The sequence below is a fragment of the Nicotiana sylvestris genome, chromosome 9 (genome assembly GCF_000393655.2).
Source record: "Nicotiana sylvestris chromosome 9, ASM39365v2, whole genome shotgun sequence".
NCBI classification, from domain to species: Eukaryota; Viridiplantae; Streptophyta; class Magnoliopsida; order Solanales; family Solanaceae; genus Nicotiana; species Nicotiana sylvestris.
In genome coordinates, this window is record NC_091065.1 from 12,001,379 (window position 1) to 12,073,467 (window position 72,089).

A 72,089-nucleotide genomic window follows, 5' to 3' on the forward strand; every position below is an offset into this window, starting at 1 on the left:
AGAACAACAACAAGTAGAACAGAGACAAAACAAGCCACGAAAAGAAATACAGTTCAACACGTAGATAACAACCGGGGAACCTTCCAAGATACCGTCCTATAGTCCCAATTACCATTGTCCGATGGATCTCCCAAGATACCGTCCCGTAGTCGATCATATATATATGTCCAAAGGATCTCCCGGGATCCCGTCCCGTAGTCTAACTATCAATGCGCGGGGATCTACCGGAATCCCGTTCTGTAGTCCCAAAAGTAAATACCCAGTACTGGGGGAATCTACCGGGTGCATTTTCGTAGTTCCATATAACTGTGCAGGGGGATCTACCGAGAATCTGTAACGGAATACGGATATCTTCCGGTTACTTTGAGTATCACTGAACGTTTTCTCACACTCATTTTTTTGCATAACAACGATATCAATGTTTCGTACTCAATTGAAAGTGGCAATTTAACATTACACTTAGCAGGTAAACTGTAGCCCACAGAGTTATTCTCCATCACAACCTCACCCCCCCAATATAATGATACTCTTATTCTACGTTCTTCAGACATAATGAAAAAATGCTGGAGAATTTAACAACAATAGAAACCAACAAGAGTTAAAAAAAATTTTGAATGAAGTTGGTGCGATTATATGATGTTTATATAGAAAATGGCTAGCCGGGTTGTTTTTTTTTATTTCTATATAGCGCCACAAAAAGTGGCTTTATACACATTTAAATTATTGAACCCAGACATTATTGGTGGGGTCAGGGTATAAGGCATATAGCGCCACTATTAATGGCGCTATGTAAGTTTGTCAGTATAACGCCACTAATAGTGGCGCTATACAGTAACGGTACAGTTAACGTTACTGTATAGCGCCACTATTAGTGGCGTTATATATACTTTGGTAACTTTTTTTTACACTTATTTTGGTATTTTTAGTAAAAATTAACAATAGTATGGTTCCGCACTCAACAAACTTGCACTAGTTCCACTGTCCACGGACAACTGTTCTCCATGCCCACATCTGTCAAGGCTTCGGTTCTTGGGTCTTGCAACTTCTAAGACAGGTTTGAACACACACTTTGACCTTCACCTTATGCTGCCAAATGAAAGACATCAACATAAGTAGTCAAAAAAGAAGCATCCGAGGATATAGTCCCTCCGTTACAATTTGGACGACCTAGTTTGACTCGACACAAAATTTAAGGAAAAAAAAGATTTTTAAAATTTATTGTCTTAAAAGTTTAGTAGGTAAAAGCTTTGTAGGATCATGACATTTTTATGATTGTAAAAGCTTCTCATTAAGATTAAAATGAGTAAAATAAAATTTTTAAAATTGAATTATTTTTAAATTTGAAAATGTGTCATTTATTTTGGAACAGGTAATAAAAAAAAGTCTCTTCTAATTTGAAAGTGAGGAAGTACCTTAAAGAATAATAACATTTAATGGATAATAAAGATCAATGTTTTAATTTTAACGGAGGCAAACGATTTTTGTGTGATTTTCTTTATTTGATTAAGTTTAATGGAATGAGTTGTCCGATATTATTTATGTTAAAAAGAAGAAATAACATTTATGATTAGTAGTTGGTATACGTGCAAACTTGCTCCAATATTTAAAAAACCCATTGTGCTAATTCCTTTCACTATTTTCTTGGAATTTGTTTCCAATTCACTGTAGATTCTCAGCTCGATTAAAGCCAACAAAAATTTATAAATCTAACTGAATCCTTGACTATTAATATATTACTAGTATTAGTACTCGCGCGATGCGCGGACACAAATAACAAATTATAATTTAATTTATTGGAGCTACTTTAAAATTTAAAACTTCCAGATAACATGTTTCTTTTTATTTATATTTTTATTTTATATCTGTAACAATGCAACTCCTTGATTTAGTACTTGTATTTTATTTTGTGGTCAATATTAAATAATACTAAACATATCACGTTTGTGATATGTCTTGTTTGAGCATATTATTTAACAAAATTCTTACTATCTTTTATGTTTCACCACAAATTCGAATAAGTTTTATCCTTCTACATTTTCACCCAAAACAACTCTCTCTTTAATCTTTGCTTATAGTTATTACATTATCTATTGCTTAATAATGTTATATTCATGTGATCTTTTATTAGCTTACCAATTGATTTGATATCTTGCTTATTACCCTTATGATAAACATATATAAATATAAAAAAAAAATTATTCCTAAAATTTAATTTATTTTTGTACTTTTATCCTCTTACTTGGAACTCTTTTTTCATTTAAATCTTTCAATAATATATTTGAGTATTATTTAATATACTTATACTTAATTAATTCCAAGTATAAATATTCTCACACTATCTCTATTTTCCTCTTTATACATCCTCTTCCTACTATGAATTTTTAATTAGTTTTTTTACATTAATATTTTACCAATAAATAAAATATATAATATCACATTTTATTTTAAGCTATAACTTTGAATTAGTTTAAAATATTAATAGATAAGTTTTTATTATTATATTTTAAATCTATTGGATTTTCTTATAATTATTTTTTGTATCACGTGTAATTAAATTTTTTTTCTCTTTTAAAGTTAGGATACAAAATTAGACTTTAATTTTCGGGCATAAAATTACCCATATGAGATATTTATTTTGTATTTCCTTAGTTTTAATTTGTTATCTAATTTTTAGTTTTTATCTAGTAAAACTTTAATTTTGTAGTCCTATCCATAGTTTGAGCGTTTTTACCATAATTTTAATCTAAATCTCAAGTTCAAATCGTCTTTCCCTTCTATTTCTAATATTAAATATTTTTAAATTTTTGATTATTGCTATTAAGTTACCTAATATATAGTATTTTATTTTCTTGTGGGGCTTTCATTAGCATGCCTCTTTATTTAATATCATAATCTATTTATATTCTTTAATATTATTATATAAATTGATGTATGATTTTTTAATCTTGAAATAAATATTTATTTTATTTAAAATTAATACTCAAAATTATTAAATTATTTAAATTTATTAATAATATTTTTAAGCATTATATATTTACTTTATTTTATTTTTTAAACTAATTCTTAGTATAAATAACATCGCATTATCTCTAATTTATTAATATTTTAATTTTTTAAATTTTTTTTAATCTATTAAACTTCAGTTATGTGGCCTTATTCATATCATGACCTTTTTTTTATCATACTTAAAAAAACTTTTTTATATCAAATTTAAATAAGTTTTATCATTCTTTGTTCTTTATGATAGAAATTTTGATTTTTTCTCTGTTTGTTTCTTATTTTGCTATTGTATATTCAATACTTAATATTATTAACATTGTCATGTGCTTTTTATTAGTTTACTTGAACTTAATATCCACTTTTATCACATTCATTTTAATATAATACAAATAACAAAAAATTATTTCAATAGTAACTTTAACTCTATTGCTCATATTCTTAAATATGATTTTTCTTATCATATTAAAAAAAGGTCCCATCTCAAATTCAAATATTTATTTTATCCATTGGATCACATTTTCAAATATCATCTTATACTTTCAAACTTAACCTAACAATACTCAATTCAAATATTAATCGTAAAAACTCTAATTGTTGCAACAATATTTTCACTATTATTTTAAGAAATATTCATTTGTTCGAATTGTCAACATTAATATAACCTCATTATATATATATAAAACTATTTAATTATTTTTCCTACCATAATTGAATTATACACAAAATTTAATTAAAGATACCTATAGTAATGTATATTGTTCTCAAATAAGGTCAGATACAAAGCTTGTACTAAATAAAAAATTATTATTTTAACTTAAAATTAATGTGTAAGATACAAAATAAAAACTTAATTGATTTTTTTCTCAAAAAAGGATACCTACCATAACTGAATTATACACAAAAGTTTAATTAAAGATACATATAGTAATGTATATTGCACCCAAATAATGTTAGATACAAAGCTTGTACTAAATAAAGAATTATTATTTCAACTTAAAATTGATATGTAAGATACAAAACGAAAATTTAATTGATTCTTTCTCAGAAAAAGATACCTACCATAACTGAATTATACATAAAATTTTAATTAAAGATACCTACAGTAATGTATATTGTACTAAAATAAGGTCAGTTACAAAGCTTGATCAATTAATTAAAATTCGTCCTTACCATAATTATACAAAAAAATGTTAACTAAATTATACTAATAATAGATATTTGTATCATAATTAAAAAATAATTATTATTGAACTACTACTTCCATTAATTATGTTTCCATTTATAATTCAAGTTTTTAATGTTGTCTTAAAATTGCCAAGTGGCTTTTTTTTAGCTTTCCACTTGGCTTAACCTCATGCTTCACTACTCTCCTTTTAATATAACTAGTACCAGTACCGCGCGATGCGCGGACAAATCATTTCAAATTGCGATGTAGGTTGTTTGAATCATGTACAAATAACCTTAAAATATAAATCTCTCAGATAAAAATTATATAACATGAGAATTTAATTATGAAACATGATATGAAATTATTGTTCAAATCTCGTAGTGAACAACAAATCTTTTTAATATATATTTGTAGCAACCTAACCCCTTGATTTTGGTACTTGTATTTCGTTCTACTATCGATATTAAAGAATACTAAAGATGCCATATTATGATATATCTTGTTCGAGCACATTAGATCATATTATCTTAACAAAATTCTTATTATCACTTTATTTTTATCTGGAAGTCAAATATATCTTATTCATCACATCACTTTTACATAAATTCTTTTTTCGTTCTTTTCTTATAGTTATTGTATTATTTAATATTTAATCATAATATTTTAATTATTTAAATTTATCAGTAATATCTTTAAATATAATTTAATTATTTTATTTTATATATTTTTAAATTAATTTAAAGTATAAGTATCCTCACACTACCTCTATTTTTTTTATGTATATTCTCTTCCCTACTATAAATGTTAATTAGTTTTATATTAATGTTTTACTTAGAGCCAAAATAATGTCATATTTTATTTTAAATTGTAACTTTTAATTAGTCTAAAATATTAATACATAAGTTATTTGATTATCATGTTCCAAATATATTGATTTCTCTTATAATTAATTTTGTATTAGATGCAGTTAAATATTCTTTCTTTTTTAGCTATAAGATACAATTTAATTTTTAATTTTCATTAGTAAGATTACCAATATTATAAATTTATTTGTATTTTTAAAATTGTATTTAATCATAGAAAAAAATTTCTTAATTGTTTGAACACATTATTTTTAAATATTGTAGTAATATTTTTACTATCATTTTAGTTCTTTAAGTAATATTTTAAAAAACAAAAAAATAATCTCATCTCAAATTCAAATAATTCTTATCATTCTATTTTCTAAAATGGACTGCATTTTAAAAAAAATTATGCTATGCATTCAAACTCAAACTAACTACACTCGATTCAGATATTAATCATAGAAAAATATTTTCTTAATTGTTTGAACATATTATATCTAAATGTTGTAATAATATTTTCACTGTCATTTTATTTCTTTACATAAAGTTTCTTTCTTTTTTAGTTTTAAGATACAAATTTAATTTTTGTAAAATTACCTATATTAGAAATTTATTTTGTAATTTAAAATATTGATTTTTTGTTATTATTTTATTTTTCATAAGAAAGACTTCAATTTCGTGGTATATCCATAATTTGAGCATTCACATCATAGTTTTAAGAACTTTCTAATCTCAAATTCAAATAGTCTTTTCTTTTAATTTCTAATAGTAAATTCTAATAATTTAACATAATTTTGCTATTTTTTTAATCTAATATATAGTCTTACTACATTTTATGTGGCTTTTCATTTGTAAATTTATTTAATATCATTATCAACTACTTTTCTTTAATAATATAAGATAAATATATAATTTATTTAATTATGATTTTGTTTTTATTACACAAAATTTTTAAATTATTTAAAATTAATAATATTTTTAAGTATTGTATATTTATTTTATTTTATTTATTTTCTAAACTTATGATTATAAATGTCCTTACATTATCTCTAATTTAATTTTTTGTTCAATTTTTTTAATTTTTGATTTTAACTACTTATTAGACTTGAGTTATGTGGACTTATATTAAGACTTTTCTTAATATAATATAAAAAACTTTCTCATCTCAAATTTAAATAAGTTTTACCCTTTTTCCTATGATAAATAATCTGAATTTTTAGTTTTTCTCTATTTATTCTTTATTTTTGATTTTATATTATTCAATACCTAATATTATTACATTGTCATGTGAATTTTTATTAGCCTGTTTGAATTTAGTATTTATTTTTACCACACTCATTCTAATATAATATAGATAAAAATTTTAAAACTTTCTCATCTCAAATTCAAATAATTTTTATCATTCTATTTTCTTAATTGGACTATATTTTCAAAATAATTATGTTATGCTTTCAAATTTAAACTAATTGAACTTAATTCAAATATAATCATAGAAAAATATTTTCTTAATTGTTCAAACACATTATATTTAAATGTTTTAGTAATATTTACATATAAAATATTCGTTTGCACGATTTATCAGTATTAATATGAATTTATTATTCTTGTTATTAAAATATCTTTTGTTAATTATTTAATTTTTCTCTTACCTTATAAATAATTTGTATACTTTATGTAAGATCTTATTTCGCTGCTTGAAATTATTTAATTGTTAAACTCAATAAATCCTTAATATCTTAAGTAAATTTTAGTTTTATTTTATATTTTAACTTACTCCAAAGTATAAATAGTTATAGGTTATCTCAATTTACGTCTTTATATATTTTTATTTTTTTCTATTATAGTTTTTAATTAATTTTCACCTCCATATTTATAGCTAATATAGAAAAAAATCTATGAGTAGATCACTATATAAATATAAATATAGAATTATAGATATAGATATAGATATAGATACAAATATACATATAAATTTAATTATAGATATATAGATTAGATTTGTCTAAGATCTATTTAGATTATGTATAAGATTTATTAAACTACTTCCATTAATTATGTTTCTATATATAATTTCTAGTTATTAATGTTGTCCTAAAATTGCCAAGTGGCTTCATTTTAGCTTGCCACTTGGCTTAACCACAATGCATACTACTCTCCTTTTAATATAATATAGATGCATACTACTCTCCTTTTAATATAATATAGATTATATTAATTCTTAAATCTTGAACATAGATTATGCAATAAATATGGTTACCAAATTAGTAACATTACAATCAAATTCAGAAAAATGAGTTGAACTTTGCTTAGATTTTGCTCATGTTCGATTATATTGTAGCATGATTTAATTGAGCTTGATTCGATTTGGTATTATTGCAAGCTCGAATAGACTTGATTAGATGCCAACACCTATAGCCATGTGACCATGTCCAACTTTTATTAAAAAGTACTCTACTTTGTTTATATATTCTATAATTAATTAATTCTTCTTCTTTATATTATGTTATTGATATGTATATATAAAAGATGGGTAACTTAACAATAATAACAATAATAATTTCAAAGTAATCTCACATGTGAGGTTTGTAGAGGATAGCGTATATGCAAATCTTACTTTCTCAAATGGATAATTTCTTTTGAACTCAAATACTTATCTGTATAGATTGTATCTTATCTTTGTAGACACCTATTCTCCCAAGCTCATTGTACTCTTGTATTATAAATGGTTGATCTTAGTTATGCAAATACATAACAGTTCCATCAGAACTCTTGTGCTTTTATGGTATCAGGGCAATTGACACAACGAGACATTCCAACAAGTTAGTAATCTGCTCTAAATTTTACAATGACGGGAAACAATTCCTCAACATCAACAGCCAATTCCACTCCATCACTTGTCTATGGTCATAACTCCATAGTTCAACCATCTCAATTAATATCTTTCAACCCTGCTTCCCAAATATCTTTGAAACTAGCAGGAAGCACCAACTATTCAACATGGCAAGCCCAAGTCAAAACTCTACTATTCGGCTACGATCTACTGGGATTTATTGACGGCTCCTCTAGTTGTCCCGCTGAATACTACACAGAAAATGATAAGCAATTGATCAACCCCAACTTCAAGCTCTGGCTCCGCCAAGATAACTTAGTTCGCAATGCTATCATGGCATCTGTTGAACATTCCATTGCCCCAATGATAGCCCAAGCATCTACTGTTAAGCATGCCTGGGAAATACTCCAAACAACATTTGCAAACAGATCACAGTCAAGAATCTTTGGCCTTCGCGATATCCTTTCCAATCTTCGAAAAGAATCTCGTATAGTAGCTGAGTACATGAAAGAGATCAAATCAGTTGCCGATGATCTTGCATCCAGTGGGTCTCCATTGACCAATGAAGAACTCGTCATAAAAATACTTAGCGGTCTTGGGTCGGAATTCAAAGAAATCTCAGCAGCCATCCGTGCGACTTAACAAAAATAATTGTATTACTATCATTTTTGTGGTGGTCAAAACTTGGCTGGACCAAATTCAGCTAACCTAACGTCAGGTTCAGTCAAAAGGAGGTCAAACCTAAGAAGATGATGTATGAACCTTCACCAACACGACGACATACTAGACTATCAACGAGTCTTATGACTCGGCTGAAAATAACTCAAATTCACAATATCCACTTTTCATGTTCATTTGATTATCGGGATAACAACAACAAGAAACTCAATACAATCTCGTCCCGTGGAGTTTGGGAATGGTAATATCTATCAGAAAGAGATTATTTCTGATATACCTCAGCTCAAAAATCGTGAAAAAGACATAATAAACAAACAATAACAATGGCAAAAAAATAACATAACAGAAACAAATAGCACAACCTGTAATATTAAAGGAACTAGAAATACGAATCTACAAGAGAAGTGCGAAAACTATCGACAATAATGCCACATCGTCTAACAACAAGGAACTCGGAGTAAGAGAAACAAGACTAGTACCACTATTACTAGTACAACTAGAAGAGACACTCTCTAGCACCCCCTTTGGGAGGGTGCTATTTACGAAACAAAACTAACTAAGTACTTATAGTATTCAGAAGATATTAATCTAAAAAGATATTTATAATTATTTACTAGCGGAAATAGGCTCATACGATAAAGGTTTCAAGGTGCAATATTTTTGTTTTTAAAAATACAGTACGTAAAATTTCTTAAATAAAATACAATGTTAAAATATCAAGATAAGGTGATACAATCTTTCTTGAATAATCAACACGTTAAACCAACTTCCTAACAAAATTATACTTTTTGTTCAGCATCACTACATATTCATATTGTACATGTATTTCAAACTAGCAAGTATAAAAGGAAAACTAATGTTCTCCTTTGTACATTTTTACGAGACAAAGTATAAATTCAGCATATTAGAAAACTCGAGTTATTAACATACCCTAAAACAACAAAACAAGTTACCAAATTCAAGTTACAAGATTTTGGTCTTAAGATCCAACAAGCCTCCAAAATAACATACATAAGTGTGACATATCGATCATGTACATGTCCCAAAACTATACAAAACCTAGGTGCATATACAAATGTGATCTCCCAGAAAAATTTATTCCAAAAGACCTTCTTCAAATCTCGTCTCGCATAATACCGACGATAGAAAACAACTATCATTAAAAATAAAGCTTAGTGGTGTACAAATATTAGGTACTTAAGGATATCTCACAAGGATGATAGTATATCTCACATTGGATAAGGATGAATAAAAGGTTTGTCTTCTTTGGATAAATACAAAAGGGTGACAGCCCAAAACCTTGTGAAATAGTTTATGCTAGCCAGTTTTCGGACTGGTAATTGAAAAATAGTCAGCGTTTGCAAAGTTATTGAAAAATAGCTACTATTTTGCTGCAACACGAAAAGTTCCAACATAATATACTGGAAATTGGTACACATGTGTTTGAACTTCCAGCATATTATGCTGGAACTCCAACACACAGAAAGTTCCATCATAATATACTAGAGATTGGAGCACTTGTGTATAAACTTCCAACATATTACACTAGACCAGTATATTATACTGAAACTCCAGTATATTATGCTGGAATATTTTCTGGATTTTGAACAGTATTTTCATTCAAATTAATCTTTACATGAAAAGCAGCTAAATTTCGATTATTTTTTAAAATGTGGCTATTTTTCAATTACCACTTGTAAATCTGGTGTTGATACCCAATTTTTCCTGTATATGTTTTATGCAAAATACTTTCAAAATAGCATATGTATGCATATATAAGTATGTCCAAACGTTTTAGTATTTTTCTTAATTTTTGAAAGATTTTTAAATTAATTTATTGCTCTATTTTAGCAGTACAAAAACTAATAATTATTCCCAAATTATCATTTTTTGTGATTAAGTTATTGTATTCTCATATTTATACCAAAATATAACTAATTTAATTTTTGCACATTTTTATAAATTTATTTGGTATTTTTAAAGCTAAATTGCACTTAATTGCAATATTAGCCTATTTTAAGATTTAATTGTGTTTATAGTTATAAAATTAATTCCAGTATTTTTAATTTAATATTTATATATTATTAATTAACTTAGTAGCTTTAATTTGTTTTCAGAAATCATTTTGCTATTTTTATAAAATAAAAAGGGAAAAAGTGGCTATTTAAATACTAGCCCTATTTATTTCAATTTTAGCCCAAATCAACCCCCCAATTAAACCCAATTTCAATTTCAAATCTGACCGGCCCAATTTCTAAATTACCCGCCCCTGACCCAATTAAAATCCTACCCGATCCTGACCCTCTTTCATCCTGCCGTTGATTTCTGAGATCAACGACCCTTATTCGTTCTTACCTTTTTTAATCCAAACGATCACCCTAAGCTCCTCACTTCTCACATATCAGCCTCCTCTGAAACCCTCCCCTCTCTCAAACTCTCTCAAATATTCTCAAACCCTAGCCGCTTCTTACTATCTCCGCTTTGAAACCCACCGGAATCCATGGCTTCTCAGGCTGTGAGAGTCTTATACCCACCCCTTCTTGCTCCCACGCGCCTGATACCTGAAGATTCGAGGCCTGACCTCGAAGTTTTGCACCCATACCTCTACCGGCTCGAGGTTCCACGGTTATCTCCGGCCTTACTCTGGCCTACCATGGTGGTTTGAGCCTGATTCTAACCTCTCCGACTCAAATCGGTGACCTTTCAAAGCCTTTCTCATCTCTAGGATTCTTCTGAAACCCCAACCCTTCGAGGTTTTCTCCAATTTCTTTAGATCCGTTGTGTATCTATGCTCTCACCGAGTTTTCAAACGATTTTCTAACTTTTCTTTCAAAAATTACTTTCAAAACCGCTTTTTTCCGATCTAGGGTTTTCTGAGAAAATATTTAAGTATTTTCTGACTTTCTTTTTCCTTTATGTGTATTTGCTTCTACTGTGATCTTGTAATTTTTTATTTTACCATGTTCTTGTATGTTATCTTACTGTGTTTTCCTATATGCTTTTCTGCTGTACTTTCCGGTGTTCTTGTGTTCTTCTACTGTATTTTCCTACTAAGTTCTTAAGTTTCTTTATTTGCCTTCTGCTGAGCCCTGTTTAAGTTTCTTCTAGAAAACCTCTTAAGCATGCTTCTTCTACTGTTCTTATCAATATTTTCCATTATGTTCTTTGAATCCTTCTACTGTGTTTGCATATTACTTTGCTATCATGTTTTCTCATGAGTTTTGTTGTTGAAAGAAGCATGAAAAAGTTTCAGTTCTTTTCTGAAACTTCTAAACATGTTTCGATTCAATTGCTTTCCCTCTCATCTTTGTTTTGTGATTTGCCCTAGCTAGGGTTTTTATTTCAAAAGACCCCTAATTCTTTCAGACTAACTTTGAGTCTCTGAACTGAGTTTGGACTTCCTTGTTTGCATATGATTCTGACTCTTTTGCTGAACTCTTCTACACTGAATTTTCTACTGATTTTACAATGGCATGACAATTTTCTTTCATGCTTAACATGCTCACATGCTCCTTATATATGATGAACTTTCCTGTAAAGTGACTTTCAAATTTTGTGATTAGTTCGTACTTCCCTCTGATTTTGGTCTGATTGATTTTCTTCCATTGTTTGTTTTCCCATCTTTCTGACCTGGTTCATTCATAACAAAGTCTCAGACCCTTTGATTTACTGGTTGTTAATTGATCTTCTTACCTTATTTGCACAAATCGTGTATTATCAAAATCCTGTCCTTAAATAACTTTTATGTATTCACCCCTAATTGCCTACTTTGTAAAAAGTGTTTGATTAATTCCTTACTTAAATGGTTTTACCCGTTTGAACTTAAATACCTTAATTAAGGGAAGCCTTGTGTAATTGATTGACAATCAGTTCTTTAACTATTTTCTTACCTTATTTCTAGTTGATTTCTACACTATAAAAGTCATGACCCTCTTTCACACACAGAACACACATCAGAATCCTCCTGAACTCATACTCTCTCACAATAACATTCTCTTCTTGTCTGCATTGTGGCCTGTCTACAAGACCTACTGCTTTTATTTCTTTGTTTTCTTTGAAACTGGTATGTCCTAATTTAAGTTTCAGCATCACCACAATGTGTTTATTTACAACTTTCTGTATCCATGTCTACTTTACTACTTTTGCAAAGTTGAATATTTAAACTAACATGTTGACTTTTTTCTGTTTGTTTCTGCTATGAATCCCTGCTCCTTACCCCCTTTATGTGCTTTGAGTTACAGTTTAAAACATGGTAATATGCAAGTTATTATCTATGGATTGAACTTGATCCTTTAAAAGATCCTAACCTCCCAACAATGTGTTCTAAACAGGCTTAGGGGCATGCCAACATCTCCCATTGTTGGTTATTCCCCCTTAGCCTGCCTTTTCACCTCTTGCAACTCCCTATTCCCTATATCCCTATGTGTATTATTTTCCCTTCCCCTTTCCCCTTTTCAGAATTCTGCACTTGCACTTTATCTTAGTCTCTAAGTTCTGCCCCTTCCTGCGAGCCTTGCCTTGGGACCTTGAGTTCCCTCTGAACTTGGACACTTGAGGGCTGGCCCTTCCATACTGCACTATGTCTTAATCCTATAATGCATTTTGGTGTGAGCACTGTCCGGAGTCCATATGAGGCTCTTAGGGAACTCTGACACATCCAAATGAGAGAAAGGCTTTGGATCATGATCTCTTGGAGCTGGTTCATCTCATATTTCAGACATGGAGTCTGAATTAGGCTCCCCTTGGTTGTACTGTTAATTTCTGATGTACTTTTTCTTTTCTTATTTCATTCTGGACTGTAATAACTTGTAATAAAACTCTTGGGGATGGCTAGTGAAAAAGGGAGGGATAACTGTATGCAAAAGGTAGATATCCTGCCTAAGGGATGTTTTTGAATTTATGCATTCATATAGATATCCTGCCTATAGTTTGTTTCTGAAATTCTGCATTCATATAGATATCCTGCCTATGGGATGTTTCTGAATTTCTGCATTCATATAGATATCCTGCCTATAGTTTGTTTCTGAAATTCTGCATTCATATAGATATCCTGCCTATAGTTTGTTTCTAAAATTCTGCATTCATATAAATATCCTTCCTATAGGAGTTTTTTTCTGAATTTCTGCACTTTCACATGTAGAAACCACGTCTATAGGAATTCTGCATACACAACATGCCTATAGGTCCATCTGAATCCGACATATGCATCCTTTATTAGGAAAATATATTTATAGGGCTTAAAAATAATCAACTGCATCTAGATGTCATGCCTATAGAGTTTTCTACATTTCATTATGTCTATGAAAGTTTTTTTTTAAAACAACAATGCATAGAAAGCATGCCTATAGGAACTAATAACCAAGTCTGAAACGTTTCGCTCGCTTATAAGTCTAAAACCAGTGTCTAACGTCTGCAAAACTTATAGCTCTTGTTAAAAATCGCTTTTCCTTAACAACTGACAACTCTTTTTCTAAAATCAGTATGTATTCAATTTACCTCATCTCTTCTGAAATCAGTAGATATCATGCCTATAGGAGCTTTGTCCAACACTTAGGCAAGCCTTAGGGTAAAAGTTTATAACTGCACCAGTCTTTATTAATTTCAACCAGCGAGCATGCCTAATTCGGACTTCTTATCTGAAAATATGTGATAAATCAGCCTGCTCTAACTTTTAAGTTTTAATCCGACCCTAAGCAGTATGTGCCATGCTAAACTATGTGCTTTTCTTTGGTTTTAAGGAGGTCTGCTTGAGCCTTATTTGTTTATGTGCTTTCTCTCCAAACCTGCTACATGTGTTTTTGTTTGTCGCCTTAGAATTTTGCCTTTGAAACTACAAAGCCTAATACCCCTTCCCTTTAGGATTAGTAGTCCCAAATGTCTCCGGGACTAATAGGATCGGGACGGATAATAGCATGCAATAAGTAAACAAGACCATTTTGCGCTTTAATACCTTAACGGGGTGGGAGAGGGTAGATATGGATATGATGACCACGCGATAACATCTCGTGTAGCCCCTCATTGAGGAGTGATTACCGGATATTGTGTGGGATGATCCATATTATTTATAAACCTAGGACCTCCTTTCCTTTATTTGTTTATTTCATTGTTTACTTTCAAATTTCCAACTATTTTCTCAAAATTCAGCTTTTCTTTTGTTTTCTTTTAATTTCATCTATTTGTAACCCTTATGTGCAAATCCCCTCTTATTTGGAGTCTTACTCGCCTTCATATTATTTGTACTTAAAGTCACAACCATAGCCTGACCGAGAACTACACTAGTTGATCCTAAGGGGTGCCTAACACCTTCCTCTCGGGATAATTTCTAGCCCTTACCCAATCTCTGGTTTCCTAAATCAAATTCTTATTAGTGTCCTAATGCACTAAAATCATTAGGTGGCGACTCTTCAATTCAAACCCAATTTCAGAAAGGGAACGAGTTGTCCTCCCAAATATCATGAACCCGATTTCGCGAGAAAAAGGGGGCGCGACATCTGGCTATTTTGAATTTCTCCCCAAAACCTTAAATATCTAATGTATTTCATAATAATTCATCAAAATGATATTAAATGTTACACTTAGCAACATCATGGAACTTCTTTGTCAATATTAACACAACCTAAAGTTAGCAATTTTCCTATATCGTCAAATTATGTTTAGGTAGTGCGAAGTAAAATTTATCCTCGTTATAAAGATGGCCATTTGAGAATGCAAACATTAGTCTAAAAACTTTGGGGTGTTACACTCTCGACTACCTGTCAACCCACAATCCTAGTCCTTGACCTCCAGACCTCCATATCGAGGATCATGTCCTCGGTAAGCTGAAGTAGTGCCATATCCAGCCTAATCACCTCTCCCAAGTGCTTCTTAGGTCTCCCTCTACCTCTCCTCTGCCCCACTATGCTCAACCTATTTCATGTCCTCACCGGGGCATCAGTGTCTCTCCTCTTCACATGCCCGAACCATCTCAGTTTCGATTCTCGGAACTTGTCTTTCGTAGAGGCCACACACACCTTGTCCCTAATAACTCCATTCCTAATTCAGTCTTTCCTGGTATGCCCACATATCCATCTCAACATCCTTATCTCTACTACTTTCATCTTCTGGACATGAGATTTCTTGACTGGCCGACATTGGGCTCCATACAGTATAGTCGGCCATACTACCACTTTGTAGAACTTGCCCTTAAGTCTTGGTGGCACATTCCTATCACACAAAACACCAGACACAAGCCTCCATTTCATCCACGTAATATCCCCGTCAATCTCTCTGTTCCCCTGAATAACAGACCCAAGATATTTGAAACTATCTCTCTTGGGGATGGCTTGTGTATCAAGCTTACCTCCACTTCTATTTCCTACGTCCCCATACTGAACTTGCACTCCAAGTATTCAGTTTTTGTCCTACTCAACTTGAAGACTCTAGGGCCTGCCTCCACAGCTACAGTCGATCGTTGACCCCACAACGCGTCTCATCGATTAGCACTATGTCATCTGCAAATAACATACACCATGACACCTCCCCCTGAATGTGGCGCGTCAACATGTCCATCGCCAGGGCAAATAAAAATAGGCTTAAAGCTGAACCTTGATGTAATCCCATCATCACAGGAAAATAGTCTGATTCTCCTCCCATAGTCCTCACCCGAGTCTTCGCTCCATCATACATATCCTTAATCACCCTAATGTATGCTACCGGAACACTACTAACCTCCAGACATTTTCTAAATCGATGAATACTATATGCAGGTCCCTTTTACTCTCCCGATACTGCTCCACCAACTACCTTACAAAATGAATGGCTTACGTGGTCGAACGCTCCGGCATAAAACCAAACTGATTCTCCGTAATAGACACACTCCTCCTTTCCACCACCTCTCCCACACTTTTATAGTGTGACCCAGTAGCTTAAACCCTTGTAGTTGTTACAATTTTGGATCATTTGATTATGGGGATATGAATATTAATTTAGAGATAAATTTAAAATTATATTTACCGCATATTTAATTTGAGTATCAACTAATATTGGTATAAATTTTATACCAAAAATGTTTAATTATCCAATATTGAGCATGAAATAATAATTACAAAATGATAATGTTGACATTATTAATCTCGAGATATCCCAAATTGGAACCAAACGACCTTTCAAGATATTAGCAACCACCTCGGATAATCAAGAGTTCTTACTCATCTAGACTCGTAAGAAAAAGGACTCTAATCCCCATCTTAAACTCTGAAACAACCACTGCATATTAAAATCCTACTGAATTACTCTCTTCTTCCCTTCTCTTTGCTGTAAATACGTTATTTAGACAATTTTAGTTTTTAAATTGAATTGCTTAAATGATCTTAAGTTTTCCAACTATTGGTAATTTTATAAAACATTTTTTTTAGGAGTTTGATGTTTTGACATTGAAAGTATGATGTATGGGGAATAAATAAATTTTAATTTAATTTAATTTGATTTTTAAAAAAAGCAGAGCGTTCAAAGAATCTCGCGTTCATGTAGGATCCGAAAAGGACCGCACCCAATAAGGTGTGATGTAGGCAATCTACCCCGATGCATCAACAACTGATTGTACGATTCAAATCCGTAATACTGATTGTACTGATTCAAATCCGTAATTTATAGATCACCTGACCATTAATTTCACTCTTAATTTTCCCCAAAATAATTAAAACAAAGAGAGCGTGTGAGTAATCCTTTTTACTTCCAATGTCTATTATATCCCACTCAAATGTCCCACACACTTGCATAATATAAGGTATGTAATGATTGCACGACTACAAGACCAACCCATCATTGCCTTTTATAACATGGTTTAAAATCTTTGCCACCTTCTTCCTTATAATTTCCAAAAATAAACCAACAAATAAAACCATTTCTAAATGCTAATTATCCTAATAATAAGCCTACTTTTAATCTTTATATTCTCTCTCATCAAACACACTCACTCTTTACTTTAAAAAACCCTAACCACTTTCTCTCTCTCCCTCTTAAAAAGAAGTTCCAACATAGTGGAAGCCCAAAGTGAAGCAGTATTGATATATAGTAGTGAATGTTGTCATTTGCACACAAATAATCACAAAACATGGATACATATGAAGCAACAAAGACAGTTTTGTCAAGAATCCAAAGTTTGGATCCAGAAAATGCTTCAAAAATCATGGGTTATATACTAATACAAGACCAAGGAGATAAGGAGATGATAAGGCTAGCATTTGGTCCAGAAACTTTGTTAATCTCTCTCATTAACCAAGTAAAAAATCGTTTAGGACTTTCATCGAACAGTTCATCTGCACCATCAACACCTTCATCTCCTTCGCCGTTTATTCCCGTTCCAAACCCCATTAAATTCAACCCGTTTCCCCATTCATCACCAAGAATCATTATACCAAACAATGGGTTTCAATCTTTGCCTTCATCTCCTTGGTCTGGAGGGTCCCCAGTGTTTTCAAGAAGTCCAAGACCAGTGTCATATGCTACTGTAGTGAATGGTCCAAACTCAAATACTGCTTCTGGCTCTTCAGATTCTTCTTTATCACTACCTTTTTTCGAGCCAACTGATGAATATTGCAATATTCAATTTCAAGATCAGTTGTCATTTCTAAATGAGTCGTTTCTTGAGGAAAACAGTAATCAAAATGATGTTTTTCTTGGTAGGTCCCATGATGATAATAATGGGGGTTTTGGTGATTGGAAGCCTTGCATGTATTATGCAAAAGGATTTTGCAAGAATGGAAATAGTTGTAAGTTTCTGCATGGTGGATTTGGGGAGGAAAATACTCCTAGCAATGTTGATTATTTTGATGAGATTTTGCGTGTGAAAGCTTTACAGCAACGGCAGAGATTTATGGCTTCTGGTCATCATCATCATCCATTTGGTTACAACAGGTGCATGAAAGATATTTTGATTGGCATTGGGTCTATTTTTTGCTTGTGTTGTTTTTTTTTCCTCGAGTAAAATTGTTAGATTTTGGCGTTTTCTTGAATCTTGGTTTTTGGGTCTTGCATCATTTTGATAATGTCTTTCTTTTTCTCATATGTATAGTACTCTTATAACATCCAATAATTTTTTATAACGCTGGTGTCTAGAGCAGCGTGCGCACTTCTGTATAAGGTAACTCTGTCCACCAAATTTGGACATATGGAAAGAAATTATCTAGTTTGCTTCTGTTGGAATTTAAACTCGAGAGACCAATGTTCCCAGTTTGTTTAAAGATTCTGAATGTATCTAATGGATGGTTAAACTATTCAATACTTAGATTGAGATAATGAAAAATTATTTCACCTTTTCATTTGGAATTTTAGAGGGTTAAACAGAAGGGCGTTTTATTTCTGTGCTAGTTGATGGGCATTAGGGCTGGTTTTTGCTTGGGTTGTTGTTTCTTGAGAAAAGTTGTTGACTTTGGTGTTTTCTTGAATTTGGGTTTTTGGTTCTTGCATTTTCCAATTTCTTGCAATTTTCATGCATATTTCCTTCCAAGTAATTTTCCTTACATTGACCCATTTCCCAGTTTCAGGAGGTTCAGTACTTTGACTGAGATAATGAAAAATAAATATCACCTTGGAACTTTATATGGTTCTTGAAATAAGAAGTGAAAGATTATTTTGGGGCTAGTTGGTGGCATTTAACTGAGTTTTGGCTTGTTTTGGTTTTTACTTGAAGGAAAGTTATTGACTTTAGTGTGTTCTTGAAATCTGGGTTTTGGGTCTTGCATTGTTTTAAATTTTTATTTGTTAAGCGATTTTTAGCATAGTATACCGACTCATTTTTTGTTTGGTCAAATATAGTATATCTGTCTAAATATAGGCATGAGGTTTTGAGTTATGTTATTGGTATGGTCTGAATTGCAGATCGGCGGCAGCAGCATTAATGACAAGTGATGAGTTCTACAAATATGGTCGGTCCCTACCTGACAGAAATGAATTTTCAGCAATGGCGCTAGGTGGAATTTCAAATTCTAGTTCGAGACAGATTTACTTGACATTTCCTGCCGATAGCACATTTAAGGAGGAGGATGTGTCTAATTACTTTAGGTTTGTTATTCTTGCTCTTATTCGATCAATGAAATCTTCAAATTAGAATGAAATATTAATGTCAGATGGTCCTTGATTTGTTTTGTAGTATGTATGGCCCGGTGCAAGACGTTAGAATTCCATATCAGCAGAAGCGAATGTTTGGATTTGTTACATTCGTCTATCCAGAAACCGTGAAGATTATCTTGGCCAAAGGGAACCCTCATTTTGTGTGTGATTCTCGCGTGCTTGTTAAACCATACAAAGAAAAGGGAAAATTCCCAGACAAGTATGGAAACACAATCATTGTCTTCTGTTATGATGATTTGTGATTCATACTTTTGTGCATGACTAATGTTTCCATTCTCAATCGAATTGAAGGAAGCAATTTCAGCAACAGCAGCAGCCTATTGATAGAGGAGAGCTCGAGTCGGGGGAGCTCTATGGTATTCCCTTTGGTAAGAAAATGAGCTAGATTACTTTTTCTTCTTCAGTTGTAAGACGGTTAAAAGTGTCTTTTTGTGCAGGAGCAAGGATGTTTCATAATTCGCACGAGATAATGTTGAGAAGAAAAATAGAGCATGATGCTGAGTTGCAGCAAGCAATTGAGCTTCAAGGCATAAGGTTAATGAATTTGCAACTGATGAAGAACCATCACAATAATCACTTCCAACCCAGCCTCTCTCCGGGTGTTTTTTGTTCTTTTAATGGCATCAACCAAGAAGTCTTAGCAGGTTAACACTTAGAACACTTTGTTTTTCTTCTTCATTTTTTTATATCAAGTGTTGGCTGATTCTTTTTACCTGCAGAAAACAAAGGTTTCCAGGAACCCACCGAGCCCCCATCTGATGCAGCCGATGAGAAGGTACCTCAGGAGCTGCTACATACAAATAATGGAAATGGAGGTTCCAATAAGGAGCAGACCTCGAATACCGATGATTCGTATCCTCGAGAAAGGTATTAAACATCAATTTCGTTGCTGAAATTTCAAGGTTCATCAACATGAAGTTCTCAGTTGTGGTGCTATATTTAAGCCTTTTCATATAATTTCTACATTCAAAGCTGATGGTGTTGCTTCTTTGCAATGTAGTGTGTATTGGTGCAATTCTGTGGTTATTCTCTTGGATATTCTTTCTAATGTTTCTGAGATTTCCTTGTCATTGAAACAGCTTGGAGCACATCCTTCCTGATAACCTATTTGCTTCTCCCACGAAATTGGTTACGGAACAACATTTCGGGTTTTCCATTGATTCAGCTGAAGCTGACATTAGTTCCGCGATGACAACGCCAGCAACAACAACAACAATAACTACTAACAGCGTCCCTATGCCTCCTGCCACTTCTGCTCTTCAACATTACGTCTCTTAAATGATGTTGCTTCTTGACACCAAGGTAGTACTTAACAGTGTGTGTTTTCTCTCTATGGTTTCAAGAGAGGATACTTAATTTGAGGTTGTTGTTACCAGGTTTACTTCTGAGAAGCCACTGAAACTTAGGTTTTAGAGTTCAACATGACTATGGAGGAGGGATCAACTTGACTTGGTAAGAGAACCTGCTCTGTTTGTAAATCAGATTCCCTTGTGATATATCACCTAAAAGGGCAGCCCGGTGCACTAGCCCCTGTTATGCGCGGGGTCGGGGAATGACCGAACCTCAAGGATCTATTATATACCACCTTACGCTGCATTTCTGCACGAGGTTATTTCCATGGCTTGAACGCATGACCTCCGGGTCACATGACAGCAACTCTACTAGTTACGTCAAGACTTACCTTGTCATATATCATCTATATATATGTAATATACTTTTCATTTTGTGTTTTGTTTATGCAGACAGGTTGGTAGGCATCATGAGATACAAGTAGTTGAAGTCCTCTAGCTGTATAGCCAAACACAACAGAAGAAAAGATCTGTAAAGGAAGATCTCCACAAGATTACTGCCATCATCAAATATCATTCTACTTACAACAAATACATATAATGCATAGGTAAAGGACAGATGAACTGATTCATGGGAGTGGGGTCTCTCTGTTTATTTTGTGTACCCTCTTTTGTAGCTGTGTGCTGTGGACCACACAGAAACAGTACCAAAACAAAGGCTAGTAGAGTCGTAGTAGTAACCCTTAGATATTATACTAGTAGTTTTTTTCCTCTTCCCTCTTAATTATAGCTTGCTATCATGTAAAATTTAGTGTAGGATAATGAATATCTTTAGATTGCCATGTTTTTGCCAAATGAATGTATAGATTCCTGAACCTGTTGCAGCTACTTGATTGAATGAGAAATCCAAAAGGAAAATGAAAGGTAAGACCAGTAAAGATCAACCCCTCTTCCATCGTTCTTTGTTCTTGGGGGGGGGGGGGGGAGTTACATTAGATAAAGGGGCACTCAAAGGTGTGCCTTATAGAATTAGTCTATAAGTCCAGGTGCGTACAAATTGATAATTATTTTGATTATCATTACGATTATGAAAAAGGAAAAAGAAAGAGGGAGAAAGGGCAAAGGGTGGGGGTAAAATTGAGTTGTGTTCTTTTATGCATTAAAAGGCAACTTTAGGGGACTATTTTGTCTCATTTTATGGTTTCCTTTATGTGGACATGAATGTTGAAGGGCCACACTATCACATGGCTACTGACACCATTTGAATGGTATTTTAGGGTACTCACCGCTCCTTTCACTTTCAGTTCCCCGTAGCATTATTCATACTCAGATGTGTTTGGCCTTTTGTTTTATGGGTATTGGTGTCCCTTCTGTTTTGTCATTCTTTCCATTAATCTACTGTGCTCCAAACTTGCTCCGTCCCCAACAACTATTCAGTAAATGTGTCCTTTTTAAATAACGGATGGTGTTTGGAGTCAGTTTGTGCACTCTCTCCCCCCTTCCCTAGTTCCATCAGTTACCTACTATCTCTTTCAACTCGCCTTTTTTGTTTATACTTGTAATTAGCTGGCGTTTGAACATACATTTTGTTTAAATTTGAAAAAAGAATTTTTTAAGTTTTATCGAAAAAATAGTTGGTAGTAGTTGAAGTTGTGTTTGGATATGCATTTGAAGTTTTGTAAGTGGAAAAAAAATTCATCCAAAAATTAGCAAAAATTTTTCTTCATTTTTTTTTTCAAAAACCAATCAAATTCGACAAATAAGCAATATTTTTAATTTTTTTTTGAAAAAAATAGCCAAAATTTATATCCAAATGGCAACTTAGACTCCATTTTCTCATGATTTCAACCCCATTTTATTTGGGCAAAATACATAAGTTGCCACCTGACCTATGGCCCAAATCCCCCTTACACACTTTCTGTGGACGATAATAATATTACACGCGCAACCTTTCTAAAGTGTATCTAGTACATACCATCTTTTTGTTGACCAGCTTCTCAAAATATGTGTAATATCACACACAAATAATATCGTGACACGTGTCAAAACAGAAAGAAAATACACTAAAATACCTAATTTACACCATAATTAAAATTTCTTCTTTAAAAAAAGAAAAAATAAATAAAAAAGATTCCCCTTTCCCGCTTTTAGTAATTCCTTCCCCCCCCCCCGCCCCAACCCACTTAATCATCTTCTCCACAATCTTTCCACCATTAATGGAGCTTGACTCTTAGAGATGAATAAGAGCTAAAGATGCCCATCTTCTTCTACAAAAAAGTTTTTATTTTTATTAAAATCACCATTGTCATAACAGTACCACTATCGCCATTAATTTTTAGAGCAAAATCCACAAACACTATAAACCCCCTTTTCAAACCCATTCAATTAAAAAAAATTGAAGTCAAAGAAAGAATCAACAGATCTGAAAATAAAATTATGAAAAAATATAGAGAAACTAGTCATTGATTTCATTAGCAGATCTGAAAGGGTTAAATCTTGGAGGAGATGACTAATAATTTAGAACTTGGATCTAGCTCTACAATTATTGTTGTGTTTTAGAGTTTAATCTATGAAGAAGACAAAGTGGGTGGCTAGGGGAAGAGGAAAACGTGTGGGGTGGTAGGGTGTGGAAAATGGACCAAATTATCTTGAGATGAAATAGTTAAAAATAGAAAAAGAGGAATTGACTCAAAAAAAGTTTAAAAGTAAAAAAAGCTGGACATATGGCATTTAAGTAATGATTAAGACCCAAAAGTTTTATATTCACCCGCCTCTTTTACGTGTAAAATACGCGCGTGCCATCTGTCAAATGTGGTATTTACTAGATACACTTTAGAAAGATTGCGTGTGTAATATTATTATCGTCCACAAAAAGTGTGTAAGTGGAATTTGGGCCTTAGATCATGTGACAACTTATGTATTTTGCCTTTTATTGATTACCGGACCAAATCATTTGGTGTTTTATAAATGTGTCTTTGTTTTGCTATTCAGTTTTCCACTGGGAAAATTATTTTGAAGTGTAAAAGTATAAAATGATTATAGTTATATCATTGGATTTGGTGGAGATTCTCAGGTGGATACTCCTGTTTCTTTGTTGGACTGGTCAAATAGAAACAAAAGTGGGAATTCGTATGGATCAAACGGTCCCTATTCTTAGATATACATGTACGATTTAGGTCTACTTTGTTTATTAAGAGTTCATTTAATACTAATTTTTTTGAAGTTTTATTGGACATAGATATAATCATCTTTTGAAAATGAAGTTAGTACAATGCATTTTTTTGATAATAAAGCTAAATATTCGGAAAATGTAGGCATAATTTTTTCTCATTTGAAAAAGATGGCAAACATCTTTAAAAATTTCAATTAAAGATTAATTTGTTGGCAAGAGAAATATTACTAAAGATGGAGACAAATTGAGGGGGGTTTTGTTTAGGTAAAAAACTCTGAATTTACCAAAATAAAGATACAAAAATTATGTTTGCAAGGAGATGCTTTATACAGATAATTAAATTGTTTAAATGATTAAAAATCGAACCTACAAAATTTGAATTAAGGTAACTTCGGTGAGACGGGAATAGTTTTGCTATGTTAAAATTAGTTTATTTAGTTTTGCAAAAATAAGAAAATGGAAACAAATGGAAGAAATGGTTCACATTTTTGTAGAGTTTTTTCTTCTTCAACATTTTATTTTAGCATATTTGTGGAACTTTTAACTAAAACAAAGGTAATTATTTGAGTTCCTTTGGTTCACTTCTTTTTCAACTTCAGCATGACCCTTTTTCGTTGGTTTAGTGAACAAGCTAGCTCTTCATCTTTCCGGAACAAGTCTAGCTCCAACAGAAGCAAAGACATTAAAGAAGGCTTTGTTTGCTCTGAAGGCAGTGGTGTAACTGTGTTGAGTATTGGGGTTTTGATGATTAACAAAGTTTGTCCAGAAAATGTATGCTAAGATCCAGGTCCTCAAGGTAGATGATGAAGTACTCTAAGAACCAGGTCCTCAAGGTCGTTCTTGAATGTTCTTACAAGGCAGTAACTTTTTCCCAAAGTTACTTGAGTCCAAGTTTGTTGGAAGAATGCTTTTAATTTGATAAGGGCAGTTGTCCAAGAAGATATGCTTGCATAAGTGATAGACACGAGTCACAAGATTTGTGGAGTCCTTCGAACTGTAAGAGTCGTATCAAATGAGAAGTTGACTATGCATAGGACTCCTAAAAGATCTCGGAGCCCAGCTAACTTAAATACTTTCCTGATGGACTAAGGACACTCATTGCCCTGCACATCAACTGTGGAACTACATTTTCAACACTCAACTCGATTACTAGTCTTAGTGTTCTTCTTGAGTCAATTAGTGAATGTGTTTTAGGAAATCGAGTTGTAATCAAAGTGTCATACATAATCTATGAGTTGAAGTAATTGTTTGAGTTTGTAAGTTAGAGCAACTTGCAAGTCAAATAGTTAAAGTAGAACTTGTGGGTATTGATTTACAGGTCTCGTAATCAACACATTTGGCTAATTTGTTTTAGGAAGTTGAAGTTAAAATCCTACGTGGTAGGTCGTGGTTTTTGCACCTTTGAGCAAGGTGATTTTCTACGTAAAAATTACAGTGTTCGTTTTACTGTTTAGTTCGTTTACGCTTAAGGAGTAAGGTAAAGAACCAAGTTCTTTAGTAATTTCGAAAGACACTTGGTATCAGAGCGGGTACTCTCACAATTGGTATCAGAGCGGGTACTCTCACACGTGGTTAATACCTAGAGATATCTTGGAAGAAAAATGAGTGCCCCACTCGGGATTAACGAAGGACATTCAACTACTAGACCACCTCTGTTCAACGGAAAATACTACAGTTGGTGGAAGGCAAGAATGGAGGATTTCCTGATGGCTGAAGACTATGAACAATGGACAATAGTGAATCGAGGTCCACTAACTCCCACCAAACAAAATGAGCAAAATGAAACTGTTTCTAAAGACCCCTCTAAATTCGTGGCAGCAAATTTTCAGAATGATGGAAAGAATGCAAAGGCAAGAAGATCCTCATCCGTGCACTTGGTCATGATGAGTACAATAGGATATCTGCATGCTCTAATGCAAAGGAGATCTGGGATGCACTTCAAACTGCTCATAAATGAATAAATCAAATGAAGAGATCAAGGATTGAACTGCTTATGAGGAACTATGAGCTCTTTTCCATAAAAGAGTCTGAACCCATCCAGAAGATGATGACAAGGTTTACCATAATAACAAATGAACTAAAATCACTTAGAAATGTATTCACTTTTGAAGAGTTTCTCAGCAAGGTACAAAAGATCCTCCCAGCTTCATGGGAATCAAAAGTCACAGCCATTCAGGAAGCAAAAGAGTTGGATAAGATTTTACTGAGCTAGTTAGAAACTTAAATACTCATGAGATGAGAAGCTGGAACTGCGCAAGGAGGAATCGAAGAGGGATAAGGCCTTGGTTTTTAAAGCATCCGAAGAAGATGAATCTGACAATGATGAACTCGACCTAGCAATGTTTTCTAAGTACAAGAGGTTCATGAAGAACTCCAAAAATGCATCTAAGAGAGAAAACGGTGGCAAACCTAAGCAGATTGACAAAGCTTTATACGATGAGTGCTACAAGTAGAGAAAGACTGCCCAATGTGGGAAATTGAATGGAAGAAAGAAAGAGCTGAAAAAGAAAAAAAAGGGTAAAATAAGAGAATGGCTTAAACAAAGGCAAAATCCTAGGCAAAGGATTCACTAAAGCCATGAAACAAGCTTTTCTAGCAGCATATGAGAACAGTGAAACTGATAAAGAGGAAGAGAAGGAGGACAAGGCTATAAGTCTTTATGCTATGATAGATGCACACTGGGCAGTGCAGACTGATCACTCGGGACAACTAGGAATGCACATTGGAAAATCTCATATATTTGATGGACACCACTATGATGAATGGAAAATGCGTATGAAATCGTTTCTTCAGGCCGCTGACTGTGACCTATGGATAATTGTCAATCATGGACCAATTATCCCTACCAAAATGGATAGTGATGGAAACAAAAATATCAAGAGATATGAGGATTATGATGCTGGGGATCATCAAATAATTCAGAAAAATACTAAGGCAAAAGGATCTGCTCTGTAAAAGTAACGGAAAATGCGTTTGAAAACGTTCCTTCAGGCCGCTGACTGTGACCTATGGATAATTTTTAATCATGGACCAATTATCCCTACCAAAGTGGATAGTGATGGAAACAAAAATATCAAGAGAGATGATGATTATGATGCTGATTCAGAAAAATACTAAGGCAAAAGGATCTGCTCTATAGAAGTTTACCAAGGAGTGTTCTTTACAAAGTGTCCTCTTGTATCTCTGCTCATGATATATGGAAAATATTGGAGGCTGATTTTGAAAATTAAAATATTGAAGTTGCTCTAATGGAAATTTAAGAAAGTCAAACAGAAGATGAAATAATAGGGATGTTGGCCATGAGCGACTTAGAGGCTGAAGATGAAACAAACCAGGCAAGCATTTCTAAATTGAAAGAAAATATCCACGCCATGTCTAAAAAATAGCTAATGGACATAATAGTGACCATGATGAGTGAAATGAATAGGTTGAATGCTGGAAATGATCAGTTAATAAGCAATTTTTTCGTGTGTTAAGTTTAACCTCAAAAAACTTGAATATGACAAAGCTGATCTTGAAAGACAAGTCAAAGATCTTAAGACCCAGGTTCTTGAGCTCACTTCTAAAAATAAGCACCTGATGCACATGGCAAGAGAATAATGAGTGATCTGCAAGATAAGCTTGAAAAGGAATTAAAAGAGCTTAAAGATAGTCTTTGTGATGCTTGTGAGCACGTGATTTTTGTTTCGCGCGACAATCGCTCCAAAAGAAATAAAAAATAACAATTGGTCCTGCTGTACAATTTTTGGATTTTTACATGGCACTTTGTTAATTATTTATGATTTTTTTGCCCATTTTTATTTTTATTAAAATAAAATACAAAAAAATGTATGTGTCATGCATAATTTGAACCGTAATCCGGTTGTTAAATAGAAAATCATAAATAGGCATCTTTGTCCGTGATTTTGTTTTTTTTGCTTGATTTTACCTGTTTTAAAATATTTTAAGGTGTGTGCAAACAATTGTATTAAGTGTTTATTTAATTTTAATTTGATTTACTTAGGTTTTTGTTTTTAAAATAAAGAAGAAAATAAAATAATAATAAAAAAAAGAAATCTTTTCGGACTTGGGCCAATTTGTTTAAAATTGGCCCAAACAAACTCAGCCCAAAACCCCTGTGCAACCCAGTCCAGTCCAAGCTGACACCAAGGACGTCCAAACGACGTCGTAATGGTTGAGTCTGATCTGAGCCGTTGATCTCTGAATGATCAACGACCAAGATCACCTCCCCATAACCCACTGATGGCCCCGACCCGTTTCCACACGGACCGACCCAAACCCTCTAAAGATGAAATGACACCGTTTCCCTCGGGCTGAAGGATCCTGGCCCTTCATCGTGCCTCATCCAACGGTTGAGATCCATTCACTCACTCCATATATAAGCTTCCCCTCATACCCCACCCCCCTATCCAAATACCCCTGCCTTTTATCATCCTCACAAAGAACCCCGGAACCCTAGAGCCGCCCCCATCTCCCTTCACCAGAAACCCGGCGGCATAAACGCCGGTGACCTCCGCCTGAACACCATAGAACCCCCTCACCGCCCTGAACATTGATCTGTTGGCCGTTTAGTTCGAATCCCTTCCCACCTTCTCGAATCTTCATTTGAAGACTCGAGTCGGAACCCGATTTACACCAATCGACCTCAACTTCACACCAGACAGTCCCCAGACCCCCCTCGTGACCAAACCATGCTTGGTTTGGTCCGAATCTAACCAGGGAAACACGAATCCCAGATCTAATTTTTGAACCCTAGTTTTCTCCGTGCATGTTCCGTGTCTGTTCAAGCCGAAGAGATTAAGGTCTAATGGACCTTAATCGAAGTGTTTCTCATCTGAGAAACACTTCGATTAAAGTCCGTTCAGCCTTAAGAAAGGTCTGTCCGAGTCCAAGTTAAGGCCTTTGATTTTTCGAGATTTAAGGTGAGTTTTGCTTTTTCTTATTTCTGTTAGCCCATGTGATTGATTAAAGGTCTGTTCATGTTTTGTTTTAATTTGTGTCTTTGAATTTTTATCAACTTTTGTTTGTCCACTTTACCTGAACCTCTGTGTTTGTTTGAATCCCTCTCCTATTCTGATAATGCGTATGTATGTATGTGCTGTGCGAATAATTGAGCTTCAAACTTTGACTGACCAACTGATTCCTCGAGTACCACTTTGTTTAGTTAGTATAATTCAAATCATGTGTCGATACTGTTAAATGTCTGATTTTTGGTCACGATTGTATGTGTTATAACTAGTATAGTCGAGTCGACATATGTCGTCAATTAGTTTCAGTTGTCCGAACAATAACAAATCGACTTACTTCTGCTAAGCAATTGTTTGAATCAATTAGGAACTGAGTTTGCTTATTTATAATTGGTAATTTGAATCAGAAATGCAAAGATCAATGTCCTGTTTAGTCGCAGTTTTGAAACTGGAGGGCATGTGCACTTATGCACAACATGTGCATTTTGTGCACAGCCTGTGCCCTGCCTAAGTGCTTTTGAATTAAATAGTTTGACAGCATGTGCTGTCAGACTACATCCTGCTGCCCATATTCTGCTTTAAGTTTCAGAAATAATAAACATTACCAAAAAGTTAAGCCTGCAAGGGAATGTCATGGGGGTTAATACTTAAATAGCTGAGTGGAAACTGAAAAGAAGATGGCACATGGGAGGGGTGTTCTTTTGGTCTAACAGGCTGTTAAAGGGCAGACTTTAGGCTTATAAAAGAGGAGGACTTCCCTCAGTTTTAGGGCAGAGAGAGGAGAGGGAGACATCTGATAATACATAGAGACAGAGGGAATTGTGAAGAAAAAGATAGAAGACATCAGATAGATCTGGGAAGAGAGACACACACAGATAGACATTGATAATAAAGGGAGGGGAATACACTGATATAAGGGGGATTGATAAGAAAACAGGAAAAAGGAGTTGTCTGAAAACACACGGACAGAAATAGATAAAGAGAGGCCTAACACAGAAAAAAAGGGGAACTGCATTTTTTCATCTTTGTCTTGATTCTCAACTAGTCTGGATTTGCCTGTTCCATATTGATTTATCCTGAGTCTTGTTTGAGATTACTAGTTGTGTGTAGTATCAGTTCAGTTCTGGATCCATTCTGGTTAAATTCTGATTCCATATTGCTGGGAATTTGCTACATTCTGCCATCTTTCATTGGCTCTAAGTTGCATTTTTGCACTGGGAATTTGTCCTGCTGTTGTTCATCTGTTACTGCTGTTCCGCTTGCACTGTTGCTCAACTGACTCCCCTACTTTCTTCATTGTAAGCATTTCCTCAGGTACACATTTCGAATCTGTCTGATGTTGCAATGAAAGTTGAATCGAAAGATCTGAAGGAGTTATAATCATCTGTTGCATTGCTTACGAATTTTTTATATAAATGTTGTTAAGATATGTAAGTTTCTAGTCTGTTAGCCTAATAGAGATACATTAGTAAGGTTGTACTTAATTAAAGTCTATGCCAATCTGAAACTGCGACATTTTATTAGTTTAGTAGTATACAAGATGTAAATACAATTCATGAAATGTGCAGTTATTTAATACGATTGTTAACTTAAACTCGCTCTTTCAGCATGCTTTGAATATGTAAGGGCAAATGGCTGTTTTAAATCTAGCTAAAGATAATACAGTTTCAGATTCTTGAGTTTCAGTTTCATTAGGCAGTTTATAGGATGAGTTTCAAATATCATTAGTCGCATTTTCTAATAAGTGGTTTTAATTAATCTTGTCTAAATAAGTTAAAGTTAGGGAGCTCTTGTAGCAGTCGTAGCATTTCATCAATCTTGTCTATAATTCTTCTATCAAGTCAAAAGCATGTTTCATGAGATACAACGTTTCTTCACTCTGTAAATAATTAATCAGACGATTAACTAAAATCTGGATTTGGCCAAAGCATATAATTGAATTAGCATGCATCTTTTCTTCTATTTTAGAGACAAACACATTAGAAATGTAGTCGCTTTAGGATGTTCCTTCTAAAATAATGAGACGAGCCTCGCCAAATAAAAATGTAAATTGCGGGGCCCTCAATAATTAACCATAATAAATATTTAGAATTCAGGACAGGCCGTTTTAGTGAATTTCATGGCCTTCCTCAAAATAATAACGCGTCTAGACTTTTTGGGCACGGTTTAAGTAAATTATATTCTTAAACACGGGTGCACATTGATGTGACCCAAATCCAAATCTCAACGGAGTCAAAATGTGTCGACGACCACGGGTGCATTGATTGTGACGTGGTTCGAGATGCATTTTCACGACGTTGCAATTCTATAAAAATAAATGATAATAATAAAAGCGGTTTTAAACTTAATAAAAGCACGTAAGTCATAACATATATTTAAATCAGATATTTAGCCATTATAACAATTTAAGCGACCGTGCTAGAACCACGGGATTCGAGGGTGCCTAACACCTTCCCTCGGGTCAACAGAATTCCTTACTTAGAATTTCTGGTTCGCAGACTTCACTTGGAAAAGTCGAAAATTTCCTCGATTTGGGATTCAAGATAAACCGGTGACTTGGGACACCAAAAGCCAAACCTTTCCCAAGTGGTGACTCTGAATTAAATAAATAATCCCATTTCGAATATTGTCACTTAAATTGGAAAAACTCCCCTCGCGCATTCTAACCCTTCGGGGCCGGGCGCGCAAGAAGGAGGTGTGACAGCTCTGGCGACTCTGCTGGGGAGATAACCCAGAACCACTGGTTCAGGGTTCAAGAATTCGAGCTTAGAATAATTGTTATATTTGGATTTATTATCTGATCTTTATTACATGTTTTTGCATAACGTGCTAAATGTTGTCTTTTACCGCTTTGATATTATCTGAACTGTATATAAACTGTGCCGAAACCCTTCTCTTCTTACCTCCAGGGAGAAGCTCGCTGGTCGAGACTCCCTATTCTGTTAGTGTCAATACCTGAAATAAGAAAGAGGTCGGACAAGTTACAAAGCCGGACGATCTCGCGGGTCCCCAGTACGTAGCCCCCTCCTCGACTCGAGTTGTCCGCTCGGGTACACAGTCTAGAACAAATACCCAGGTTACGAACTTAGAATAACTTGACTTCATGCCGGATCCCTAGTAGGAACGCTTATTTGCATCATGTTGCATTTGACTTAGGGGACTCAACACAGGGGTTGGGTCCGTCTAGGACTAGCAACCTTAAATGAAAAGACCATCCTGTTGCATCCTATTTGTTTCCGCGCATTTATTTGTCTCGGACATGCATGCTGCCTAACTTTGGAGTATTTGAAAAATATAAACAAAAAAAAATATAAAAAAATAACAGTGTATAGGACTAATTTTCTACTTTGAAAAATAGCAATGCCCAATTACTGTCAAAACTCTGCCGAAATTTTTGCGATAATAAAAAGGGAAAATGTTTTGTCTTTAATAATTTGCTTTACTAAGAAAAAGAAAAAACAAAAAGATAGAAAAATAGTCTTTTATTTTTGGAAAGTTGTTTGTTGAAAAGGAAAGAATTTTGTTCTAAAATAATTCGGTTAATTTGACCGAACTACGCGGGTCTGATTCTCACTGGATGTGAGATACGTAGGCAAACCTCATCGGTTCCGGCCCCAATTTTCAAAAATCCAAAATAAATAAATTTCCCTTTAGTTCTTTCTTTATAAATTTTTCCTTAGAAAATATATAAAAAAAAAAGAAACAAAAAGTAATATAGAAGTTTTCTTAAACTCAAATAAAAATAGTCTCCTTCTTTCTGAAGTCTTTCATGTGGAATAATGTAATAAGAATTAAAAATCAGCAATAAAAATCCAAAAAAAATACTCTTTGCTTTTTAGTCTCTCTTTTGTAAAATGTTTTTTTTTTAAAAAAAAATATATATTTGAAAAATTGAATTTCAAAATATTAGGATTTTTCTTTAGAAGTGCTTTTGTAAATAAATAAAACTCAGAATTTCACGTCATTTTCTTAAAAGTCCCTCTTTCAAAATTTAAGGGGGCAACATCATTCTTTCTTCCGTAGAAAAGGTAAAACAAACGAAAAAAAATCAACCAAACATATTTTCTTTTTTAATAAATTTCCAGAATTCAAGTCAAAAGCAAATAAATTTTAGAAGTCTTTCTTTAAAAAAATAAAACAAAAATCAAAATAAACAAAATTTTCTTTCTTCTTTTAAAGTATTTCTTTCAAAAATTCCAAAAAATAAAAAATAAAAAAATTGAATAAGTAAATAAACAAAGAATAGTCAAATCTTTTGAGCCCTATGCTAAATGAGCACTTGCTTCTTTATTTTTATACTTGTTAGTTTCGAACTACGTAATGATCTGATTCACGTAGGCATCGTGATACGTAGGCAATCCTCATCGGATCCGGTCGCATTTCTTTTACTGCAAAATAAAAAAAAAACATAAAAGAAAAACAAAATAAAGCAAAATAAAAAATATATAATAATAAAAAAAAAGGGAAAAAACTAATAAAGAGGAAAAATGCCGGAATGACGCATGCTCTCGTAGCAAACATGTAGTAATCCACTTAACTGTATAGGTGCATCATGGCCAACGTGAGATTAACTACCTGTTATTCGCTGTAAATTAACCGTGCGTTTGTCGTTGAGTATCCAGGGTTTTTTGGAAAGACGTTTGGTTTGGTGAAAGTCTGGCCTCGCACTCATACTTCACGAGGTCAAGGAGAAGTGTTCAACTACCTGTTGTTAGGACCAGAAGCAGTACTCACACTTACTTCACCAGGTCAAAAGGAAGTGTGGAAATGTCTTCAGAAATTCCATTGCAAACAATCCCTGTTTCCGAGGAGAGCTCGATCTCAGCCGTCCTCACACCTGAATCCGCAACTGCGGAGGAAAATAGAATCCTACGGCTCCGCATGTTGGAAATGCTGGACGATTGGAATAATGGGAAAGAGCCGCCAAGTGTCATCCCCGGATTCCCTGAATTATTCTCCAGGTCAAGTGGGACTTCTAATGTCCCCATAAATTATCCTGCTACCCCATTCGGGTACCCAGCCACCTCAGCCTTCTCTGCTGGATCGCCTTCTGAGCCTCATCCCCAAATGTCATCCACTGATGCAAGCATTGAACATCTTTACTGCATCGCCTTGCCCGATTACGGCACAACCTGCCACGTACAAGCCAAGCTTTGACTCATCCTCTTTTACATTCCAAGCACCATCGTTCTCAATGGAACCAACTAGGTTCGCTACCAGCACTAATCCTCTACCGCCTCAGTGCGAGCTTGCACCCGGGCAGGATCAGAACCCCAGAATTGCAGAACAAAATGAGATTGCCAAGAGAATGAGAAGCCTTGAACAAAGTTTGAAAAATATGCAAGGATTGAGCGGACAGAAGAGCGTCTCTTACGCCGACCTATGCATGTTCCCTCACGTGCACCTGCCAGCAGGTTTCAAGACCCCAAAGTTCGAGAAATATGATGGGCACGGTGACCCCATTGCACATCTTAAAAAATACTGCAATCAATTGCGGGGAGCCGGCGGAAAAGAAGAACTGCTAATGGCATATTTTGGAGAAAGTTTGGTGGGAGTCGCTTCGGAATGGTATATGGACCAGGACATATCTCGCTGGCATATATGGGATGATCTTGCCAGAGACTTCGTAGGGCAGTTTCAATATAATATTGACATCGCACCAGACAGAAATGCTTTGTCAAACTTAAAGAAGAAACCCTCGGAAAGTTTCAGAGAATACGCCATCAAATGGCGTGAGCAAGCGTCAAGGGTAAAACCTTCCATGGACGAGATAGAGATGGTCACTACTTTTCTCCAGGCTCAAGAGTCCGACTATTTCCAAAACATGATGTCGGCCATGGGAAAGCCTTTCGCAGAAGCGATTAAGATTGGAGAGATGGTGGAGAACGGTTTGAAAACGGGAAGAATTTTGAGTCAGGCAGCCATAAGGGCAACCTCCCAAGCCGTCCAAAGTGGGTCTGGGGGAATGGCAAGAGGGAAGAAAAAAGAGGAAACATCCATGGCGGTATCAGAGGTGGGAGAATATCATAATCCCGGGCTTTGTTCTTCGGAAAGAACCTCACAACATCACCAAAATGCGACCTACGCTCCTCAGCCCTACATGGTCATGAGCACCCAGCCTTATATCCAGCGGTCACAACCAGTCAATCGGGGGCAGGCCCCACATCCTAGGAATCAACCTCCTCACCGAAACCACTACAATCCTCGACCTCCTCAGAATAATTTCCGTCCCCGGGAACCACCCAGGAAACCCAACTACATACCAATCGGTGAACCCTATTCCGCCCTATTCCCTAAGCTTGTCCAAATGAATTTGTTGCAGCCCATACCACCAAACGGGCAGAACCCGGGATCACCATCATATCAGCGGGGTGTCAGATGTGCATACCATTCAGGGGTAGAAGGGCACGACACCAACGACTGTTGGACATTGAAACAAGCTGTAGAGAATCTGTTAGACCAAGGGAAGATTGTGTTGAGAGACGAGGATATCCCAAATGTGACCAATAATCCGCTGCCCGCCCACAACAACGGGCCGATAGTTGGGATGATTTATGAAGACGAGGAAGTTGATCCGGCACTTAAAGCCATAATTGCTATTGCTGATACAGAAAAAGGACCCAGGGTAACTCCGGAGCAAGAAAAAGGAATAAGTGATGTATTCAAGCAGGCCTCCATGGTATGGGGGACGATCAAACAACCTCGGCCGAACGAGCCAGTGTTTGTCGGACGCATACCACAGGAGCCAAAATACAACAAAGAGGGAGATGATAAGGTGTCCCCGCTCGACGAGAGTGAGGAAATATGTGAGGCGACAAGGGAAAAGCTATGCGAAATACACATGGTCCAGCCAGGAGAGGGCACTAGCACCGTTGAAGTATCGTACATGGGACCAAGCACCAAGCTTCAAAACTAGAAGGCTACGCCATTCTTGATCAAACGGAAGTCCTAATGAACCTGTCTTGCCACTTTCTCTGCATCACGAGTAACCCCAGAGGGTGACTCAGATGTTTTTCTTCAGTTTCATGTTTTTAATTTCCTGAATGTGAACCTTTTTTCTTATCTTCCCCAAAATGCCAAGAAATGAAATCATGCTTGATTACTCACTTTCTTCTTCTATATTTTCTTTTGTGTTCTCTTCAATTCTGATAAATGCAGCTTTAAATAACATGACATGTTTGCGGACTTCATGCCCGGATCACGAGAACTCCGATCAGACTTCAAATAATGAGTCAAAATTTGAGATATAAAGAATTTGAAAAGTAGGAACAACTAAAGAAAATTGGTTCATGGTTTGGAAAATGTCCGTCACTGAAGCAGAGTTTGAGAGCAGTAAATGGGTTTAGACCCGTACAGAATGATAACCTTAATAACTGCGGTTTGTCACGAGCAATTGTACCCAGAAAGAATGGTCCATACGTCATTGAAAAACGTTACCAAATGGAGCATTTGTATCTGGGCGACGTCGAAAGAAACGACGTCAGCCTTGCTTGGAAAGCAGGTGCAGTGATATGTCTAAATCACTCTGGCGATATCTTTGCACAGTTTGAGATGACGAAGGCTTTCATTCTCGCTAACCAAACACTATTAACCCTTTGCAAACCTATTTGAGCAGGTTACTATTCTTTGATTACCCTCTTTGGAACCTGAAAATATTATTGAAAAAAAATGAATGAAAAAAAAAGAAGAAGAAAGAATTGGAAGAATGAGGAAATATATATATATAAAAAAAAAGAACATATATAAAAGAAAAAACAAAAAAAAAAGAACATTATGAACTACGTCTGACTTGATTCCGAAAGGATACGTAGCAACCTCTCCTTGGGGTTCAGTCACATCAAAATAAAATCCAGGAATTCCCCCCGAAAGTAAAACTGGGGCAGAAGTTATAACGATTCAACAATAATCCCACCCAAGAGGTTCCAAAGTTGTAGTTCAATCCAAATTCTTTTCACCCCAAACCTTTTTCAAGTCCTTCTGATCAATCAACGAAGCATTCCAAAATAGGAAGATGGAATTATTTGGGTCCGATACAACAAATGAGGAGAATAAAGATAAGAGAGTCTTATCGGTGTAAACCTTTGGGCACCGTGAGGCGATGCGAGAAGAGAAATTGAAAATGAGAGAGCTTGTTTAGTAAAAACTCGCAAAGAGTACTAGCAGGCGACAGTAAGAAGAGAAATGAGAGAGGTCGACTAGCGAAAACCCGCAAAGGGCGTTGTCGGCCAAAAAGATGATTCCACCTCAGAAAGTCCTGGCAAGGTTCCCGGGTTTTGAAAAAAAATATAGATCTGTTTTGATTCATGAGGAAATGCAAGTTCTCGGAGGTCGGGCATCCAGTCCAAAAGGCATGTCATGTCAGTTTGAAACTGGCATGCACTCCAGATAAGTCCTTCTTTTCTCCCCGAAAGGGGCGTTTCTCTTTAAACTCATATGTTCTCCTTTACATAGTTTTCTTTGAGTTCTTTTTGATCTAACTCTTAACTCCGTAATAATCGCAAAGAAAGGTGGCAGGACCGGTTTTACAGGGCTCCGTTTGGCAAGAGTCAAATAAAATGTACGACCTCAGTGGCGCGTCAGTCCCATCCCGACTGGCCATGGTAGTTGATTTGCTTCCAAAACCGACAAATCCCCACAGGGTATCCCTTGTTACAAATCCCCCATGGAGTCTCCCCTTGTACAATTCCCCAAAGAAGTCCACCCCAGCACATCCCCAGCAAGTTTGCTACAAAAAAAAAATCCTCACAGAGTTCGCATTGGACAAATCCACACGGAGTTTCTCTTGTACAAATCCCCACAGAGTCTCCCTGATAAAATCCCCACCAAAATCCCCAAGCAGAACGGGACGGAAAAACCAAAGCCTTATAAGGCAAATCATCACAAAATCTGGAAACGCAAGTCTGAGTAGTCCAAAGGGTTTCGCATGTAAATCTAATCAATGGCAGAGTTTTTCAACAAGAATTAGGCTAAGACAAAGCAATTGGAACGGTCAAGGCCCCCAAAACCAACCGCCATTTTCAAACTGACAATGTTTTCTTTGTCCAGGAAATTGAGACAGGTGCGACCCGAAGCAGCCATGCATGAAGCTGGTGTAGCCCAAAAGAAATGGAGCACACAAGCATTGAAACAGCCTTGCAGCGGGAAAACGACCAATGGTAAGTTTCCCCATAATTCTTTCGTGCATTTCTGATAAAAAAAAAGAAAAAAAAGAGAGAAAGGGAGAACCAAAGGAAGGAAAGAAGACAACGAATAAAAAATGAACATCTCAAAAGAAAAACAAATCATGGTAGCATAGGACCTCGTTCCTCAACTATTCCGGTATAAACCCCGGATCTCCCTGGCATAACCCAAGGAACTTTTTCTACCCAAATTCCCGGCATAACCCGAGGACTCTTTTCCTTTTCGGCATAACCCGATGAATTTTCCCGGCATAACCCGATGAATCCCCCCGGCATAACCCGATAAATCTCCTCGGCATAACCCGATGAATCTTTCGGCATAACCCGATAAATCTTTCGGCATAACCCGATGAATCTCTCGGCATAACCCGATAAATCTCCCCGGCATGATCCGATGAATCTTTTCGGCATAATCCGATGAATCCTCTCGGCATGATCCGATGAATCCTCCCGGCATAACCCGATGAATCTCCTCCGGCATAACTCGATGAATCTTTCGGCATAACCCGATAAACCTTCCCGGTATAACCCGATGAAGCCTCCCGGCATAACCCGATGAATTTCCCGGCATAATCCGATGAATCTTTTCGGCATAACCCGAAGAATCCTCCCGGCATAACCCGATGAATTTCCTGGCATAAACCCGATGAATTTTTTCGGCATAACCCGATGAATCTTCCTAGCATAACCCGATAAACCTTTTCGGCATAACCTGATGAATTTTTCGGCATAACCCGATAAACCTTCCCGGTATAACCCGATGAATCCTCCCGGCATAACCCGATGAATCCCCTCGGCATAGCCCGATGAATCTTTTCGGCATAATCCGATAAATCTTCCTGGCATAACCCGATGAATCTTTTCGGCATAACCCGATGAATTTTTTGGTATAACCCGATGAAGCCTCCCGGCATAACCCGATGAATCTTCCCGGCATAACCCGATGAATCCTCCCGGCATAACCCGATGAATCTTCCCGGCATAACCCGATGAATCCTCCCGGCATAACTCGATGAATCTTTTCGGCATAACCCGAGAACTTTTTCCTTCAATCAGCATTAGGGTTTTAAACCCTAAACTGAACTTTTTCCATTCATCCAGCATTAGGGTTTTAAACCCTAAACTGAACTGTTTCCTGTAATCAGCATTAGGGTTTTAAACCCTAAACTGAACTTTTTCCATTCAGCCAGCATTAGGGTTTTAAACCCTAAACTGAGCTTTTTCCTTTAGTCAGCATTAGGGTTTTAAACCCTAAACTGACCTTTTTCCATTCAGCCAGCATTAGGGTTTTAAACCCTAAACTGAGTTTTTTCTTTAGTCAGCATTAGGGTTTTAAAACCCTAAACTGAATTTTTTTCCTTTCAGCCAGCATTAGGGTTTTAAACCATAAACTGAGCTTTTTCCATGCATGTCAGCATTAGGGTTTTAAACCCTAAACTGAACTCTTTCCTTTAGTCAGCGTTAGGGTTTTAAACCCTAAACTGAATTTTTTCCTTTAATCAGCATTAGGGTTTTAAACCGAGTTTTTTCTTTAGTCAGCATTAGAGTTTTAAAACCCTAAACTGAATTTTTTTCCTTTCAGCAAGCATTAGGGTTTTAAACCCTAAACTGAGCTTTTTCCATGCATGTCAGCATTAGGGTTTTAAACCCTAAACTGAACTCTTTCCTTTAGTCAGCGTTAGGGTTTTAAACCCTAAACTGAATTTTTTCCTTTAATCAGCATTAGGGTTTTAAACCCTAAACTGAACTTTCCCCCAGTTGGTCAGTATTAAAGTTTCAACTCTAAACTGAACCTTTCCCCAGCTAGTCGATATTAGGGCTCCAGCCCTGAACTGAGCATGCATATCCTCTTTCATCAATTTTATGAACTTCCTGGCAAATAATTCACGAAATTTTCCTAGTGAAACTGGGGCAAAAAATTTCGTTCATTTGTTTTTCCCGCAGGTCTAACCTCGAACCACACAGATCGAAATGACCCACAAGATGAGTCTCAACTCAGAATCTAAAGAAGAAAAAGACAAAAAGAAGATGTCCCGAGATATCGGAGAAAATGGAAGGCAGATCGACTCCAACATTTGATTAAGGTCCTGAACTCTGCCAGTCACATCTCACTGAGTATCCCAGAGTGAGCAAGCACCTACAACTTGCAAGCATCAAGATTCAGATCGGAGTCTACAAGCAGAATCAGCTAAGACCCAAGATCAGGTCGCAAAAGAATCATAGATAGGAATCTTGTAACTAGCAGTTGACATGCATATAAGTGTTTAGTTCAGTTTCAATTTTCCTTTGGTTGTAATAAGGCGGTCAATGACGCAGCAGTGACAACAGCAACAGCAGTAACATCAAGCATTGCAATCCCATGGTAGTCCCAGCTGCCAAAATTTTCCCGAACTACATTGACCTGATTCCTGTTTAGCCCAGGATATGTAGGAAATCTTTGAAGCAAGATTCGGTCAGATCTTTCAAAAACATGCTTCGTACGGAGTAGCCCATAGGCAAAAATCGCTCATACACGCTCACTTTATCTTTGCACGAAAACCCTTCGTGTTTCCGAACAAAGAGGGGCAGCTGTGAGCACGTGATTTTTGTTTCGCGCGACAATCGCTCCAAAAGAAATAAAAAATAACAATTGGTCCTGCTGTACAATTTTTGGATTTTTACATGGCACTTTGTTAATTATTTATGATTTTTTTGCCCATTTTTATTTTTATTAAAACAAAATACAAAAAAATGTATGTGTCATGTATAATTTGAACCGTAATCCGGTTGTTAAATAGAAAATCATAAATAGGCATCTTTGTCCGTGATTTTGTTTTTTTTGCTTGATTTTACCTGTTTTAAAATATTTTAAGGTGTGTGCAAACAATTGTATTAAGTGTTTATTTAATTTTAATTTGATTTACTTAGGTTTTTGTTTTTAAAATAAAGAAGAAAATAAAATAATAATAAAAAAAAGAAATCTTTTCGGACTTGGGCCAATTTTAAACAAATTGGCCCAAACAAACTCAGCCCAAAACCCCTATGCAACCCAGTCCAGTCCAAGCTGACACCAAGGACGTCCAAACGACGTCGTAATGGTTGAGTCTGATCTGAGCCGTTGATCTCTGAATGATCAACGGCCAAGATCACCTCCTCATAACCCACTGATGGCCCCGAACCGTTTCCACCCGGACCGACCCAAACCCTCTAAAGATGAAACGACACCGTTTCCCTTGGGCTGAAGGATCCTGGCCCTTCATCGTGCCTCATCCAACGGTTGAGATCCATTCACTCACTCCATATATAAGCTTCCCCTCATACCCCACCCCTATCCAAATACCCTTGCCTTTCATCATCCTCACAAAGAACCCCGGAACCCTAGAGCCGCCCCCATCTCCCTTCACCAGAAACCCGGCGGCATGAACGCCGGTGACCTCCGCCTGAACACCATAGAACCCCCTCACCGCCCTGAACATTGATCTGTTGGCCGTTTAGTTCGAATCCCTTCCCACCTTCTCGAATCTTCATTTGAAGACTCGAGTCGGAACCCAATTTACACCAATCGACCTCAACTTCACACCAGACAGTCCCCAGACCCCCTCGTGACCAAACCATGCTTGGTTTGGTCCGAATCTAACCAGGGAAACACGAATCCCAGATCTAATTTTTGAACCCTAGTTTTCTCCGTGCATGTTCCATGTCTGTTCAAGCCGAAGAGATTAAGGTCTAATGGACCTTAATCGAAGTGTTTCTCATTTGAGAAACACTTCGATTAAAGTCCGTTCAGCCTTAAGAAAGGTCTGTCCGAGTCCAAGTTAAGGCCTTTGATTTTTCGAGATTTAAGGTGAGTTTTGCTTTTTCTTATTTCTGTTAGCCCATGTGATTGATTAAAGGTCTGTTCATGTTTTGTTTTAATTTGTGTCTTTGAATTTTTATCAACTTTTGTTTGTCCACTTTACCTGAACCTCTGTGTTTGTTTGAATCCCTCTCCTATTCTGATAATGCGTATGTATGTATGTGCTGTGCGAATAATTGAGCTTCAAACTTTGACTGACCAACTGATTCCTCGAGTACCACTTTGTTTAGTCAGTATAATTCAAATCATGTGTCGATACTGTTAAATGTCTGATTTTTGGTCACGATTGTATGTGTTATAACTAGTATAGTCGAGTCGACATATGTCGTCAATTAGTTTCAGTTGTCCGAACAATAACAAATTGACTTACTTCTGCTAAGCAATTGTTTGAATCAATTAGGAACTGAGTTTGCTTATTTATAATTGGTAATTTGAATCAGAAATGCAAAGATCAATGTCCTGTTTAGTCACAGTTTTGAAACTGGAGGGCATGTGCACTTATGCACAACATGTGCATTTTGTGCACAGCCTGTGCCCTGCCTAAGTGCTTTTGAATTAAATAGTTTGACAGCATGTGCTGTCAGACTACATCCTGCTGCCCATATTCTGCTTTAAGTTTCAGAAATAATAAACATTACCAAAAAGTTAAGCCTGCAAGGGAATGTCATGGGGGTTAATACTTAAATAGCTGAGTGGAAACTGAAAAGAAGATGGCACATGGGAGGGGTGTTCTTTTGGTCTAACAGGCTATTAAAGGGCAGACTTTAGGCTTATAAAAGAGGAGGACTTCCCTCAGTTTTAGGGCAGAGAGAGGAGAGGGAGACATCTGATAATACATAGAGACAGAGGGAATTGTGAAGAAAAAGATAGAAGACATCAGATAGATCTGGGAAGAGAGACACACACAGATAGACATTGATAATAAAGGGAGGGGAATACACTGATATAAGGGGGATTGATAAGAAAACAGGAAAAGGGAGTTGTCTGAAAACACACGGACAGAAATAGATAAAGAGAGGCCTAACATAGAAAAAAAAGGGGAACTGCATTTTTTCATCTTTGTCTTGATTCTCAACTAGTCTGGATTTGCCTGTTCCATATTGATTTATCCTGAGTCTTGTTTGAGATTACTAGTTGTGTGTAGTATCAGTTCAGTTCTGGATCCATTCTGGTTAAATTCTGATTCCATATTGCTGGGAATTTGCTACATTCTGCCATCTTTCATTGGCTCTAAGTTGCATTTTTGCACTGGGAATTTGTCCTGCTGTTGTTCATCTGTTACTGCTGTTCCGCTTGCACTGTTGCTCAACTGACTCCCCTACTTTCTTCATTGTAAGCATTTCCTCAGGTACACATTTCGAATCTGTCTGATGTTGCAATGAAAGTTGAATCGAAAGATCTGAAGGAGTTATAATCATCTGTTGCATTGCTTACGAATTTTTTTATATAAATGTTGTTAAGATATGTAAGTTTCTAGTCTGTTAGCCTAATAGAGATACATTAGTAAGGTTGTACTTAATTAAAGTCTATGCCAATCTGAAACTGCGACATTTTATTCATTTAGTAGTATACAAGATGTAAATACAATTCATGAAATGTGCAGTTATTTAATACGATTGTTAACTTAAACTCGCTCTTTCAGCATGCTTTGAATATGTAAGGGCAAATAGCTGCTTTAAATCTAGCTAAAGATAATACAGTTTCAGATTCTTGAGTTTCAGTTTCATTAGGCAGTTTATAGGATGAGTTTCAAATATCATTAGTCGCATTTTCTATTAAGTGGTTTTAATTAATCTTGTCTAAATAAGTTAAAGTTAGGGAGCTCTTGTAGCAGTCGTAGCATTTCATCAATCTTGTATATAATTCTTCTATCAAGTCAAAAGCATGTTTCATGAGATACAACGTTTCTTCACTCTGTAAATAATTAATCAGACGATTAACTAAAATCTGGATTTGGCCAAAGCATATAATTGAATTAGCATGCATCTTTTCTTCTATTTTAGAGACAAACACATTAGAAATGTAGTCGCTTTAGGATGTTCCTTCTAAAATAATTAGACGAGCCTCACCAAATAAAAATGTAAATTGCGGGGCCCTCAATAATTAACCATAATAAATATTTAGAATTCAGGACAGGCCGTTTTAGTGAATTTCATGGCCTTCCTCAAAATAATAACGCGTCTAGACTTTTTGGGCACGGTTTAAGTAAATTATATTCTTAAATTCGGGTGCACATTGATGTGACCCAAATCCAAATCTCAACGGAGTCAAAATGTGTCGACGACCACGGGTGCATTGATTGTGACGTGGTTCGAGATGCATTTTCACGACGTTGCAATTCTATAAAAATAAATGATAATAATAAAAGCGGTTTTAAACTTAATAAAAGCACGTAAGTCATAACATATATTTAAATCAGATATTTAGCCATTATAACAATTTAAGCGACCGTGCTAGAACCACGGGATTCGAGGGTGCCTAACACCTTCCCTCGGGTCAACAGAATTCCTTACTTAGAATTTCTGGTTCGCAGACTTCACTTGAAAAAGTCGAAAATTTCCTCGATTTGGGATTCAAGATAAACCGGTGACTTGGGACACCAAAAGCCAAACCTTTCCCAAGTGGCGACTCTGAATTAAATAAATAATCCCATTTCGAATATTGTCACTTAAATTGAAAAAACTCCCTCGCGCATTCTAACCCTTCGGGGCCGGGCGCGCAAGAAGGAGGTGTGACAATGCTGATTATAGGAATAAAGTATTGCAACAAAATCTTGAAAAGTCAAAGTATGATCTATCTAGGATAAGCAAATGGAATAGATCCTTAGATGTAAAATGGCTAAATGAAAATTACAGCACTAACAAATCAGGAATTGGCTATAGGAAACCTGTACCCAGGTTTGATCCTAAGTATGTATGAATTTCTGATAATAAGATGTGCACTCACAGTGGGAAGGTAGGACACTTAAAAGATACTTGCCCTGCTTTAATTCATGCTCAGCTTAAGAATACCTTTGGGCTATTTAAACATGTGTAGAAAGAAGAAGAACCCACAACCAAGTTCTTTGTCCAAACTAAGTGGATTAAGGTTAATAAGAAAAGAACTGTTAATACTCTTCTTCTAGGTAATGAGAGTTTTGATTCATCTTAAAAGGGACCCAACCTTGTTTGGGTTCCCAAGACTAACTTTTGATTTTTGGTGCAGGCTAAAGTGAGAGGAAATAATCAAGATTGGTATCTAGACAGTGGATGCTCAAGACATATGACAAGTGAAAAGAAAAACTTCCTCTCACTGACAGCCTTCCAATGAGGGAGTATGTCATTTGGAAATGGGAAAAAAGGGACAAATAATAGGTATTGGTAAGATTGGTAAGTCACTCTCTCATGCTATAGAAGATGTGTACTACGTAGTTATTATTAAACATAATCTTCTCAACATTTCTCAAATGTATGATAAAGGCAATGAGGTAAAGTTTAATTCCAAAATCTGCACTGTCGCTAAGCTGGATACTGATGAAATCGATTTGGAAGGTAAGAGACATAACAATGTCTACAAGATATCTATTATGTCTCTTCCTCAGAGTCAGCATACATATTTAAGTGTAGTGGAAGATGACCTACTATTACAACATAGAAGACTGGGACATGTCTGTCTATTTTAACTCAACAAGTTGGCAGCAAAGGACCAGGTCCTTGGACTTCCAAAAGTTGAGTTCTCATCAGAAAAATTATGTGATGCTTTGTCAGAGACAAACATGTAAAGTCATCTTTTAAATCTAAGAATGTCAGTACTTCCAAACCCCTAGAACTCCTCGACATGGACCTATGTGGACCAATGAGAGTGAAGAGCAGGGGAGGTAAGAAGTATGTATTTGTCATTGTTGATGACTTCTCTAAGTGCACATTGACCTTGTTGCTGGCATCTAAGGATGAAACTTTTGATATTTTCTATGTGTTTGTCAAAATGATTCAACAGAAACTAGGAAGTGATATTTTAAGTATAAGAACATACCATGGGACTGAGTTTGAAAACTCTAAATTCCTTTAGTTCTACACCACTCATGGAATTGATCACAACTTCTCTGCACCCAGAACTCTACAACAAAATGGTGTTGTGGAAAGAAAAAATAGATCTCTAAAAGATGTGGGCAGGACCATGCTAATTGCTAGTAGACTACCTAAGAGCTTTTGGGCTAAAGCAGTCAATACTACGTGTTACTTCTTAAACAAAGGCATGGTCAGACTCATTCTTGAGAAGACTCCCTATGAGTTACTTCGAGGAAGAAAGCCCAACATCACTCACCTAAGAGCTTTTGGGTGCAAATATTTTGTGCACAACAATGGCAAAGAAGCTCTAGGTATGTTTGATGATAGAAATGATGAGGGAGTTTTCCTAGGCTACTCACCACATAGTAAAGCTTACAAAGTATTAATAAGAGAGCTATGTGTGTAGAAGAAAATGTTCATGTTATTTTTAATGAATCTAACAACCTGGTTGAGAAAGGTCTGCAGGATGAAGACTATGAGATAGGGCTCACCGATGAAGGAACTTCTAGAGAACCTAAACAACAATCTGAAGGAGGATAAGGGAATATTGAGAAAGTTGAGAGTGATCAAGAAGAACAAGAAGAAGAGAGAACTACACTGGCTGATACTCGGATAGATGAAGTTGTAACTACTCACATTGGTCCTTTGGACCACTTCCTACCTGAACCATCTCTGGGTATGCAAGTTAGGCCATGGAAAAATCAAAGCTCTCTCCCCCTTGAGAACATCATATATGATCCTAATGCTGGAGTGCAAACTAGGTCATCTCTGAGAAACCTATTTGCACTTACAACATATCTCTCACAGGTTGAGACTAAAAGCATAAAGGATGCCCTAAAGGATCCATATTGAATTATTGCCATGCTAGCGAAGCTAAACCAGTTTGATAGAAGCAAGGTCTGGCAACTAGTGCAGAGACCTAAGAACAGAACTTCATAGGCCTGATGGGTGTTCAAAAACAAACTAGATAAGCAAGGAAATATCACAATAAACAAGGAAAGAATGGTTGTTCAAGGGTACAATCAAGAAGAAGGCATTGATTACGATGAGACAACTACTCCTATAGCCAGAACGGAAGATATAAGAATGCTAATGACTTTGCTGTGCACATGGAATTCACTCGATATCAGATGGATGTGAACAATGTATTCTTGAATGGTTACATGAAGGAGGATGTGTTTGTTAAACAACCTCCTGGCTTTGAGAGTGAAGAGTTCCCTGACTATGTGGTCAAGTTAGACAAGGCATTGTATGGATTGAAATAGGCTTCAAGACTTGTATGAGAGACTTTCAAAATTTCTCTTAACCAATAACTTTGTAAGAGGAAATGTGACACATTGTTCCTGAGGAACAAAGGAAAAAATCTTCTGATTGTACATATGTATGTGGATGATATCATCTATGGGGATACTAATGAAGCAATGTGCAAAGAATTTCCTAAAATGATGGGGAATAGATTTGAAATGAGTATGATGGGTGAACTAAATTTCTTCTTGGGGCTGCAGATCAAACAAATACCTACTGGAACCATGATCCATCAACAAAAATATATTAAATAACTATTGAAAAAATTCAACATGGACTCTTCTAAGCCAATTGACACTCATATTGCCATTGCAAAAAAGCTGGATCTTAATAACAAAGGAAAAATATGGAATAAAACTTGTATAAAGGAATGATTGAATCACTGTTGTATCTCACAACAAGCACTATTGTGTTCAGTGTGGGAGTATGTGCAAGATTTCAGGCAAATTCTAAAGAGTTTCATCTAAAGACTGTCAAAAAGAATACTCAAGTATCTCAAAGAGACTATTGAGATGTGTCTATGGTATCCAAGAGGATACAACTTTAATGTAGTTGGTTATGCTGATGCAGACTATGCAGGGTTTCATGTTGATAGGAAAAGCACTTCAGGAACAACACACTTTCTTGGTTCTTGCCTGGTATCTTGGGGAACAACGAAGCAGAAATCAGTGGCTCTATTTACAACTGAAGCAGAATATGTGGAAGCAACATCTTGCCGTGCCCAACTACTATGGATAAGGCAACAACTTAGGGACTAGGGTATTTTTGTTGATCGTGTTCCTATTTTCTGTGACAATACCAATGCCATAAATATTGCTAAAAATCCTTGTCAGCATAAGAGAACCAAGCACATTGATATTAGACATCACTTTCTCAGAGATAATATTGAAAAAGAAAATATCTCAATCTATTTATATAAAACTGAAGAACAAATTGCTGATAGTTTCACTAAGGCACTGAGTAGGGACCACTTTGAAAGAAATAGACTAGAACTGGGATTAATCAGTACCTCCAACTAGGTTGAACCCGATGATTGGCTAGAAAAATTATAATTTGATGTAGATAGTTGAGTGTAAAATGCTTGATTCAGTTTCGTGCTTGTCCTAAGAATACACACTTGCCTAAAAAGTCTAGCTGATAACTATGCCTTATGATACTAACTTACTACGCTGAAGCTTTACTGTAGAAACGACTAAGAGGTTGCTAAGTAGTTGGTTCTTGACTCAAGTATGTGCCATCTTGTCTTAAATCATTGGAACTTAATAACTGAAATTACTGCTATATTTAGACTCTCTAATTTTGTTAGAATCACTCTTATTTGTTATCAAAGTCGAGGATAAATTGGGAATCCTAGAGCAATTAGAGCCTAATTACTTCTAAAAGTCTAGCAGTCAAAAGTAATCGTTATTACAGTCCCGTTAGAACTCAAATTTAGTTACTTTCTTTCTTCTAGTCAAATCAGGACTACCCTCTTTAAAAAACCCTCTTGTGATACATCTCTCAGTCCTCACTGTTCCTCTCAAATCCTAAGCAAGAACCAAGCAAAATTCTCTCGTTCTCTCATCACCATGACAAAGTCAAGCCAAACTCTCTCTAAGGCAAAATTTTCATCTAAGACTGAAGCAAAACCCGAAATTATGAAGCCCAAGCCTAAGAAAAATGCAAAATCAACCAGTGAATTTGCACCCGCACCTGCTATATCTCCACCCATACTCTCTATTGTACCTACACTATTGTTGGCCTAAGTAAAAGTTAGTTTTGAAGATTGACAAATGAACTCAGGCATGAACCAGGTCCATCCTAGTGGTTTCATAAAAATGGGCAGATTCGAGCATGTGGGTTGCATGTGAAAGAGATAAGCTTAACTTGGTGTATTTAATATATCCTGATCTAAAAGGTTGCATAATTGATAAGGAGAAGGACTTCTTAATCAAAGAGAATACTATCCAAGATAAGGAAGGAGTTAGAAGTTGAAATCAACTAGAACTCTTCCACCAAGGAAGAGTTGCATCAGAACTTTAGTTATTTCTTCATCTACTAACTCTATAAATTGAAGGATATTCTCACATTACAGGTGTTTCACAAAAATGCAGAAGTTAAACGTGAATTGAGAACATATTAGCAAGACTTTTTGCAAGCAGTTCATGTGTAATTCAAGTGTGCAAACCTGAAGCTACATAAACCAGATTGAAGAACCAGCTCCATAAAGAGTCTTATATGTCTTTCTTTATTTCTAGTTTAATTGTAGTAGGTGTTTTCATATTGTACCTTTCAGCTTTATTTAGAAGCAATTGTAATAGGTACTTAGAGTATTCAAGTTGGAGTTAACTTGAAGTTGTCACAACAGTTGAGGCTGCGTGACACAACGAGATTAGAGTTAATCCTTAGGTTTGCAAAGAGTTTTGTAAATACTGTTTTGCCTCAGTGATTTTAGTGGAAGTTTGGGAAAATCCTACTAAGTAGTAGGCCGTGGCTTTTTCACCTTTTGAGCCAGGTGTTTTCCATGTAAAAATACTTGCGTTCTTTACTTTCTACATTTATTATTCCACAACAGTAGTAGTTGGAACACATAGAAGAACCAGGTCCTTCCATAATCAGTTTAAGCAAAAAATTGGTCACCACACAAATTACCCCCCTCTTATGTGGTATTGAAGTATAAAACATCAACCATCATCCCTACTACTGTTGCACCTGCAATTTCCACCTTTACTAGACTTTCATCCCCAAAACCAACTGCCTATGCACTTGTATCTGTTCCCAAAATCACCTCCAAACCTACTAAGATCAAGGATACTTCAAGAAAATTAGTTAAGAATGTCAAGGTGGTGATTTGTACTATTGTTAAAGGAGAAACAATAGTTAAGGAAGTTGTGGCTCATGAGGGATCTACATTTGTCCCGGCTGATCAGGTAAGATAACCTCCATCAAAGCTTGTTGTTCTATTTTTTGATATTGAGGATTCACCTTTGGAAATTGTTGCACCCATGAGTGACAAACCACATGGATAATACTACTGTAGAAACTAAAGTTGTAACTCAGGAGAAAATTATGGACACCACTGATAATATACCTGTGGTTGAGGGGGAATGGGAGAAATAAATAGATAATAAAGATGATTCTGATTGTACTTCTTATAGTTGGACTGAGGATGAGGATGATGGGAAAGTTCAAGGGATGGAAGGAGAAGGAGCTAGTCATGAGCAGCATTGGGTTCAGGAAATGGCTTATAGTATTTATAAGAAGAAGAGTGAGAATAAGGGGGGAATCTGGTGAGGTAAATGAGAGTGAGGTAGAAGAACAACTAGGTGAACAAGTAGGAGACTCTGCAGAAGAAGAAAAAAAAGTAAGGGAGAAAGTGACTTTGAGAGTGAGAGTGATGAAGATGAAAAAGAAAGTAAAAGTGAGGGTATTGAACCTGAGAGTAAGGAGGAATATATTAGTAGAGAATCTGAAGGCTCTATGGCTATTGGGAACATGGTCATGGCCCCTTTGGAAAAAGTTCGAGGAGAGGAAAAAACTGAAGAACCTAGACATTCGTTAACTCCTTTTGCTGGAGATAAGGAGGTTGACAGAGATAAGGATGATTTGCCCTTATCCGTGGTAGGGAAAAAGAGCAGGAAGGCCCCTATAAGATCTACAAAAGCAGTTCTCTAGGTAAGGAAAAAAGTGGCTCCTCCTGGTAGGACTCCTATCACTAGCAGTAAAATAATGGCTGTTAATGAGCAGATGATCAAGGAATATAGGGGTGCCAAGAAAACAAGAAAGCAAACTCATGTTGCCGAACATGTAGTTGAGCTGGATGAAGAGGTTGAGTATGGTCCTTCTCTGTAGGCCAAGAAATCACCAGTAAAAAGGACTACTGCTAAACTCACCAGCGGAATTGCCACATCTAAGAAGGCCAGCAAAGGAAAGAAGAAGAGGGCTATACCTGCTGACAGGCTGACTAAATGCAAGAATAGAAAAGTGTTGAATGGATAGATACTTGCAAATACAGATGAGAAGGGTATGTCCTAGTTGGTTGAAAAGCTTGATCTGTAGGGATGGATACATATGTTTGTCAAGCCCTTCCCCATGTATGTGTGCCTACTGTAGTTGAGTTTTATGCAAACTTCCAATTTAAATGACAAGGTGGTAAAGAGTTATGTAGGAAAATTTGATATAGAGTATGATGCTGAAGATCTTGGGATGCTACTAAACATTCCTTCTCTAGGATTTGACAACCATATGAAGAAGAAGTGGCCGGCTATAGACAATGATGTGGACACATGCATTGTAGTTACCAGGAAATTTTCTCAAAAGTTTGAGTTGGATGCTCCCCAGAAGGTGTACAAGACTGATATGAATCCTTTTCACAAACTATTGTTTTAGTTTGTGAACTGATGTATTCTGTAGAGATCTGAGAGGAGGAATGATGCCATACTTCTTGACATAGCTGTTATGGAACTGCTGGATACAGGTAGAGCCATAAACCTTCCCAGCATGATGATTCAGCATATGGAAAGGACTACAGACACCTCCAAGCCTAAGGATGATATGCCTTATAGCTTCATGCTAACTGAGTTGTTTGACAAACGCAACATTGCCTTACCTAAGCTGAAGTTTGGGAATCACAATTATATTATGGATATTGTTACACTCGAGCAGCATGGTTAGATCTTTGTTAAACATAGTGTCTTTATTTTTTTTCTTGTGTTATTACTGTTAGTCGCTTATTGTTTAGTGTTTCCTTAGTCGAAAGTCTATTAGAAACAACCTCTCTATCTTCACAAGGTAGGGGTAAGGTCAGTGTATACATTACCCTTCCCAGACCCCACTTGTGGGATTACACTGGGTTTGTTATTGTTGTTAAGGCTAGAGGGCCAACAGGTTATGCTATTTTACCTGGTAGCAGCAGGGCAGCTGAGCACTCTAAAAGGTTAGAATTGGATCTTGAGGAGAATGCTAAGCTTAGAGAAGACAATGATGAGCTAAGGAAAGAAACCATGCAACTTAGGGAGGAGCTAAAAAAAGACAGAGAGACCCATGCCCAACAGATTGGCACCTTTGTGAAAGCCTTGACCCCCTCCTCTTCTCACCCCTAATCTTGGTCCTTTACCCCTTGTCTCCTGTATGTTTGTTAACTAGTGGTGCATTTTTTTTTTGTTATTCTAGTTCTGAGTAGGTTGCATGATGTTTTAGTGTATTTTGTTCTAATGTTTTAGTTCAAGGCCCTGGGATTAATTTGGCACTACTTAATGAACTCTCTTATGTTGTTTACATGCTTCTCACATAGTTTTATCATCATCATAGTTTATTTGTCTTTTTATCTTTCTCACTACTACAAAAAAGGCCTTTGGCGGCAATTATTTAGCGCAAATAAGGCAATGGTCGCTAATAAATTCTTTAAGCTTAAATATTAGCGGCATATGACCATGAGCTAGTAAAAGATATCCTTTTACTGACAATAAAAAATAATAGCCACTAAAAATTACTAGTTAGAATTAATCTTTTATTATTTTAACTATCCGCACGAAAAAGCAAAAATCTTTCCCTCCAATTTTTTTGGATACCTTTTATGTTTCCCTCCCCAATTAGAAAACAATAGAACGAAAAAACCTCACTCCCCAGTTGAATGAAAAACAATAAAACAATCCTAAATCACTGCTGAAGAAACCTAACAGGCTGCTGCATTAACGCCATTGCGATTTACAGTATGTTAATGGTAGTGCGAGTGCGTCAACGGCAGCCCATCTTTTACCCAGGTAAATTCTCTTATCTTCAATTTACAATCGATTTACAGTAGAATCGATTTCCCTCTTGAATCGACTTCGCTGTTGGAAAAACCTAACTTGCTGCTGCGTCAACGACAATGCGATTTACAGTGTGTCAACGACAGTGTGAGTGCATCAATGGCAGCCCATCTTTTTCCCAGGTAAATTCTCTTCTCTTCGATTTACAATCGATTTACCGTAGAATTGATTTACAGTAGAATCAATTTACAGTCAATTAACTTCTCTTCTTCCAATCGATTTATAGTAGATTTTGTATTGGTGCTGGTCAATTGATTTACAGTAAACAGTTCCTAACTCACTGTTCAACAGCCTGCCGTAGTGCCCATCCATCTTCTTCCCCTATTAACTTCTTTTCTTCCCCGGTTAAATCAGTTTCTTGCAATCGATTTATAGTAGATTTTGGATTGATTCTTATCGATTGATTTACAATAGATTTAGTGTACATTAATCTAGTAAAAGTCATGTTATTATTTGGATGTAGAAAATCCTGATTTAGGAAGTTTGTTTCGGCCGTTTATCTCTTATATCTAAATTTCTCCTATGTTATAAACAAATTTTTGGGAAAGAAACTCATATAGTTACCGAGGTTAATGTTCTTGTACATGGGATTCGTGTTCTGTATGAAACGATGTATGTAGCATGGACAAAGATTTCCAGATCCTTTAATAATCATGGACACCCTTTGTTACTTTAAGAATGACCTTCAAATGATGTAAAACAGGCCCTCAACTATTCATATATTAGATTGAACGTTGTTAAGTGCTTAGATAAAGAATATAAATATATAGAATACCGCTGAGATATCTTTCTGATTGCAAAATCTATTTACTGCCAGGACTTATTCTTTTCTATATTAAAGGTCCATGTCATGAGTGTGAGGTTTGGTAGAGCAGCAGTTATGAATAATCTATAAATTAGTGTACTATTAAGTTAAAAGAAATATCATTCTTGCAGTAATTTGTAAATGATTATGAACCTATACTTACCAGAACATTTAAGGTTTTAGTTAGAGTAGTAGTACAGAGTTCCATCCTTAAGAGAGAATTTCATTAAGCTAGTAACTAAGCTAAGGTACACAAGCTATCGTATTTTTGTTTCTTTTCTATCATCATGGTAAGAAATGATGGCTTATTCTAATCTATATAATGATATTATAGACATTGAATCTTAGGAACTTATATTTGCTTAGGAATATTTGATTTTAAGAGGTCAGGTTTGGGTGTAGATTATTAAATAGGTTGTGAATTTGTGAAAGTACGGTTTTTTTTGTTTGCTATGTCGTTAGTGATATTTATTTGTTGTTAGATTGATAATCGGTTGATTGAATTGATTCCTCTTATGTTCTGGTATTATTTTATCAATTGGTTCCTCTGTATATTTCGTAAGGCTACTTTTCACCATATAAAAGCTCAATCGCCAATAGGACATCTCAACCACAGTAGTTCAGTCGTTTGTTAAGAAACAACTTGGGTTGTTAGCAATAGTTAGAATCCTTCGATAGTCAGTACCCACTAGTTTGTTGGTAGTAATAATCAGAATGTCCAGTCTTAAAAAGTTGTATAATTTATAAGTTTAATAATTCTATTCTTAAAAAGTTCATGAACCAATTTGGTAAAAATCGGCAAGTTGTCTTTGGCTAGATGTCTTTTTCATATTTACATGTTTGTTCTATGATGACTATGATTTATTTATAAATAGAAAAATATTACATATCGATTCAGCCCCATGTATGTCACTGCAATCATTGTCGTACAGTTAAAAAGTTCACACCCTTTTAGGCTTTGCATAATTTAATAAAATTTTAAAATTTATTGTCACGACCCCAAACCGGACCCGGTCGTGATGGCGCCTCTCGTGAACACAAGGCCAGCCAACACAATTCCTAAATCAACCATTTTTCAATAAAAGTTATTTTTATATCATTTATAAACCGATAATCTCATGATGAACATCTAAAAGAAAAGTGCGGAATAATTACACAAGCCCGACATCGGGTTGTCACTAGTCATGAGCATCTACCAAGGTCTGAAAACAACAAGAGTCTAAAAATATACTAAATATAGTAATAAAAATGATAGGAAGGAAGCAGTGCTGCGAACGTCGTGCAGTCACCTTGCTAACTCTGATGATTCCGCGTCTGAGCAATCAACACCCGCTACCGGATTCCGAAATGCCTGAATCTGCACACAAGGTGCAGGGAGTAATGTGAGTACTCCAACCCAGTAAGTAATAAGAATAAATAAAGACTAAGCAGTAGGAAACAATGAATCCACATTTATGATAACTCAATAAGCACAACAGGCTTGCAAATCAGAAGACGAGTCAATCGTCTCATTTTAAAATCCAGCTTTTGGTAAAATCATTTGAAAATGCTTTCCAACAGTTCCAGTAGGGGTTTGATACTATTTATAATAAAAAAGATAAAAATTATAATAGGCCCCTCGGGCAAAACCTAGTTCGTATACAACCCCTCGGGCAAAAAAAGGAATTTATACCCATTTCATAACTTAAAAACTTCAGTTTGAATGAAAGATTATTTAAAACCTTTGTTCTAACATTTTCAATAGATGCTCGATCTCAAGATGAGTGAAAGCAGTAATTAAATCCACATATTCGATGAAAACTCACTTTAAGGAGGATTGAAAAACAGTAAGTTCATAACTAGGCCCCTCAGGAAAAGCATCACTCATGTACATGTGTGTGTGTATATATATATATATATATATATATATATATATATATATATATATATATATATAGCCCTCGGGCAAGCCTCTCAGTCATTGGTTAATCAACTCTTAACACTCAGCGCTCACACTCAACACTCACACTCAATAAATATCATATAGTAACCGCTGCGGCGTGCAGCCCAATCCATATATCGCAGCGGCGTGCAGCCCGATCCATATATATAGTCGACTGTGCTCACTAGGGGTGTGTAGACTCCGGAGCGGCTCCTATAGCCCAAGCGCTATATCGCTGCGGTGTGCAACCCGATCCAACATATCACTATAGCGTGCAGCCGGATTCATATATCTATAATCCTCACAATCAGGCCCTCGGCCTCTCTCAGTCATTAACCTTACAATCAGACTCTCGGTCTATCTCAGTCATCAACCTCACGATCACTCGGACCATTAGTAAAACAGGGAACTCAACCCAAACAATTTTCACATTTTTAAGAAATAAAGTGATAAAACCAGATTTAAACAATAAACAGGTAAAACATGACTGAGGATATGATTTCAAAATAAATAGAGTGAGGAAAAATAGTGAAAGTACCCGTAAGGGTCTCAGTAGGTCGGCACAAGGCCCCAAACATGGCATACAACCCAAAATATAATATAAATCTCTAGAACATGGAATATCATAAGATTTCAAATAAAATACACAATTTAACAGTCGTATGAGATGGACCAAGTCACAATCCCCAATGATGCACAACTCCACGCTCGTCATCTAGCGTGTGCGTCACCTCAAATTAACACAATGATGTGTAATCCGGGGTTTCAGACCCTCAGGACAGTATTTACAATCATTACTTACCTGGATCCGGTCCAAACTCTAGCCCGCAATGCCTTTGCCCTCACGAATTGACCTCCATATGCTCCAAATCTAGCCACAATCAGTACATAACTATTAAAATATGCTAAGGGAGCAAAGCCCACTCGAAAATATCCAATTTGCATCAAAAATCACGAAATTGCTCCAACTTGGCCCCCGGGCCCACCTCTCGAAATCCAACAAAATTAACATCAATGGAATCCTCATCCTCTCACGAGTCTATGCATACCAAGAACATCAAAATCAGACCTCAAATGGCCCCTCAGTTTAGGGTCCAAAAATTCTACCTCCACGAAATCCTCTTGAATTCCCTCTTCAATTAGCTCTCCCAAGCTTTCTCCCGAATGAAATATGGTGAAAACCCTCTCAAAATCGCGAAGGGTGAAATATATACATTCTGACCCAGGCATTTTCGCACCTGCGGTCAATCCACCGCATTTGCGGTCAATTAGCCGCTTTTGTGGCTTTCACTTAAAATCCAAAAATCGCATCTGCGACCACGTAGCCGCACCTGCGCCATCGCAGGTGCGGTCTGCCAACCGCATCTGCGGCTCCTGCACTTCTCTTCCTTTACTGCTTCTGCAGTCATTTCCTCGCATCTGCGGCGTCGCACCTGCGGTCCCCAATCCGCAGGTGCAGAAATACAAGAACAGAAAAAATCTACAGCTTCTCAAATTTCCCCAAACTCTCCGACAACCATCCGAAATCACCCCGAGGCCCCCGAGACCTCAACCAAAAGCACAAACATATCCCATAACCTTATTTAAACTCGTCCCAACCTTCGGAACATTGAAAACAATATTGAAACACCAAAATCTCATCAAATTCAAGCCTAGGATTCCAAAATCTTCCGAATTCCGCTTTTGATCAAAACCCCAACTAAACCACGTCCCAATGACCTGAAATTTTGCACACACATCACAATTGACACAACGGAGCTACTGCAACTTTCGGAATTTCATTCTGACCCCTATATCAAAATCTCACCTATCAACCAAAAAACGCCAAAATTTCAATTTTGTCAATTCAAGCCTAAACCTTCCACGGACTTCCAGAATGCATTCCGATCACGCTCCTATGTCCCAAATCACCTAACGGAGCTAACCAAATCATAAAAATTCCGATCCGAGATCATATACCAACAAGTCAAATCTTGGTGAAACGTTTTCAAATTTCAAGCTTCAAACTAAGAATCGTTCTTCCAAATTCGTTCTGATTACCCTGAAAACCAAAACCAACGATTTACATAAGTCATAATCCATCACACGGGGCAAGTCATGCCCGAGAACTGACGAGCAAGGTGTAAAAGCTCAAAACGACTGGTCGGGTCATTACATCCTCCCCCACTTAAACATATGTTCGTCCTCGAACGTGCCCAGAGTTGTTACAAAAGCCAACCAGTCACTGAATAACCTTACCATACATATACCTAGGGGTGATCCCACGTCACCCTATCTCACATAGGTCCGATAACACAATATAGTTGAAATTTCACAATCCATCCTAGCCCATAAACCTTAGAACCACATTTCTACCACCGAAATCATCCACAAGATCAAAATCTCACATCTATACTCTGACTAAGCCCGAACAAGCTGTAATAACTCGTACCCGCAATCTCGGTGCGATTACAAGATATACCACATAACTCAAACGCTTGCAACGATAAATTCTAATCACAACAGCTGCGCACAACAACCGAATATCGATAGGAAATCTCTTATCAACTAAAGTCTCATTCCAACACTTTCATATACTGCCAATGTTAATGAAACACACAGTAAGCCATAGCCATTTCTTCAGATCAACTATTCATGAAGCAACTTCTCCGTTGGCAAAGACCATAGCAAATTTTTGCGCCGAACCTCGATGTTATCCTTCCAACATACTGAAATCAAATCCATTTGCAGTCATTAAAGATCCCGATGATCTCATCTAATCCAACACAACTACTCTGGTGACATTGACACATCAATACAGACTAAAGCCACTACTTGTGCAATCCGTGCACTAATAAGCCACAATTCGAACTTACTCAAATCATGAAAATGACTCCAATGAAAGCGTTATACCGCAAGCTCACTAGTACCACCACAACACAAGGCTGAGAACCCACCACACATTGTAGAAACAGAACACACGAATCTAACCTGCAGGATCATACTTCCACATAGCTTCGCTCCAATGCGCGACCCTATCCAAACACTGGTCCACATGAGACATCTCAAGTCACCATGCTCAAAATCATCAACCACGCGTAGTTTGATTTCTAAAGCCAAAGCAATCATCCTAACCACCGCAAAGCCATTACATAACACCACACAACTCGAAAGGACATAATCGATACGCCATCCACCGAGCAATACCCAGTACTCTTCCCGCTCGAATTCCACTGAGAGGCCCCAATAACACCGCACCACATGTGCCTATAACCAACAAATCCTAACATCTCGCAACACGGAAAGATAACTCATAGATCACTCCAGGACACGAATAAGCTCAATGTCAATCGAATGGCACATCCCTCAATAATAGCAATTCGGAGTCAACAAATTCGACCCAATGTAGAACACACCTCCATGTTGGGCCTACTAATGAACCCCAAATCAGCTCTGGTCCCCCACGATACATAAATAACCCTCCGAAAGTCTACAATGACTAAATTACAACACAAACTAACCTCTAACTAACCTTGGCTACTTTTTACGATCCACCACCACGAAACAATCTACTCACGAGAACTCCCAGTCTCCAAATCCATAAAACATATGAATCACCATCTCTGATCTCAACTCCACCGCCTGAATGCCCACACTTCTCCAATTACATGGTCAACCCATGAGGAATACTTCTAAAATTCTTCTGTGCCATAAGGCAAAATTTGAATTCCAACAATCGATCAAACAAAAGAGTGCCGCAATACCAATGAAGTATCCATAACTCCCACACATCGCCCTTTCTGAAATGTGTACCCTCATCAAGACACACCAATCAGTGATCTCATCTAGAATAAAATCACTACACATCTCATGCTCCTCACGCTCGTAGAAAATGTACATCCCTAACCGTGGTAGAAACCATCAAGAACTCTCCGAATTCCATTTGCACAAAACTAAACCGTTAGGACTGAATCCTTCTAACTCCACCGAGCTACGCAGGTCACTAAAACCCAAGAGAATTTTTGTGAAACACCTGTAGAAACTCATTACCATATAAGCATCCAAAGAACTAATCATATCCTTACCATACCGATCTGGGCCACTACCAAGCTATACCATCTATCTGAGTTCCCTTCTGACTTACCTTCAACTTGATACTCCTTCTTTCTATAACATCACAATTTCTCAACCCAGACTTACCACACGAGACCCAAGCACAAAACCACACCGTCTAAGACTCATAAGCCGCTGAATACTCTCTTAAATATTCCCAAAAGCACCACCTTCAAAATACTTTACTCTGAAGAGACTTCCTACGAATCTAAATCCGTTACCTTTACCTTCCTGATGCTGATACATAAAATCCCATAATTAATATAGAAAATACCACAAGTTTTGACATCTTCCAATGAAAACTCAGTTTCTAGCCACACATACAACTTGAATATACCCAATTGTTACATGTAAAATCTTGAATACATTAGAACCATTCTCGAGAGTCATTCACTCTACTCAAACTGGAATTAGCTCGATCAAAATAACTGAACAACCTGTGCCTCATTAGCACTTCAGACACTACAGAATGCAACCTCATCCTAATACAACCAAAGCAACTTCTTGCTCTATGCACCGAGCATCCTTTACCAACAACAACTCAAGACAACCCGTGATTCTCATACACCTATGAATCATGACATAACCTTTGTCAAAATTTTCCTTTACTCGATCCATCCTCGGTCTCAATCTCCATAAGCCATAACTGATTTATCCGCACACCTCAAACTGGAACCAACATAGCACATAACTGTGCAATAAACTAATCAATAGCGGACTCTCCCACTTGTCTCGAAGCCATTGACCAAAACACACACAATAACTTGTAATGCATATACTCTATTGCTGCCATAATACCATAGTGAGATTTAAACTCAATCCTTCATAAGCTCGTGAAACACAGACCATCTGGTACTTTGAATCTTCTACAAATCTCGCATTCATCCTCGCAACAGTCAAGCCTACTCTCTTAAGCAGCCCAAATTTAAATTTTCAACACTTATATTTCACTTGTAAATGAGATCTTCTAACAGACAACATGAGGATCACACAACCTCAGAACACTCGCAGGAGATAACCCACCTGCTTTGCCTCCAACTAACATTTATGTATACCTTCCACCGTCATAAACATCACGCAGTCACTTAGTTCAAAAGATTCTTCACACGCCTATAACTCAAGCTATACCTCAAATTGAGATGAAAATCAAGCACCTAATAGTTCTTCTATCCTCCCGCATACCCTTCTTGTCGCTTCCAAATCATATGAATATATCTCGCAGTCACATCGCACTCATCACGTAACTATCCAGTCATTACCTCTATCAATAGGGCACTACCGAATGTATATGTTTAAAAACACTTGCTCACACAATTAGCACCTCGGTGCTCAAATTATAGGCAAAACATCCAGCCTCGAGTCCTCCAGAATGGCCCAACATCAACACATAGAGATCACATCTCGACCTTCGATCAGGGAATCACAAGCCATCGATGCACATCTGATACCAAGTGCTCATGTGCGAATACGAACACGTGGAAGGAATTCCAAGAGTTACTTTTCAGTCCGAATCAAGGACGGACGATAAGAATTCAAGAATGTGAAGTTTTTCTGAAAGGTTCTGCAGCCTCCCGAGGATAAGTACAGACGTCTCCATGCCGATCCGCGAGACTCTACTAAACCTGCTCATGACTCGTGAGACCTATGTAACCTAGGCTCTGATACCAACTTGTCACGACCCCAAATCGGACCCGGTAGTGATGGCGCCTCTCGTGAAGAGAAGGCTAGCCGACACAATTCCCAAATTAACCATTTCCAATAAAAGTTGTTTTTATACCATTTATAAACTGATAATCTCATGATGAACATCTAAAAGAAAAGTGCAAAATAATTACACAAGCCCGACATCGGGGTGTCACTAGTCATGAGCATCTACCAAGGTCTGAATACAACAAGAGTCTAAAAATGTACTAAATACAGTAATAAAAATGATAGGAAGGAAGCAGTGCTGCGAACATCGTGCAACCACCTTGCTAAGTCTGATGATTCCACGTCTAAGCAATCAACACCCGCTACCGGGTTCCGAAATGCCTGAATCTGCACACGAGGTGCAGGGAGTAATGTGAGTACTCCAGCCCAGTAAGTAATAAGAGTAAATAAAGAATGAGCAGTAGGAAACAATGAATCTACATTTATGATAACTCAATAAGCACAACAGGCTTGCAAATCAGAAGACGAGTCAATCGTCTCATTTTAAAATCCCGCTTTTGGTAAAAATCATTTGAAAATGCTTTCCAACAGTTCTATTAGGGGTTCGATACCATTTATAATAAAAGAGATGAAAACCATAATATACTCACACTCTTAACAATCAGCGCTCACACTCAGCACTCACACTTAATAGGTACCATATAGTAACCGCTGCGGCATGCCGCCCTATCCATATATTGTTGCGGCGTGCAGCCCGATACATATATTTATAATCCTTACAATCAGGCCCTCGGCCTCTCTCAGTCATTAACCTCATAATCAGACTCTCGATCTATCTCAATCATCAACCTCACGATCACTCGGACCATCAGTAAAACAGGGAACTCAGCCCAAACAGTTTTCACATTTTTAAGAAATAAAGTGATAAAACCAAATTTAAACAATAAACAGGTAAAACGTGACAGAGGATATTCGTTCAAAACAAATAGAGTGAGGAAAAATAGTGAAAGTGCACCTAAGGGTCTCAGCAGGTCGGCACAAGGCCCCAAACATGGTATACAACCCAAATATAATATAAATCTCTAGAACATAGAATATCATAAGATTTCAAATAAAATACGCGACTTAACAGTCGTACGGGACGGACCAAGTCACAATCCCCAACGGTGCACAACTCCACGCACGTCATCTAGCATGTGCGTCACCTCAAAGTAACACAACGATGTGTAATCCGGGGTTTCAAACCCTTAGGACAATATTTACAATCATTACTTACCTGGATCCGGTCTAAACTCTAGCCCACAATGCCTTTTCCCTCACAAATCGACTTTCGGATGCTCCAAATCTAGCCACAATCAGTACATAACTATTAAAATATGCTAAGGGAGCAAAGCCCACTCGAAAATATCCAATTTGCATAAAAAATCACGAAATTGCTCCAACCCGGCCCCCGGGCCTACGTCTCGAAATCCGGTAAAATTAACATCAATGGAATACTCATCCTCTCACGAATCTATGCAAACAATGAACATCAAAATCGGACCTCAATAGCCCCTCAAGTCCCTAATTTAACTCTCCAATTTCAAGCCCTAATTTCCCCAATATTTGCTACTGATTTTCCATAGTTGAACTTTGATTTCAAAATGTTAAAATTTATCATAGAAATAAGTTTAGGGTCCAAAAATCTTACCTCAACAAAATCCTCTTTAATTCCCTCTTCAATTAGCTCTCCCAAGCTTTCTCCCGAATGAAATATGGTGAAAATCCTATCAAAATCGCGAAGGGTGAAATATATACATTCTGACCCAGGCATTTTCGCACCTGCGGTCAATCCACCTCATCTGCGGTACCGCATTTGCAGTCAATTAGCCGCTTCGGTGGTTCCACTTAAAATCCAAAAATCGCATCTGCGACCACGTAGCCGCACCTGCGCCATCGCAAGTGCGGTCAGTCAACTACATTTGCGGCTCCTGCACTTCTCTTCCTTGACTGCTTCTGCGATCATTTCCTTGTATCTGCGGCATCGCACGTACGGTCCCTCTTTTGCAGGTGCAGAAATACCAGAAAAGAAAAAATCTGTAGCTTCTCAAATTTCCCCAAACTCTCCGACAACCATCCGAAATCACCCCGAGGCCCCCGAGACTTCAACCAAAAGGACAAACATAACCCATAACCTTATTCAAACTCGTACCAATGTTTGGAACGCTCAAAACAACATTGAAACACCAAAATCATATCAAATTCAAGCCTAGGAATATAAAATCTTCTGAATTCCGCTTTTGATCAAAAACCCAACCAAACCACGTCTGAATGACCTGAAATTTTGCACACACGTCAAAATTGACACAACAGAGCTATTTCAACTTCCGGAATTCCATTCCGACCCCTATATCAAAATCTCACCTATCAACCGGAAAACGCCAAAATCTCAATTTCGCCAATTCAAGCCTAAACCTTCCACGGACTTCCAAAATGCATTCCGATCAATCTCCTAAGTCCCAAATCACCTAACTGAGCTAACCAAATCACAAAAATTCCGATTCGAGGTCATATACCAACAAGTTAAATCTTGGTCAAATGTTTTCAAATTTCAAACTTCAAACTGAGAACTGTTCTTCGAAATTCATTCCGATTACCTTGAAAATCAATACCAACGATTTACATAAGTCATAATCTATCACACGGGGTAAGTTATGCCCCAGAACTGACAAGCAAGGTATAAAATTTTAAAACGACTGGTCAGGTCGTTGCATTTATTTACTCTGTCTCTTTCTTGTCATGTTTGGTTTAAGTAATCTTTAACTGAAGCTTTAGATGGATGATTTCATAGCAATTATATTGATTTTTTAATTTATAATTGTGTAATTTTAATATATAAACTAACTTATATTCCATTTAGCTTTAGAATAGTTAAACTGACGCTCAGTGAACGAAAGAGTTATAAACAAATTGGTAAAAATGGAGTATATAGATAAATTGGTAAAAATGGAATATTAAAACAAATTGGTTAATATATTTATGTTTGATAGTTTTAATTGTTAAAAATATCTTGGAGCTATATTACCTACTCATAGGATAGTTATTTTATTTTGAACTACCTTTTGATTAATACCTCCTTTTTACTAACGAATTTTTAGCTCTTGCAGTAATTATAGAAAAGAAAGGAATATCTTGAACGCCATGGACAATCCTAAAAATAAAATATGGATGAATTGTGATAGAGTTAACAAATAATATTTGGATGGAGTAGAGGATTTTTTAAATCATACCTTTTCTGAAAAAAAGGTGGAGAAAAAATTGCATGTCCTTGTATGGAGTGTGTGCTTATCCATCAAGTAAATCGGGCTACAACATATGATTATATTGTAATAATGGTATTATACCGTCATATGACACTTGGTTTTGTCATGGGGAGGCTATAAATGGATCAAACAATGCTCGAGAAACTAATCGCATCCAGTCAACTATAAGGGGCGATGATATGCGAGGAATGATACATGATACATTTGGAGTAGTTACAGAGTTCATGGATACTGACATTAGTGAAAGTGGTGGCATGGAGCAAAATGTACAAGAGAATACTGCTCATCCATCTGAAAATCAGCCTTATCCAGAGGTGGATAAGTTTGAACGGCTTATGAAGGAGGCAAATGAAGAACTATATCTTGGATGTAAAAAATTCAGCAAACTCTCCTTTTTGCTGCATATGTATCGTACAAAATGCATGTTCAAATGGTCAAATAAATTGTTTAATTCTTTTCTTGGATTGTTGAAAGATGCACTATCTGAAGGAGAAAAATTGTCTTCTTCTTTCTATGAGACCAAAAAGATAGTTGAAGGCTTGGGCTTAAAGTATGAAAAAATTCATGCTTGTCCCAACGATTGCATACTTTTTAGAAAAGAGTTTGCTAATAAGAATGTTAATGAATCCAAAGTTTGTGGGGCTTCTAGATGGAAAAATGATGCTAAAAAAATTCCAGCCAAGATCTTAAGGTATTTTCCTTTAAAACCAAGGCTACGGAGATTGTTTATGTCTTCAGAAACTTCTAAAACAATGTGATGGCATCATGAAGAGCGCAACAAAGATGGAGTTTTACGTCATCCTGCAGATACTGAAGCTTGGAAAATTTTTGATAGTAAATATCCCGAATTTGCTGGAGATCCTCGCAATGTGTGCCTAGGATTAGCTTTTGATGGGTTTAATCCATTTGGCACAATGCGAACTATTCACAGTACATGGCCAGTGATTTTAATACCATAAAATCTTCCACCATGGATGTGCATGAAACAAGAGTTCTTTATTTTGTCCTTAATTATTCCTTGACCAAAAGCGCCTGGCAATAATATTGATGTCTTTTTGCAACCTTTAATAGAAGAGTTAAATGAACTATAGGATATCGGGGTAGAAACACACGATGCCTCTACTAAGGAGATATTTTAAATGCGAGCAGCTCTCATGTGGACTATAAATGATTTTCTAGCATATGGTACTCTCTCTGGACGGTGCACCTTGTCGCGCCTCCTTTTTTCCCTTTTTGACAGGGAAGTCCGTGTTTCGACATTCATGGGGGGGGGGGGATAATTTGTTTCCTATTTGGAAATTGGGTATTTAAAGAGTCGCCACCTAACGAATTATGGTGCGTTAGGGCACCTTAGAGAAATTAACTCATGGACTAGTTTGCATTACCAGAGATTTAGGATAATTGCTCGAAATAACCTTGAGGGGAAGGTGTTAGTCACCCCTAGCGGTCCACAACGGTGGGTCCTGACCGAACTTAAACTATGTGAATTAGTCATTTTAACAAATAAATAGCTTTAACACATACTTGCAAGTAAAGGCATGTTTTGACATTCTAATCACATGTATGATTCAAGTAATGAAACAAGGGAAAAGGCTTGAACAAGTTGCACATATATAAAGAAAAGTAAATTTATTTAGACAATGGGAGTTGAGAAAGAAGGGTCCTAGGTTGGTTAGCCTATAGGATCATATCCACATAATGCACGGTAATCACTCCTCAATGAGGGGCTACACGTGACATTAGCATGTAGTAATCACATCCTTACTACCCAACTCTCTCCCCTTGGTCATAGCCTAAAGTGTTCTAGAAACCTTGAAAGATATCCTATGCGTGCACTACCCGTCCCTTCCTTGTGGCCCTAGAGGTATTAAGGACCTCTAATTTAGGTAGTTCTAGACAATCCTAAGGTATTTAAAGGAGAAAAGTCTAAGCGTCAATCAAAACAATTAGGACTGCATTTAAAGAGGGAACAATTAAAGGCTCACATTTTTACCTCCGTAAACAAAACAACTAAGTGCACGTCTCAAACAACAATTTCAGGGATTTCCGAAAAAACCTTAGAACATGATATCTGGGTGAGTAGAGAGTATACAATATTGAATTAGGACCAAAGTGTCAAAGAACTGAATCCTACTTGCCTACTGATTCTTTTAAACATGTTGAATGTGACCAGTTTCAAATAATAAGGCGTAGTTTTATAGTTTACAGGGTTTTAGTCTCCATACAGGCTTGCCTAGACGCATAATAGTGGTATCCTAGGAGCAAGATATCTATTATTAATTAATAATGCAACGATTAAGCGGAAAACTTGAGATCCTATAAGCATGCTTTCTAGCAATATTATTCAAGGCAGTGTTGAAAACTTATTAAATAAGCGGACAAATTAGTTAATTAATCCGATTCAGAATAAACATGAATTAAACTGATTTTCTAACTAAACTAGTTTTAAGTCCTATAGGCATGATTTCTCATTAAACATAATGTGAAGCAAGCAGAAATCATTTGACCAAAGTGAAACCCCTATAGGCATGATTTCTGTTAAAACTGATTTTAACTTCTATAGGCATGGTATCTAATTATTAAAGCTGATTTAGATCCTATAAGCATGGCTTCTAATTGTGTGGAAGTAAAGCAAACAAAACTTATTTAAACCAAAGCAAATCCTATAGGCATGTTATCTACCCAACTTTACCCACAATATATAACTACATTTCCTTTTTTACTAGTCACCCCACTGTTTGTTTACAATAATTATTATAGACCAATAAATTGAATAAAATAAATAAATAGAACATAAATTAATTGATAGGGAGCATGAGGTAGGCCCAAATGATTATCAAGTCTCCAGTAGTCTCAAATGCCAAAGTTCCATAGCCAATTTCATGTCTAGGTGTGTTAGAGTTTCCTAAGGACCTCGAGGATTCCGGGCAGTGCTCACAACGGCCTAGAAGTTGAGGCAATACTTTTGTGCCTATATTACATACCTCATATCCAGGATGGACCCTTTGAAGTATATATTTCAGAAACCCATGCCGCTGGAAAGTTAGCCAAATGGAAGATACTGTTGAGTGAGTTTGATATCGTCTACATAACTCAAAAAGCGGTCAAAGGACAAGCATTGGTAGATCATCTTGTTGAAAATCCGGTAGGAGGAGAATACGAGCCCTTAAAAATGTATTTTCCTGATGAAGAGGTGTCATTCGTAGGAGAGGACATTACCGAAGCATATGACGGTTGGAGGATGTTCTTTGACGGAGCTGCAAATTTCAAAGGAGTGGGCATTGGAGCAGTTTCGGTATCAAAAATAGGTCAACATTATCCGGTATCTACTAAACTCAGATTCCCCTACACCAACAACATGGCAGAATATGAAGCATGCATACTAGGACTCAACATGGCAATCGGCATGAATATTCAGGAGTTGCTGGTAATCGGTGATTCAGATTTGCTCGTGCACTAGGTACAAGTTGAATGGGCCACCGAAAATTCCAAGATATTGCCATATTTGCACCATGTGCAGGAATTAAGAAAGAGGTTCACGAAGATAGAGTTCCGACATGTACCCAGAATTCAGAATGAGTTCACTGATGCATTGGCCACTTTATCATCCATGATACAACATCCAAATAAGAATTACATTGACCCTATCCTGGTGAGAATTCATAATCAGCCAGCATATTCATGTTGAAGAAAAAATAGATGGAAAACTTTGGTTCCATGACATCAATGAGTATTTGGCGAAAGGAGAATATCCGGAGCATGCAAACACACTCAGAAACGCACACTCCCGAGGTTTTCCAATCACTTTTTCCACAACGGAGGAAATTTGTATAGGAAAACTCCTGATTTGGGACTGCTGAGATGTGTCGACGCAAAAGAGGCTTCTAAGCTACTTGAGGAGATACATGCTGAGACCCGTAGCCCGCACATGAATGGTTTTGTCTTGGATAAGAAGATACTTAGGGTCGGTTACCTTTGGATGACCATGGAGACAGATTGCGTCCAGTGTGTCCGCAAATGCTACCAATGCCAAGTGCACGCCAATATGATAAAGTGCCGCCAAATGAGCTCAATGCCACAAGCTCACCTAGGCCATTTGCCGCCTGGGGAATGGATGTCATTGGTCAAATTGAGCCCACTACTTCAAACGATCACAAGTTTATTCTGGTAGCCATTGATTACTTCACGAAATGGGTAGAGGTTGCATCTTACAAAGTTGTAACCAAGAAAGTCGTCACAGACTTTGTCAGAGATCGTATTGTTTGCCAATTTGAAGTACCCGAGTCCATTGTTACTGATAATGCTGCCAATCTCAACAGTGATATGATGAAAACCATGTGTGAAACTTTCAAAATCAAACACAAGAATTCCACAGCCTATAGACCTCAGATGAATGGACCCGTAGAAGCCGCCAAAAAAAACATTAATAAGATACTAAGGAAGATGGTAGAAAACAAAAAACAATGGCACGAGAAGCTTCCTTTGCTCTGTTGGGATACCACACCACAGTTTGCACATCAACCGGGGCAACTCCCTATATGCTGGTTTATGGTACCGAGGTTGTCATCCCAGCCGAGGTAGAGATTCCTTCTTTAAGAATCATATAGGAAGCTAAACTCAGCAATGCAGAATGGATAAGGAGCCACTATGAACAATTGGCCCTTATAGATGGAAAAAGGATGAACGCAGTATGTCACGGTCAACTTTACCAGAACAGGATGTCCAGGGCTTTCAACAAAAGGGTCAAACCAAAACAATTTGCACCAGCACAACTGGTGCTGAAGAAGATCTTCCCACATCAAGATGAAGACAAAGGGAAATTCTCTCCCAACTGGCAAGGTCTGTACATGGTTCACAAGCGCTGGCAGGAGGAGCACTCATACTCGCAGAAATGGACTGAGAAATTTCACCAAAACCAATCAATTCAGACGCAGTCAAGAGATATTATGCTTAGACTATTTATATTTCCTTATTTGATATAATCGAACTACGCTTGACCTGATTCCTGTTTAAGAGGGGATACGTAGGCAGCCTTATGGGTTCGGTCATATCATAATAAAATTTCCATTTTTTCCAAGATCAGAAACTGGGACAGAATTTTAATAAGGATTCTCAAAATTTCGAAAAAAGTTCAACAAGGCTCATTACCCGCAAACGGCCGAAGGATCATCTATCAAACTGGGGTAGAATATTGAGGAGGACCCTCAAAATTCTAACATGAGAAAAGCTGCAGTGTCTTTGAGATGTATTACAATCACTAGTTCATCTAAAACTCACTTGATATATCAATATGTTTCTAAAATGACTTTCTTTTTATCAATAATTGCATATTTTCGAAAACTCTATTTTCATAACAGTCAGGTGTTACCTAGGGAAACTCAAATAAGGCCTCCAGAACGGAGCAAAGCAAGGCCAGCGAACAAAAGCACGAACCAACCTTCCCCTCACAAAACTTACAATTTTTCTTTGAACGCAGGCACATTCGACGTAGCGATAGCATTCGTAAACATGTATACACAGAGCAAATTCACTATCAGTCCAGACATTAGACACCGAACATATCTCCAGCTAAGAAATATACTACTCTTATTTGCTACTCGCTCTTTGCATGGGACTAAGCCTTGTCCCGCACATTTGCGCGAGGCTAATCCCTGCCTCCACATTTGGACGAGGCTAATCCCTTCCTCCATATTTGCATGAGGCTAATCCTTGCCTCCATATTTGCATGAGGCTAATCCTTGCCTCCATATTTGCATGAGGCTAATCCTTGCCTCCATATCTGCATGAGGCTAATCCCTGCCTCCATATCTGCATGAGGCTAATCCCTGCCTCCATACCTACATGAGGCTAATCCCTGCCTCTATATCTACATGAGGTTAATCCTTGCCTCCATATATGTATGAGGCTAATCCTTGCCTCCATATATGCATAAGGCTAATCCCTGCCTCCATACCCGCGTGAGGCTAATCCCTTCCATCGTACCTGTATGAGGCTAATCCCTGCCTTCATATCTGCATGAGGCTAATCCCTGCATCCATATCTGCATGAGGCTAATCCCTGCCTCCATATTTGAATGAGGCTAATCCTTGCCTCCATATTTGCATGACGCTAATCCTTGCCTCCATATTTTCATGAGGCTAATCCCTACCACTACATCTGCATAAGGCTAATTTTGCCTCCACATTTGCATGGGACTAAGCACTGTCCCCCATTATATAAATATTGCTCTATTCTAGTACTATCTACTTGCTTTTTAATCGGGATAAGCTCAGCCCTTCACAAGACTAAGCATCGTCTTGTTAACATCATATTATTGCATCTCATGGGCTGAAATATTGATAATCTATCCAAACGCGTCATAGTCTAAAAGGAATCATCCTCATAGCCAGAAGATACAATGACATGGCCTGAGGATCCCTCAAATTTGCATATCATTATTCAAAGGCGTCATGGTTTAGAGGCATCATCTGCATGGCTCGAGAACATCATTTCATGGCCTACAAATCCCTCACTAAACAACTCATGGCCCAAGACATCATGTTCTGATGACGTCATCCTTAAACCATCCAAAGACAACTTCATGGTCTGAAGGGAATCTGCATCATGTTTAAATTTTCGCAAAAATACATGTTTGTAGCATCTCTTTATCTGCGGGTGACCAGCAAGCAACCACTATCCTAGCAGGAGCGACCTCGCTCCAGTTCCTTCAAATTACCTCAAACATAACCGTTCACCATAACCGCTTTTGCATCTTGTGTCCATTCTTGCAATGACTTCATAGGTATATTCTGCCAATGAATCCAGAACTACACATGGCCTGATTCCTGTAAAGCCAAGGATATGTAGGCAGCTCAAGACCGGAGTCCGGCCTCTATCCTTCAAAAACACCCCATTTGGTCAAAATTGGTCATCATTTCTTTACCCAAAAACACTTTCATACTTTCCATGTAAAGAGGGGCAGTTGTTGATACCCAATTTTTCCTCACAAATTTTAAACACGTATATTGTCACGACCCGAATTTTCCACCCTCAGGAGTCGTGATGGAGCCTACTAATGTGAGTTAGGCAAGCCAATCCTTTAACTACTTACTTCATTATCCAGTTATT

The 72,089-nt window shown here is 36.7% G+C and overlaps 1 protein-coding gene across 2 annotated transcripts; it reads left to right on the forward strand.

The window, feature by feature from the left end:
* Nucleotides 1-17,415: 17,415 nt before the first annotated feature.
* Nucleotides 17,416-21,761, forward strand: LOC104220236 (zinc finger CCCH domain-containing protein 53-like). Of its 2 annotated transcripts, none has more exons than XM_070156708.1 (9): nt 17,416-18,415; nt 19,379-19,561; nt 19,650-19,829; nt 19,922-19,986; nt 20,068-20,274; nt 20,350-20,497; nt 20,710-20,932; nt 21,007-21,082; nt 21,373-21,761. In XM_070156708.1, the coding sequence occupies exons 1-7, from the start codon at nt 17,613-17,615 to the stop codon at nt 20,906-20,908; spliced, it is 1,785 nt and encodes a 594-aa protein (XP_070012809.1). In that variant the 5' UTR covers nt 17,416-17,612; the 3' UTR covers nt 20,909-20,932; nt 21,007-21,082; nt 21,373-21,761. The 2 variants fall into 2 exon arrangements, with proteins under 2 accessions (XP_070012809.1, XP_009769368.1); XM_009771066.2 differs by having other exon boundaries at nt 17,417-18,415; nt 19,922-19,998.
* The last annotated feature ends 50,328 nt before the right edge of the window (nt 21,762-72,089 follow it).

Bases quoted from the DNA above. Each gene is read 5' to 3' on its own strand.
- LOC104220236 (XM_009771066.2), top strand. From the start codon at position 17,613: ATGGATACATATGAAGCAACAAAGACAGTTTTGTCAAGAATCCAAAGT. The intron at 18,416-19,378 runs GTGCATGAAAGA...TCTGAATTGCAG, and splicing joins CATCCATTTGGTTACAACAG to ATCGGCGGCAGCAGCATTAA. The intron at 20,275-20,349 runs GTTAACACTTAG...TTTTACCTGCAG, and splicing joins CAACCAAGAAGTCTTAGCAG to AAAACAAAGGTTTCCAGGAA.